The 64,253-nt window shown below is 32.1% G+C and overlaps 6 protein-coding genes across 6 annotated transcripts; 2 read left to right on the plus strand and 4 right to left on the minus strand.

Moving 5' to 3' along the window:
* Nucleotides 1-1,442: 1,442 nt before the first annotated feature.
* Nucleotides 1,443-13,971, plus strand: TRIADDRAFT_59414 (uncharacterized protein; the record flags this gene model as incomplete). The annotated part of the gene is made up of 29 exons (XM_002115301.1): nt 1,443-1,647; nt 2,091-2,228; nt 2,363-2,438; nt 3,174-3,319; nt 3,561-3,634; nt 3,734-3,800; nt 3,921-3,985; nt 4,261-4,326; nt 5,412-5,492; nt 5,615-5,683; nt 6,274-6,345; nt 6,529-6,606; nt 6,679-6,795; nt 6,900-7,033; nt 8,529-8,704; nt 8,887-9,062; nt 9,194-9,253; nt 9,383-9,497; nt 9,597-9,610; nt 9,955-10,005; nt 10,683-10,781; nt 11,279-11,335; nt 11,450-11,562; nt 11,650-11,730; nt 12,369-12,684; nt 12,799-12,908; nt 13,024-13,096; nt 13,171-13,258; nt 13,340-13,971. The coding sequence occupies 29 exons, from the start codon at nt 1,443-1,445 to the stop codon at nt 13,969-13,971; spliced, it is 3,549 nt and encodes a 1,182-aa protein (XP_002115337.1).
* Nucleotides 13,972-18,016: 4,045 nt separating this feature from the next.
* On the minus strand, nt 18,017-19,848 carry TRIADDRAFT_59415 (uncharacterized protein; the record flags this gene model as incomplete). The annotated part of the gene is made up of 4 exons (XM_002115418.1): nt 18,017-18,541; nt 18,814-18,983; nt 19,660-19,695; nt 19,824-19,848. 4 exons carry the CDS (start codon nt 19,846-19,848, stop codon nt 18,017-18,019), a joined length of 756 nt encoding a protein of 251 aa, XP_002115454.1.
* An 8,274-nt stretch (nt 19,849-28,122) lies between these two features.
* On the minus strand, nt 28,123-30,992 carry TRIADDRAFT_28983 (uncharacterized protein; the record flags this gene model as incomplete). Its single annotated transcript, XM_002115419.1, has 2 exons — nt 28,123-28,354; nt 30,865-30,992. Coding segments are annotated over 2 exons (360 nt in total), but the record flags the coding sequence as incomplete, so codon positions are not given.
* Nucleotides 30,993-37,335: 6,343 nt separating this feature from the next.
* On the minus strand, nt 37,336-38,238 carry TRIADDRAFT_59417 (uncharacterized protein; the record flags this gene model as incomplete). The annotated part of the gene is made up of 1 exon (XM_002115420.1): nt 37,336-38,238. The coding sequence occupies one exon, from the start codon at nt 38,236-38,238 to the stop codon at nt 37,336-37,338; it is 903 nt and encodes a 300-aa protein (XP_002115456.1).
* An 811-nt stretch (nt 38,239-39,049) lies between these two features.
* On the plus strand, nt 39,050-39,858 carry TRIADDRAFT_8601 (uncharacterized protein; the record flags this gene model as incomplete). The annotated part of the gene is made up of 3 exons (XM_002115302.2): nt 39,050-39,097; nt 39,298-39,435; nt 39,790-39,858. Coding segments are annotated over 3 exons (255 nt in total), but the record flags the coding sequence as incomplete, so codon positions are not given.
* Nucleotides 39,859-52,787: 12,929 nt separating this feature from the next.
* Nucleotides 52,788-56,108, minus strand: TRIADDRAFT_59420 (uncharacterized protein; the record flags this gene model as incomplete). Its single annotated transcript, XM_002115421.1, has 1 exon — nt 52,788-56,108. One exon carries the CDS (start codon nt 56,106-56,108, stop codon nt 52,788-52,790), a length of 3,321 nt encoding a protein of 1,106 aa, XP_002115457.1.
* Between the last annotated feature and the right edge of the window lie 8,145 nt (nt 56,109-64,253).

Below are 64,253 nucleotides of genomic sequence, written 5' to 3' on the forward strand. Positions count from 1 at the left end.
TGAATCTCCTGCAATTGATAGAGAATTCCATTAAACATTATATTGCTTTACAGATGTTTAGTACTTTAATTCCATCTCTAAGCTGTCAATCAAAGTCTTAACTTCTATTCCGCACGACGGAAAGGATATTATACTGTTCGATAGATTTAGTTATAATTGGGTTTCCAAGTAGATACATAAACAGACAAATTACTCCTTAAGTTCATTCTTATACGATTGAAGCAATATACCACGCGAATATAAGTATTCCCATCACTTTGTTGATATTTGGTATTTCTAATTTAATCCCGTAAAAGTGACAATCTATGCTTACGATTAAAAGTATAGTAAAGCCAATTAGTTTGTCGATTTATAGAATTCAAGATTTTATTGCATATAATTCTCCACAGCCGGAAGCTACTGTGTAAAAATAAATCTTGACAATGCTGTATATGTATATTATATAAATATTCGATCACTTTGTTGATATTTGATATTTCTAATTTCAACCATAAAAGCGCCAATCTATACTAAATCCAACCTGACAATTAAAGAGGGCAGTAAAGCTAATTGATTTGTCCTTATGCAAAATTCAAGGTTTTAATTCATACATCTCACTACTGACAAAAACTATTACGTAAAAATAATCTTAAAATCAGAACTAAATACTAACGTAAACAAGTAGGTTAATATACCAAAATGTAACTTTTATCCATCCTCTTTACTCTATTCCTTTTACTTAATTCGAAAACTGGCTAAATCAGATCTTAGTACCTATCTACGTAGAGGTAAATTAAGTTTTAGAATAATATGACTAACTATCACTACTACACATAGATAAATAATCAAAATCAACTATCCTCTTACAATGTTGTTGGAGATTTTATGCCACCTAATCAAGTTTCATTTTTATGCTATAAGCGTATAGTTTTGATAATTAAAGAAATTAGAGTAGTATTTCCTATTGTTCAAGCTTCCTGTCATTAAACTATCAATACTATCGAATCTCAACTGATTTACTCATTGCCTATTAATGCCAATCGAGACACAAATTTACTTTGTTTTTATTTTACGTTCACTAACCAAATATCTTCTTTCTTCTTTCTATCAGTGTTAGGTTAGAATTATCTGCTACAAATCGATAATTGCAAGTACTCAATCCTACTCCCATTGGTAAGGCAGCCAAAATTGAATTTTTTTCATTATTATTGATCCAACTATACTGATCCAATCGACATTGTGGCTGAAGTCAGGTAAATAATATCGATACTTTAATACGCCTTAGTTTCGTTACATAAGGAATCTTATTTTATACCATCTCTACTACATCCTATTATTACTTCTTTTAGGAGAGAAAGCATACTAGAACTACACAATTTGGTGAATTCAAATATTTTGCGATTAATATTGCAAATAAATTTACACACATAGTGAAATAGAAGTCCAACTCACTAAATTTAGCAATGCCACGATTTGCAAAGGGCAAAGCCGTCAACGGTGGCAAATCTCAAATAAAGCAAAATAATCAGACACAAAATGCAAACCATTATAGTGATAACGGAGTAGTTAATGACAAAAATAGCGATGATATCATGGAACTTACCTATGATGTTAACTCTTTCTCCAATGCTATGACACGACTGAAAGAATCTCTAAAAAATCGCAAAAGTAAGTCTTTGATAATCTAGGATGAAGATTCAGATATCTAAGGTATCTTATAATTTGAAAATCAAATTCAGTTAATAAGACAAATGGAAAAATTAAGATACTTAAATAGATAAAAAACTAAATTCTTCAAGAAATTGAAAATCTATCATTCCTATTTTATAACCAAGATGTGATAATGGCTATCTAAAATTATACTCGTAACTATAACCAAGATAGGTTGAGCACCGTCAAAAATATACTTTTGTGATAAGATGACATACTACGACTGAATCCACAATGTAATTTATCAATCCTATTTAAAACCAAGACGTGTTAATAGCCATCTAAATTATACTTGTAATTATAGCCCAGATAGGATTGAGCACCATCAGTAAATATATTTGCAGTAAGATAAAATGCAAAAACTAAATTTAATTTCCTTCTTAACTTCTCTTCTAATATAGGCAATAATGATGATTCTATAGAAGAATGGGTAGGTGAAGTTGTTAGTATTTTAAAAAGAATTACTGAAAAAAATACGGATTTGGTATCCAATTCTGAAATAATGACATCGACTAGGACACTATTGCTTAAAGTTAACGGTAATAAAAGAATTTATTTCCATATAGAAGTACTATCAGAATAGTCCTGCTAATCATTACCACGTAAATAATTGAATTAATTAGCCAGAATTGAAAATCTTATCAACGTGTACCATTTCTATCTTCTTGCCTAGATTACAGCATCAATGAATGTACAGAAAAAGAGGTTATTGAAGCTGCAGTTCATTTAGAATTAGCTCTTACCGATGGGTAAGTACAGATTATGAATTTTTCTCTCACAAGACCAGTTACAGTTGTTTCTTCAATCCTACTCGCTTTAATGTAGGCATTCTAATTTAGATTTAAAAATAATCAATATAAAATTTAAACGCATTTCGTAAGACTGTTTAGAGAAACCTTCCCTACTTTATTCTGCTTTAGTATTAACAAATATATTTATTGATTTAGATATAAAAATCAATAAAATTTCGATTTCGCAATTTAGAGAATCTCTTTACCTTTTTTCATTTCTAGCGTTGCCAAATCGGTTAAAGTCTACTTTAGATCTAAATCAGTAAAAGTTAAATATTTTTCATATGGCGATTTAGAGAAATTTTTTCTCTATTAATAAAAATACTAAGGACTAAATTAGATTTCACTCCTTAAAATATATTCGTATACGTAATAACATAGGACCATTTCGAGAAACTCTGAAACTCTTCTCTCACTAATGAATACTTCCTTTTAATTTTATCAATATCACAATTCTAGTTTAGATGCAAATCAGTAAATTTAGATGCATTTTGCTAGATAGTTTCAGTATTTTCTTCGTCTTTTATTATTGTTCAGCATCACCAATACCGTTCCTCTGCTTTAGACTTTAATTGCTAAAATTTTCTTAACAATCTACCATCTAATTCTTCTTTGGCATTAGTATATAAATCGTGTCTGGCGCAAATTGTCAAGCTTAACTTATTTCTTCAAATATCTAACAAATCTCTATAGAATTACCGATTTAATTGACGATCAAAGTGAGAACAATGATTTAGAGAGCGACAGCAAAGAATCCAACACAAATGATAGCCAAATAGATATTTCTCCTGGTAGTATTGATTATTTACAATCTAAAGCAGCAGGGACTCGAGATAGAGGTAAATATATATAATATACATATATATATATAATTTTAAAGAAATATAGAGGCATTTTTTTTAATTATTAATTTTGAAGTAATAGCCGCCCTAATTAATATTTACCAATCAATTTCATCATTATCAACACCCAAAATAAGTATAGTCCTGGCTAATATTTCTTTATGTCATTGGTTTTTTTTAGATGTTCTAAACTTAAACATTTCTCATCTATGATACCTTTAATTCGCTTCTTTATTAGTACATAGTAAAGATCCGCAAGCTATCGATCATTTGCTGCAAAAAACTGACAACAGCATGGAAATATCCTTACAGGTAGATCAGCCGAGAAAAGCGAAAGAAAAAGACATCAATTTGAATTTCTATATTACGGTATTGCTAAATTTAACTCGTTTCCTTCGCTTTTGATGATAGTATGCGAAGTCTTGGCTAAAATATGCTAAGGAAATATCTACGTATGTTGAGAAGAGGTCAAGACTAGGTTAGAACACTATTTTATATTCTCATTATTCTTAGACTTCAATTAGAGGTCTATAGGAGTAATCTATCAAGAAGCTCAGATAGCTCAAATTATTTATAACACATAAATATTCCATTTTAGAATTGGATTATGCTAAAAGTTTAAGTAAATTAGCCCAACAAACACGCCAGGCTATAACCGAAGAGGTAGATACACAATAAATGAGTCATTTTATTTAATTTGATATTTGAAAATTTTAGCTCAAGCATGACAGCGAAATAATAAAATACCCCATAATATATCATTTTCCAATCCTATTTTTACATTTTCTATAAACTTGTAGCCATTCCTGCCATTGCAGTCCGTCTTTTGTACCTCCGTAGACAGTGTAAGCGCCGTACATGATAGAAAAAGAATTTAACACCATACTCAAAATTATGTAAAGTGATATATTATTTCAAATTATCCTTTTGTAATATAGGATATTGAATATAGTAACGTTGTTCAACAACTATACAACAACCAATTGAACTTGAAATTTACTGAGGTGAGTTAACTCATATATATACCGTACATACTTATCAATCCTAAATCTACGCTGCTGTTCGTTGTAGAAATATAGAACTCATAATTATAATTTGACTATTAAAAGAAGAATTAAAGCTAGTATAACAAAATGTAACAGATTTAACTGAACGTCAGCTTAAGTAATTCAAATATGATTTCGTTCATGAAAGATAGGATAACATATATATACATGCTTGTTAGCGAATTTTCAGCATCTATTCCAATGAGAAGATATACGAAACGAGAATTTTTCATTTTTCGCAGAATTATTCTACATTCAGTCATATATTTCCGCAAATAATCCTTACATTTCAATTAGAAGATCATTTAAGATATGAAGTGGGAATCCTTTTTTAAAAGCAATTTTAGAGCACTTTTCCGCGTAATTTAATAGTATCATAGCTAAAGACTGCTCCGTACGCGAAAATTTTTGATATCTTATAAAAGGAGCTTAAAGCGTCAAATTTTGAGTCGTGCTATGCAATAATACATTGATAGACTAATAGAAAAATTGGCTAATAGTTAAAAGCGACGCAATAATCGTAAACTTAGGACATTTTTTTATGAGTATAAAACATGAGACTCAATGCGATTGTATGTTATAAACCTGTAGAAAGAGTTGAGTACCGTAACTAATAGCTAAAAATTGTACAATAATCACAAATTTGATCCTCTTGTAAATATTAACCATCAAATTCATCTTAGTAATGATATATTATGCGATACAGTGCCGCAACTAATAGTTAAAAGTTGTGCAAAAACCAGCAATTTGATCCTCTTGTGAATATTAAGCATCAGACCTATCGTAGCAATGATACTATGCGATACGATATATCTAGATTTATAAAATGAGTATAAACTGAAAATTGTCAATTTTAGACAATTTATTGCATATATATTATTATTAGTGATGTGTAATATTTATTATATCCATTAAAATAAGTATAAATCTGGGCAAACATGACAAAACTGAATTGCTTAGTAAATATCTTTATATAAAGAATATTGCCATAACTCCTAGACTTTAATCCATATTATATTTCTTTAAACTATTATTGTTTACAGCCATTAAATACAAGACGAAATGAGCATGATGCAGCTAGAAAAATTCTTAAAGATAGTTGGATGAAATTAGACAAGAAATATGTAAGTTCTAATCTTTCATCTACCTCAAATTTTACTTGAAGGTCTTTACAAATCTTTACGATCATCAAAGGCCATTTAATAATAAACTGAACTAAAGTGAAACTTTAATTCAAAATATTTAGCAAGATGCAAAGAATAATATCAAAAAAGCCAAGAATAATTATAAAGCAAGAGTGCAAGAACATGTGAAGGTAAGCTACTTTTCAAGTTTTATTTCACACTACAAACTCTTACTCCTACCGTAGATTACTTTATAGTAACATCTATAGTAAACTCTATGACTGTATTTTTACATCCACAGTTATTTTAAATTTGCTTGATATTTCGTAGTGTTCAATTTTTAAGCTCGTACCTTAGACTTTAATAATATTGTTCAACTATTTTCGCTCTACATTTTTCAAACTTAAATGTCATTAGTTCTCCCTTCCTAGCTCGCATTTAGGATATTGTCACTGCTATAGACTAGAAGAGTTTGTCAAAGATGCTTTCTGGGCATTTTTACAATTTCCATTTCCTAATGTCTTATTGTATCAAATTCAGTCATCCAAATAATGCAAAAGTGTAAATTCTCATAGATATTGAGTAACTTTATAGCATAATGTAGTATCAACAAATATGCTAGCAGTAGTGACAATTTAATCAATTTTAAATCTGTAACAATCTTCAAATATCTATTCAAACAATACTAGTAACAGAATAATCTAAACAGAACAACATATCACATATAAGAGCTATAGAATATCAAGTCATTAAGTTGTGGGTTATTTTTCTTCCATTTTAGTTTAAAAGTAGTACCAAAGGTGAAATTATAACAGGCAAGAAGAAGCGTGAAGAAGATGAAATAAAACACAGGGTATTTAAACTAGCTTTAATCCTATAACCATAACAACATTAATTGGTTGTAAGAAGCATGTGATATCCAAAATCCAAAATTCCTCTACTTATAATTTTCTATTTCTATAATTACTACTAATGGTCAGGATTAATAATTATACTTCAGGAGTCAATAAGAAATATTTCTAAATTTCGGTTCTAGATTGAGGACGCTGATGTTACTTTAAAAGCCGCAACAGTAGAGGCAGAAGGTATTCAAGAAAATCTACAAAAATCCAAGGTGAGTCATTAAGATCAATCAAATTTAGCGATAGTTTTTTACCAACTAAATGGAATCACGATGGTATTTTAGGACAAATTTCTCGTTGAGCTGAGGCAGTTAATACTCCAGTGCGATGTAACTTTAAAGGCAGTAACGGCAAATTATTTTCAAATGAGGAATACAGCGTTATCGCCATTCCCAGTACAAGTAAATTGATGTAGAATCACATTTTCTTCATCTAATGTTCACTGTTATCGACACTGAAGGCTTTCTAATAAGATCATCTGCTTCATTCTTAATATGTAATTTAGTATCAAACTTTATCCGACAATGCCAAAATGTATGAACCAGGAACACAATTTATTGAATTTTTAAGTCATCGCCCAGAAAATGCAGAAGTAGAACCACCTTCAGCTACCGCAGACATGGACCGTTACAATTTCAGGTAGACTTTGATGTCAAGACACGCCATCAAACTTTTTCTATCCTATTCATTGCTGCAGTCTTCAGTTTTACGTAAATAGGCTAGCGATTAGAGTTTTAGTTCATCTACTTGGATGTCATTATGAATACTTTTTTCGGATGGAAATACACATTGCCATTAGGCGTATAATTTTCTATCTACTTAACTGGATTACAATTATAATTGCAAAGATTCTTTTAAAATTGGATGTTATTTCCGTTTCTGTCAATAAGTTTTTAATTTTTCTCAACTTTATTACAAAATATCTTGTTAATTGAATGTACTGTATCATTCTACATGTAATTCACACCTATCATGTCGATTTTTATTATAATGCATCTCATAGGTAAAGATGTAAATAATAATCGTTATAATTCATATTCATGTTTTTAGTGGCTCTTTTTATTGCAGCTTAAGGTGTAAGATTATGTCTTACTTTTTACCAGCAATTTACGTATTCACCTCAATTTTATTAGCAAGACACTCTATAATGATCTACTTAACCTTTTGGCCATTATAACATCTTATGTCTTCTCATTAATCGTAAAAGTGACTATAGTGTACATTACGATCTCTATTATGGTTGCGGCTAAAATCCACGAGCTCACCCCTTTTACTACCAAAAACTTATGAATAACCTTACCGTTATAACCATAATTTATCTATTTTAATTTTTATTCGATAGTAACATCTGTGCAGCCTAAGACTATGACCGCAATTTATTTAATCATTTTAATTTTATTACAAAGATCTCATAACCTAAGATTTTGGCTAAAATTTATCGGTTCATTTTTGTCTCATTACATAGATCCTGATAACCTAAGATTGTAATTATAATTTATCGATCAATTTTTTGTTTTATAATTTCAATTGCAGACGATGGCCATAATTTATCTATTCATTTTTTTATTGCAAAGATCACTATAGCCTAAGTTTTGTTCATAATTGATTGATCAATTTTTGTTTTATACTTTTAATTGAAGACAATAGTCATAATTTATCTATTAAATTTTTTTATCGCAATGATCTTCACAATCAAAAATTGTGGCCATAATTTAGCTATTAATTTTTGCTTTATACGTTTAACTTACGACTAAGGCCATAATCTATCCACTTTTGTTTCATTGCAAAGATCCTTATGACCAAGATTATGGTCATATTTGATCTATTAATTTTTGTTTTATTGCAAAGATTTTTTTGGCCTAAGATTGCGGCCAAAACTGATCTATTTTTTATGCTGTTGCAAGCGTTCTCGTAACTTAAGATATACTATACTATTTCTAGCTATAATTCGTAATCTATTCCGATCTTATTATCGAAAATCTTATATATACTAGTTTATTACTGACATACATGCATGTGATACTCTATGTTAACATAAGATATTTCCTATTTATTAATTTATTGTATACCTATGCTGCTGAAGACTTTAATGTACTTTCAATCTTGAATTGTATGCATTTTCTTACTGCTATAGTTCTCGCCGACAAGAAGAAGAAGACGGTCTGTCTACTGATCCCCTTAATAGAAGTTATGATTCCAGCAAGAGCTTAGCATCAGCATTTCAAGAAGACTTAGACGGTTCTGTAAAGCATAAGAATGCTTCGACAGATTTAGAACCCGATGAAGCTTATAAACATCGTGGACGCCGAGGTAAGACGATAAGGGCTTGGAGTTTGATTCTAATTGAACCGGATGCCTATTCAAAATCAAATAATGGTTTAACCCTATAATTTATAACAATTTTATTTAACTCCTTTTTCCTTTAATTTGCAATAATGTTGCTATCATTGACGTATCCAAACTAATTATTTACCGGTACTTTTTTATCGCAGACGGCGGACAAGTAGCTCGAGCCCTAGCGATAGAATTATTTTCATCACCTGGTCCTTTCGCCAACATGGCACTTTCTACACCGGCTAAAACTCACGTCTTACGAAAGTTGAAATCACCATCGCGTTGCCAAGAATGTGATTCTTTCCTCTACTTTTCTGGAGCAGAATGTGAAAGAGTAAGTAATGCACATAGCAAATTCGAATTCTATCAAAATGATGCGCGATTATTTTCTCAATGCAATTGTATTCTAAGAATAACTAATACCAATGATACCACAACATTAACCAAATTGAATTGAACTATTAGTGCGGCTTAACATGTCATAAGAAATGCTTGGAAAAACTAAGTATCAGCTGCGGATCTAAGGTACTGCATCTTATAAGCAAATAAGAAAACAACGTCAATGCATGTATTTGAGTTAAACTAAGACAAGTTTAAAATTGTTTTACTAATAAAAGTTGCCTCTAACCTTTCCTTATCTTATTGTATTGTTAGCATCATCGGAAACTATCGACCTTTGGTGTAGATATCCATGATCATCTAGTAGCAACAAATCAAATTGGAGTTCCTATAATTGTATCGGTGTGCATTAACGAAATTGATAAACGGGGTCAGTCATGAAAGCGTTCTACGGCTACTTCATCAATCTTTTAGGCTAACTATTAATTGTCTCCTATTTTTTCTTACTATTTCTTTCCATCACTTGCAGGTTTAAAAACTCAGGTACTTTAATCATAATATTTATTACTATCATTTTCATTCATCTTTTCTATATGCGATCATCATTTCAAAAGATTATAACCACGGATAATATTGAATACAACATTCGCTAGATATTAATAGATCATTTGATTACGTTAACTTCTTCCCTATCTCATCACGCTAATAAATCAGTCTCAGCTTGACTCCTATTATTACAATTATTGCTGTCTTAGGTTTTGCAATAATTTTCTACCCATTCCGTAGCTGTAAATAACTGATAATATTTATAGATTGAAAATAAACATTAATTGTAGACCTTATAAGGCCAAAAATATTGATTTCTTATTCGATTATTATCATAAAAGGGAATCTATCGGATATCCGGTGTAAAATCACAAGTTGAGAAATTATGTCAGGTATGTTTAATTTTGTATTTCGATGATGATTTTATCGATAAATGCCTGTATAGGAGATCGATTGTCTTTTGCAGTAGCTTTCCTTTACCAGAGATTAACAATGTCGATAGACTTTCCATTTCTTCGCAATTATATCAACTAGTACGTATAAATTGATTTTATACCCAGTCGCCTCGTAGATCTCTTCTAATGATGGCAACCTTCCCAATGATGCCTAGTACAATATTGATATTTTCGCTATCCCGGACATTATATAGGATAAATTGTCGTGATAGTCATGATATTAGACCTAAAAGTTTAAAAAAGTCAGTACAACCATAATTCTCATCTTTTTAAGTATCATCTATGATAACTATTTGCGATCTGTTATCGTGATTTCCTTACTATTATTCTAATCTAAGTCTATTGAATATAAGCAATACTTTAAGAGAGTTTTTACGGTGGTCAATTCTTGAAGAAATCCTTATAAGCGTTATTATAATCCAATACCCTTTACGAATAGAGTTGTTCATCATAGCTCTTTAACCTATAATTATTTTGAATATCACTATAGTTTGCCATGTAGTACCTTTCGTAGCTGGTTCTTCTTCCAGATGAAAGTCTACTAATATAATTTGGAATTTATAATTAATTGCATTACATTGTCTTAATTATCGAATTTTATTAATCTATAATAGTTCTTCGAAAGTATGGACTCCAGTAAAGATATGAAAATAGATCTATCTAAAACGCCGGTCCATCATATTGCCTCAGTTCTGCGCTTATATCTTAGACAGGTAAAAATTCATCTTCCATATAGTATATAAATAAGATAGCATATTGCCAAACTCACTCGGGAAACGGATAAGCTATTCTATTCATTTTTTGATAATTTATCAATCCTGTGATTCGAATAGACAAATCAAAATATTCTATTTCATAGTAAGCTGTATTACTGATAATTATAATTAATTTACTAATGCCTATATTACTCTAAACTACAACAAAATGAGACTACTTTAGACTGGTTTAGATTTCAGCTGTGCTAAAATAAAATCTTAGCCAATAAATAAATTAATGCAAAACAAATTTAAATATATTTCCAGCATAACAGAGACTGCAGTTTCTTTATAAGGCTTGCACATCTTTATCATTTTACCTTTCTATGTATTCTGTTGCCTCCAATAAGAACTAATGATATAAATCATATTTACAGACTGACAATGTAATACAAGATCTTTAAACGTTATTGAATGATTAAGAATGTATAACATTTTCTTTAAATGTTGATTAGCTGCCTGAGCCTTTATTGACTTTCCGATTTTATGAGCCTTTTATTGAATTGGCAAAGGTTAGAATAGCTTTTGATAAAGTTACCTAGAAAGAAAATATACTCTATTTACTTTCATATACATCAGTTTATATATATATGATAATTTTTAAACCTATTTCTACTACTCATTAGGAAAGCTTTAAAATGCCAGAAGAGGAACTCATAAAAGAAGCTATAAGATTAGTGGAGAAGCTACCAGAATCGAATTACAAAACCTGTCAAAAAATTGTTGCTCATTTAAAACGGTAATTTTTATTAATTTTTTCGATAGGTGATCCAATTTTATAGATCTTCATGATCATAACTTAGAAATTGCTATTCTCTATCGTTAGAATCCATGATAATTACGAGGATAATAAAATGTCGGCTGCCAATTTAGGAATCGTTTTTGGGCCAACTATACTAGGTCGACGGTAAGAAATATTTCATGCAATACTATATTCTAATCGATAGACTTGATGAGATGTAATAGAAAGATCTGAGCTTGATAGATTTATCTATTCTAATGCATAAACTTCTGGAAATAAAGTATAATAAACTGTATTTAGATAGATTCATCTGTTTTAATAAATAGATTTTTTTTTAAATGTCGCTAGACATGATAGATTTATCTACTTTAGTAGATAAACATTTGAAATGCTGCATCATTAGTTGAAATTGATACATTAATCTATTCTAATAGATACGATTCTTGAAATTTAGTATCATGAGCTGAAATTAATAGGTTTGTCTATTCTAATAGACAGTACTTTCAAATACAGCATCGCTTGATGACCTTGATAGATTCATCCAATGCACACCGAATAATCTTGATATAATATAGCATAATAGTTAAATTTGATAACTTCATCTATGCTCCAATGGATAACTTTGATAAAATATAACTTAGCAAGTTGAACTTGACATATTCTTTTATTCTCCGATGAATAGATTTTTGAAATATAGTGTTAAGTTAAGAAATATGATAATTCTATAAGATACCGGTACTTTACTTTTTGAACCTGTACCAGTTCAACATCAAGATACTGGAGAAAATTGTCATCAAACTCAGAATTTACGTAGATGAAGAGATTGATACCTTAACTTTCTTTAATAGTCAAACGGAAGATGCAAAAGAAGGCTACAAGGATATGAGTTTCCAAGCTAGAATGGTTGAACTCCTAATTTTAAATCAAGCAAAAATATTCCGATATACACAAGAAGATACGGAAACTAATGACGAGCAAGACGAGAATGCAGCGCTCGAAAATTCAACTACTGTTTCAAGCGATGATCCGTCCGATCCTTCTCATCTAACCACGTCTGGAAATAAATCCTCTGATGATTTATCCGCCACAAGCAAATCTAATGACAGTCAACCCCTTCCTGTATATTACACGATATTGATTTCATTTTTGATGCTGTCATAATTATCCTATTCAACATTTTAAAAACAAAATATTAACAGTTAATGCTATTTCTTTCCTATCAAATCTTTATAGCAGAATGAAAATGTCGATTACCCCGATAATACAGAAGATATTTCAAGTGATGATGACAGCGAATATGATTCTGATTTTATCACTGTCCACCATAATCAAACCAAGAACGAGTAAGTTCTAAAATTGCTATAAATAGGATTTAATTAAAGTGTTGCAAACTGCTCATCAACAATGGCATATATTTACTAAAGCCAACTCAATTTCGATCCTTATAAAAATAACTAGGGACCAACTAAAACGAAAAAATTCAATCAAACACGAAATTAAAAACAGCAATGACTTGGATTATGTGCCACCTGTAAGTTTTTGTGCTTTTAAAGCCTCTATGTGTAAATTACAATATTTTACGTGTCGATATTTTTTGCGAGATAGGCAATATACCATGAATCTAATGACGATTTCATGCAAGAGGAAGATGAATTAAATAATAGCCAAATATCTTTTAGCACCGGAAGTTTAAGTAATTAATTTTCTAATTATTGCTTAAATGATCATCGAATACAGAATAACTAAACGAATAACTCATCCCAACTTTCACTAGAATCAGATGAATATATGGAATTCCTGTCTACAGAATCTGCTCAAGATGTGATGACCAAATCATCATCTCATAATATTATTAGAGAAGTTACGACAAGAAAAGCGCATCGATCAGCAAGCGATATTGGAAGATATAATGATAAACGTTTAGCTAGGCTAGACTTTAATCCACCTCTTACTTTACCGATAAACCCTATCCCGTTCACCTATCCGCCAAAGCCTGTAACACCTAGCAGTCAATCTATAACGTTAAATAAATCAGTTTCTGTTCCTGACCGAGAACCGAATTATGCTAAACCTTCAATAGCCGGTGACCACTTTGATCCTGTTTATGAATACAGGAATGAATCTCTTAACGATCCAAATCATGCTTACAATAAACCTCATCATTCTCCAAGTGAAAGTAACTTAACTGCTAACTTGCGCCAACGACAATATGAACAATTATCGCAACAGCAAACTACCAATGTCAATACTTTCCGATCATCTAAACTACGTCATCGACACTCGCTAGATCATCAACGTGCTGGGATTTATAGAGAACATTTACGTGAACGTGGATATAGCACAACTAATTCAGAATTTGCTGCTACAAATAGCGGTGACGAAAACCCTAGGGTAAAATATGTTTGAAAGTATAAATGAGACATAAGATTGTCAATTTTATAGCATAAAAACTAATAATATAGGAAGAAAGCTGTACTGAAATGATAATTATTTTACAAGTCCAATTTTACTAGTACTCCGTTAGTAGGTGCAACAGCTTTCCTTCATCACTCTTTATTTGCCATTATGAAATAAGCTATCTAAGGTAGCAATAATTAGAATAAGAATTTTTTAGACTTAATAATTGACAAATATTTCCATCATTCGATGACAATATCTAATATTAAGATATTGAGAATTTTCGTTAGGATGATTAACTGTCTTAGCTACCCAGATACAGTGTTAGAAAAATGGATCAGAAACAATACGCACTCAATTTTCTATATATATATATACATGTAATTATTAGATTGTAGCCATGATAACAGCAACAATGATGAAAATGTCAGTTCAATGTCTATGTTTATTATTTGTTAAGGTTGATCATAATGTTATAAAATATTAGCAGAACAAATTAAACGTGAATAAGCGGTTGTATGACAAGACTACTTGCTGTTAGTAAATGGTGTATTATGATCACATTGCTATTAATTGTAATTTTATATCATGATGGTGATATAGTACAGTAGGTAATTTAAACATTCTTATTGATTTTATACAACCTAATACGGTTATAAAATTGCAGTAAAGTCATAGATTCAAAACTAATAGGGCATAAATTGCGCTATTTTATATATACTCCTATACCCGCCGTATACGTTGAGCAAGGGAGACGAAATTTTATAACACCCAAAAAATGGATCTGGCTTGCAGTCGATAGCTCAAAAATGAAGAGCTACTGTGGAAATTAGTAAGATACCTATAAAAGTTTCATCGCTCTATCCTCATTGAATATGCTTGGAATAGATTTATTATATCGTAAATCTACTTGCTATTCTATATTATCGTATTCAAGATCTATAGCAACGATCATCATGTACCTTGCATTTATAATATTAGCTGTATTTTGATCATGCTGAAACAGGACAAGTACATGTAAATAGTTGACAATAAATATTCGTCAACAATAATTTTAAACATATAAAATTATAAAAAAAAATTGATTCTGCTATAACTTTTTCTTCAAAATAAGAGGTTTTTTATTATCTATACTATATTTCGTCTTGGTATTTATTAATTCTTACTAATAGTAACTATGAAGTAAACTTTAAAGTTACCTATTTTATGATATATAAATTTTTTGGATATGAAAACGTAGCTTTATTATATAATCAAGATATTAGTGGATCAATTTTTTATTGACTTATACTTTCCATTATAAAATCTATTGCATAGGAATGGCACAATATTGGTAAGGATAAATTCTGATTAGAATTTGATAATTAAGAAATAGGGAGTCGATTAGAGTATCAAAATAATAATATCCAAAAGTGATAAGAACATTTATTGTGTATAGCAAGACTGGCACTTGTCGACTGCCTAAATGATATTATGCAGCACCGTATTAGCCAATTTTAATTACACTTTGGTTATGTGACGATAGATAGAATTTTGGGGAGTTTTTTAAATAAAGCTATTATAAAGAATTGACTCGTGCCCATCGCTTATGTAATATTGCAATCTTTTAGCGCTGTAGAATTTATATTTTACTGAAATACAGACTAAAGGCATCCAATCCATACTGATGATGATGATAGATGATCTCATTCTAACAGTATAACCGAAAATTTAGGCATTTTATTATCGCTGTTGACTTATCTCTATGATAGACCATTCTATAGGCATACCGCACCAGCATTCAATAGAGTATTGCTGATGTAAATTTTTCTATAACGTCTATAATTGAATTACATTGATCACCAGTTCTCTAGCTATCTTATTAAGTTAAAAGAAGTTGATATCTGCAAGATCAGTTCTTATATTTACATCATGTATGATTTCTCTGAATTATACCAAAGATGCATGCCTAGATATCTTATGATAATCTCCAGAACGCCCTATCGGTAATAAGAATAGATATGCTAAATCTTTAATATATCTTTTTTTGTAAACTATGGCTACATTCGGTATTCTATGCGATCAGCAATAAGATATAGGTGCAAAATCTACTGTACGTATTGTCTTTTTCCTTCGAATTATTCTGATACTGAGTGGCCCAAACATCAATACTACGGATCACAGAAAGACCAAATTTACAACAAGCGCTAATACAAAAGTCTACTTTATTAAGTATATCTATGTATATTTCATAGCCACAATAACAAATTTTCAATGGTGCTCATAAAGTTTATTTTAATTAAAATTCGCTAAACCCATATCATTAGAAGATTATCACATCCTAATAGAGTTTATGGACTTGTTAATCAGCTAATTATATTATGAAAAAATTTTACGAATGACCACCATTAATTATTAATTATTTAATTAGTTACTATCCTATAATCAAGCACTCTTACTACTCAAGATTATGTGACTATAACTTCAATAAATTTTATAAACGGATAGAAATTGTCTTACCAATAAGATATAATGCACAAGTAAGGTGATGCTCCTTTCAAGAACCAAATTAATCTCGTTAATTATGGATGCAATATCTTACTATTATACAACAGAAATACCTTACTCACAGACAGTTCTTCACACAGTAATTATTTAAAATATACATATATAATAATAAATCGATTTAAATCAAATTAGAACCAGAAATCAAATAATATCTAAGAATTGATGTATTGCAAACTATTGACATGGATTCAAGTTGCAATTATTAAAGTAATATGCTATCTACTCGCATGAGCATCTCTGCAAAGAACTTATTAAGTTGCTAAAGGGTTAAGCTTAATGGTTTTGAAGCGGTTGCAGGATGGAATCCTTCAATTCGTCTTTAAAAGAGCGGGTCATACCTTCCGTACTATCTGTAGCACTCTCATATTTTATTGATGTATAAATAGAGTAATTTTTGTCTCTTAAAATTGTATTACCTACTGTAATGAATATAATCTTACAATGATCGATGCCATCACCCGTACTTTCAATTATAGGAAAGTTTCGATACCAATCACCCTCTTCAAAATTTTTATTCGCTATCACGACCACTTTATGACAAATGCGAATGAAATGATCGATGTTCCACATTTTGGTTTTACCAATAATAAAGTGTCGACCTCGTCGCAATACATTATACTTTCCAATCTTCAAGATCTCTTCAGCTATAGTTTTTGCAAAATCATGTTCTTGTCTTTCATGATAGACGAGTATCTTTGGTAATTGAAGATTCTGGTGAGTTTCTATATTAAACGATCAACACATATTTATTAATACTATTACCTCTTGCTAATATTATACGTTAGGCATATATGCGTATAATGACAAACAGTGAATAATTTACACTCGGTTTTGAAGGATTGGTTGCAACCATACTATCTTCACAAGTCTAACATGGAAATTTCCATGTCGTACTACAGAAAAGTATGCGTGAGTATTCGATATTTTTAGATGTATATATAGAACTAGCGGAATTTTTTCATGTCATCATGGTTGCAATACTAACTGCATCGCCTATACTAAACAATCAAAACATGTACATTAATACTTTTAACGGAACTAGTGGGAATCTCTGTGTGCCATCATGGTTGCAATGCCATCTGCATTGTCTATTCGACAACTGGGATTAGAAAAATTGAATATTGCGTTGAAGTATCTAAAAGTACATACTGAATTATAATAGATATTGCCGTCTCTATTCGATGGAGGATATTAGCTTAGCATACTGCCAGTGTAGTATGCGATATCGAGGTATAAGATTTAGGCAACCTTATCTACTCCATACTCCATTACAGCAATCATTAAAATATTTAACTGCACTGCGAGAGATGTGTCCATAAGAGCACTTAAATATACTTTAGCTCAGATTATTTATATAACTACGCTACAAGATGTTGAATTAAATCATGATATTATCAGATATGGCACCAATAGATACATTAGTATGACGTTACTCTTGAAATAGGGAATAGAAATGTATAATATTTTATACTAGTAGAGATCGTTACAGCTAATAGCGTATCTCCTTTTATTTACCAGGTGCTGTAGTGGGAGGGTTTTGATCTCTATTTCTTCCATTTCTCAATATCTCCATGACTTTCTTTGCTACTTCAGGCCATTCCATATAGCAATTCTCGATAACCCTTGTATCTTCCTGATCTCTATACATTGCTTGCAAGAGATTAGCATTAGGGAGGTTCTTGAATTCTTCCGTCGACAAATCGCTTAGTACAATAACCAGTTTATCGAAGATATTTTTCTTAACTAGTATAGAATCAATCACCGAACTACGGTTTTTCAATAGAAGCTTGGATAAAAATATAAGGAAATAATTCGAATTGGTAATAGCTTTCTCTATTTCTCTAACATTGCTAGCTCCTGGTAGCTGCTCTTCAGTCTTGCAAAAGTTTTCTTGAATCTTATTAATTTCTTCTTGTAAAGGACTGGCATCGCTTCTCTTCTCTTCGGGAGCATGCAATAAATATAATTGACCACTTAAAGGAACTGTCGATGCGGTTTCTTCGGTTCCTGTGACATAAATAGGACAAAATGGCTGTTAAATAACGATTAGGTAAATAAATTATCACATTCGAGCGGCGGCTAGTATCACCCATTTTGGGAAGGCGAAAAAAATAAATTTAAACGATCATAAGGCACACAAATCATCGTTAAGAGTAGTAGCTGAAGAAAAAGTGAAATGATAAAATTGCTATCGGTAGTGAATGAGGACTGGGAAAATAGATTATAACTTTATTAGGGTATCGATTGCTAATCCTCGTTCCTGCAAGGCAAAAATGGCGCAACTGAACGAACAGGGGAACGTACATAATCGCCTGGAACAACAGCGGTTAGAAAGCGAAATGATGACTGTCGATAGTGGATGAGAAACAGGGAAGCAGATTGTAACTTAGAGCATGGACTGCTGCTCGTCGTTCTTGCAAGGCAATGATGATGAAATTGAATGACTTGGTGTCCATACGTACTGATACTCTTTGCTATGGGAAGGCAACAATAACGGAATAATAATGAAACAGAATGATGACTACTGTCAGTATCTATAGAGCAATAGCGCTTGTAAAGTAAGATGATAAAACTGCTGTCGATAATGAATAAGGAGGACTAGATAAATAAACTATTACTTAGAGTAGCCAATGATACTCTTCGTTCAAGGAAGGCCAAAGTTATACAGTCGAACGATGACTGGATACATACCCTGTACATACATTATCACTTAGAGCAGTAGCTGATGAAAAAAGTGAAATGATGACATAGCTATCAACCATCGAAGTAGGACTAAGAAAATAAATCGATCATTACTTAGGGTAGCGACTGATATTTCTTGCTCTGGAAAGTCAAAATTAACAAAATTAAATGACGGCTGGGTGTATACTGCAGATAAGCACTTAGAACTAAGAACTGAAGCTGGTAAAATGGGAAAATGATGAAACTACCGACAGTGAATAAGGACTAAATCACTAGATGGCGACTGAGAATAGGGACTGATACTCTTCGCTAGGGAAGGCAAAAGTGACGAAATCGCGACTAAATAACTAGATGGATAAAAATATGGGCCAGAGCAGTGGCTAATCGTCTTCCCTCTTGAACGCCAAAAAAGTTTTTATGCATTGAGTAAATGGCTAGACGCATCTAAAATAAAATAAATAACATTACCAGCTACGACGCTAGTCGATGCTACCTCTTCCGTTCCTATCAAAGCAAGGGTGAAATTAATAAAATTAGAACAGTAGTTATTACTCTACCCTTTTGAACGGTAAAAATATTAATATGCATTAAATAAATGGCTAAGCATATATAAAATAAAGTAAATAAGTTACCAGAAACGACGCTGCTTGATGCCATTTTGTCCGTTCCTATCAACGTAAAGGTGAAATTTATAAAATCGTACCGTAGTTGATTAATAGCTACTACAACAAAATTACCATTTAAATGAGTAGCTGATCGCAAGCTATTCACTCCTGTGAAGTAAAGGTGAAATTAATAAAGTTATAATTGATTAGTGACCACGTCAATAAGTTACCATTAAAATCCCTAGCTGATACTGAGCTTGTCATTCCTATAAAGTAAAATAAAAAAGCTTAAGTAAAGGTGAAACGATAAAATTATCGATAATTACTAATTGCACGAAATAACTGCCTCTTTCCGTGATGATCTGTTGTGGAATACCATCTATCCCAATAAATACATAACTATTTCTTAAGTATATTGCTACAGTACAAGAATACTGTAGTCTAAGATTGATCGCAATCAATTTTAATACAACTCAAAGAAACCTTATGTAGTTCCTATATTGAAATTATTCAAGTTTTATCGATAGCCAAACTACGTTGGTGTATTATTATTGAACTGATACACTACTAATAGTTAACTGCTGTATTCCCCCAAATAGATCATACTGACTGAATGCAGTATATTAGTCGGAAGGAAAAAATTAATTTAGAATGGCCTATAGTTTACGTGATACAGTTGGATACAGACCAAGTTTATAATGCCCTAAAATCTAGACTATTCCCTAAATATTATAAATTGAATTATGAGCTAGATCTGGCTGAAATCTGGACTAGTAATTGTGGATTCAATTAGCTCGCCTACAATAGAACTGTTTCTCAGTCAAGTGTTGAAATCGATTCTAATTTTGTAGTTAATGCCTCTTTGACTATTTCTTGAACGTCGACCATACCGAATATTATTAGGAAGAATAGAGTGGAATAGAGATTTAGAAATTTACTAAAGCGAGAAATTACATCCATAGTCGTGATTGCTTTCATGAGCTCAATTTCTTATTCGTCTACAGACTATCTTGCTACTTGAATGTGTTATATATCTATTAATATAGCTATTAGTATAGAGCCTATAATTCTACTTAATTAAAATAGGATGAGATTACTTCATCATTTATGTGGAAATCTTGAAAAAAAATGATTATGCCTTTTCCTATAAGACGGATACGCTGTATCTATGCTTATGTAGCCTGTAATTTTAATGAGTTATGAAAAGGATAATTTGCCGTACAATTTACGCCTAAATCTTTCTCCAAAAAAGTTCAGCTCCACTTAATATCTGCATGCCAATGATGTACTCAGTTTTGACTGAACAGAAATAAAATTGTTTTATGTGTTTATATGTAATTACTTTACATTGTTCAAGCATATAATATCGAATAGTTGAACCGAATGAAAAATAAATTTATTACTCACCAAAGTCTTTAAAGCCAATCTTAGTTGCTACTCAAAAATTTCAAAAAAGCTGAAAATCTTAACTAAATTAGTTTTAGAATTTTTTTACGCTCGCTATTTTAATGAGAAAAGGACTATTTCAGAGGTTATTGCATGACATCAGGGCTATTTATACCTATAGGTTACATCTTGAATAGAAAAATAAACTAATGAAAATATGACAATTTCCCCAGTTTCAGCAGGAGCACAACAGTGGCTGCAGAACCTTTAGCTATTTTGCTATTTTATTCTTTCAGCATGACCGCATGCTTATTTATAAACACAATGTCCATATTCTCCGAATTACAGTAATATCCGATTAAAGTAGAAGCTTGGAAGTACACTAAAATCACGTAAGGTATCAGATAAAACCGATAACTGGTTGTGATTGGTACACAAATGCATTAAATTTTCGTTTACGTAATAACATAAATAAACTATAACTATAGTGAAATATTACAATGCAAAGATTCACATGATTTCTTGCCTACTCAACAGTTTTTTATTTGTCTGTACTTTACCTAGTGTTACTATTCTATTAATTTAAGGAACTCAATTTAGTTCCATAATTGATAAAGTTTTTCGCGGTAATTGTCCAATTACTCCAAATTGGACAAACATTAGAAATAGCAATTTATAAAGTTCACGTAGAATTGTTTATTTACAGTATATGCGTACTTAGACCAGCCGACTCATGCTTTAAATTCCCATGCTTTATTGTAACTTTCTAACTAGCTCAGAAGTCTGATAATTTGTCAATAACTGAGCTTGTTTTACTCAATCTAGCGTAATGGTTTGATTTATCATATCTATTTTCTTGGTGAATCAAGATGATTAGTATTTATCTAGCAACCCATGATCTTTATTTTTTTGTCCATGTTTCTAATAATATTAACACTAGTTCCTACTGTACTCGACTATTAACTAACATAGAAGCCTTTCAACTAGTACCTAAGCTAGTTGAATCAGATAATAGTTATAGTGTAATGGTTTAATTCATTATATCTATTTTCTTAGAAAATCAATAACTTATATGACTAATATTTCTTAGCAACTCATAGTCTCAGTTCCATTGTCTATATTTCTTTTCACATTCTACTTGTTAACTAACTCAGAAGTCTATCAACTAGAACTGAGTTTGCTAAATCAGATCAGGGCTATAGTGTAATAGTTTAATTCATAATATCTATTTTCTTAGCGAATCAATAACTAATATGACTAGTATCTTTTTACAGCTCATATTCTCCATTCCTTTGTCCATGTTTCTACTCTATTCATTAACTAACTCAGAAACTTTTCAACTAGTAACTGAGTTTATCGAATCTGATAAAGGCTATAGCGTATTGGCTTAATGCACTACATCCATTTTCTTAGTGAATCAATATGACTAGTACTTTTAGCAACTCATATTCTCAATTCCTTTGTCCGTATTTCTTCTCATAATTTACTTATTAACTAACTCAGAAGCCTTTCAACTAGTAACTGAGTTTGTTGAATCAGATAGTGGCTATAGTGCAATAGTTTAATTCATTGTATCTATTTTCTTACCGAATCAATAACTAATGTCACTAATATTTTTTGGCAACTCATATTCTCAATTCCGTTGTCCACATTTCTTCTCCTATCCTACTTATCAAGTAACTCAGAAGCTTTTCAACTAGTAACTGAGTTTACTAAATAGATGAAGGCTACAGCGCAATGGTTTAAGTCATCATACCTATTTCTTTAGTGAATCAATAACTAATATAACACCATTTTCTACTAAATCAGTTTCTTTATTCATGTTTTTACTCGATTTATCAACTAACTCAGAAGCCCTTTCAACTATTAATTTAGTTTTTTGAACCAGATAAAGGCTGCACTGTAATGGTTTGATCCATCATATCCTTTTCCTTAGCGCACTAATTTGCTAATACGATTAGTGTTTTATAGCAGCTCGTATTCTCAATCCTGATTTCTGTATTTTTACTCAATTTACTCAATTTATTAATTAACTTCGATTTTTTACTTAACTGAGTTCATTCCTTTAGTAAAAATTGGTCTGGCGGGTTCATGCTTCAGTCTCTTAATAATTAATGTATTAGTAACTAAATTGATTCAACTTACGAATCAACTCATAATCTCAATTTTTTTTTCTAGGTTTCCATTATATTTTATAACTTAAAATGTCACATCTATCTAGTAACTGAATTCTCTTGTTGAGCAAACTGCTTGCTCAAAGGAGGCTGTATCGTATTGATTGGCTCATTACCCATTTTGTCAGCAGACTAACGTTAAATTCAGTATCCATGTTCTCTATGGACTAATAGCTAATTTGATTCATATTTCCAATTCCTACTTTTAGATTTTATACTTTGAAACTAACTCAAGGCTTTATAAATTGCTAGTAAGGAGTTCTTTTGCTAAAATGAAAGTTGCACTGTAATAAGCAGCCATTGTCTAACTTTTTTTTCAATGGATTGGTACCGTAGCTAAAATAATTACCGTCGTACTTGATAATTATCGGCAGAAATTATGCCAGTACTATTGACGCTATGCAACATATTACATCGCTCAATGCTATACCATATAGGAGGCTATCCTCTAAATCTTTTAATCACTGTAGTATTTGATAGTTAATACCTACAAAAGGTATTCCTATTTGATAAACGTTATACATCATACCGTACCACTCAATGATATAATATATAGGAAACCGAACTTTAATTTTTTTGTTTACCATGGTATTTGATAATAAATACCCGCTACAAGTTTCTTATTAAGGCTATGTATCATGCTTTATCTGCTAATGATATGCCAAACAGGAGATCATTCTCTAAATTTTTTTAATTACAATAATATTTGATAATAAATATCCGCAAAAAAATTTCTTAATTAGTCCTATGTATCATGCTATATATGCCAATAATATACCCTCTAGGAAGCAGTTCTTAAAACTTTTAATTGATACAGCTTTCGATAATGAATACCCATAAAAGTGGTTTATTATATAATTAGCTCAACACATCATGTTACATCATTTAATGATGTGCATGTAATGAGTGCGTCTCACAATAACTATCTTAGTCAAATGGTATTTTCTAAAAGGCTTTTATTACAAGGTTTTAGGAATAGTAGAGCAGTAATTAATTACTAGAAGAACTTAGTCTAAAATCTAAAGTATTCCGAGCTCAGAGCGAAGTGAAGTCTCTTCTCCTCTGTGAGCTCATCTGTGCAGTTCTTATAAACATTTCGTTAAATCTATTTATGGCAACTTGATTAATCTACAATCAGGCATGAGTCTTCAAACAAAATACTTTTCTCTAATAGTACATCATTATTTTCTACAATCTAAATCATTCTACTTAAGATGTCACTACCCTTATATTAACGTCTAGGCCCTTTCTTCGAAGGGTATCTTAACAACTACATTGTTTCTAGCTACATAAATCTTGTACCATAATTAGTCAACTCGGTATAAAGTTACTGAACCTCTGACAGGTCTACGACAAATGGTAATACTATCTGTTAAATGAGCACATTATCGTAAACCGTCAGCAAAGTGACGGGAGTTTGTACTAGTATCTATTCAAAGCAACCTAACTATATCAAATATTGCTATCCGTATAATCAAATATGGGTGCATCACTACAGTGCAATACAGGAAACCATTCTGTAATTTTTACCAGACTCATCAATGAGCCAATAGCAGTAGTTCGGTAAACTTACTCAATATTCATGGTTTATTCTGCAATATTAATGTTCTTTTGAACCCTTGGTCAATAGCTTAAATTTGAAAGTGAAACTGTATAATTTTTTACATTATACTCAATCGACAATAATGATTTATTGTACAGTAACTGTCTCATAATTTAGTTGCTTCTTTTGTGCCAGTATCATTCGATTTTGATCGATTGTTGGGTAAAGAGTAAATTATCGATATTTCAATAGGATATAGCACCTGCTTAAAATTTTTACTTTGCCTGGCAAAATTGTATTATCAAGGATAACAATTATATAGCGATACCTATTTATTGATGAAAATCTACTTTCGATCAATGAATTTATTGAGCATAATCGGTTTTCTATTATTTAAAAACCTTTTATATTGTATTGTATTAGTGTAAGATCTACTTTTGATCAATAAATTTATTGAGAGTGGCTAATTTTACATTAGTTAAAAACTTTTATACTGTATTTTTATAATATCTACTTTCGACCAATAAATCCATTGAGCGTAACTAGTTTTATATTAGTTAAATGTCTTCAACTAGTATTCTGTATCCTTGGTCAATTGTAGTGTCAGCTCTTTAAATCTAAAGACTCAGGTATAACAACTTTATTATTGGTCAAAACAGTTAATAATAGTAGAAAGTTATACAGGTAATAAATGATTTATTAGCATTTCTCATTATTAATTGGTATGATAAAATATCACTGCTTTTTTTTCAAAAGGTAATTCTAAAACAATAGCGTCTGCATAAAAGTAATGGATACATCTGCAGGATGGATTTGATAGTCATTATTATTCTATAAACCTTTTTCGAGCAATTAAATATTGGATAATATTCCTATTGCCTGTGTAACCTATGCAGCGAATTATATAAGCGTACTAGCACTTCAGGAACTATTCAAATATTTAAATTAAATTAAAATCGTATTGTAATTATATTGTTAAAGTAGTCCCTAATTGTACCTACTATCCAATTGAAATTGATCAATCTATCGTAATTATAATCGTTCTCAACGGTAATTGAATTAAAACGTACCTCTTCTCAGCTAAAATAATTGCTCTTGCGCCTCAATTTATTAACAATAATCGCCGTCAGTAGCTAATTATCTATAAGCTTGTTTATTCATTTCATCTTGATACAGTCTTTGATTCTGATCTTTGATCATCGCTTTGTGTTGATATTGGAAACTTTTTCATGTAAGATTGCTTTCAGAACAGCATTAAAGTTAATTGAAACATTTCAGGTTGCCATTAAATATTTCTACGGAATAAAGGGCTTCTTACTTAATTAAACAATAGTATCGATTTTACTTTAAAATACCAATAATCTAAAGCAAAATTGTTATATTAAATTGATGTTAATTAAGCTATCGATCAATCTCGCACTTTTGGTCGCTGAGATGTATTAGTACTTTGATTTTCGTAATATATCGGATGAATGCCTACTGTCTATAGACATACTAGTGATTAATAATTATTAGTTCATCACTGATGCATGATCAATCCTGAAATGCAATACCTCATCTTATCAATGACTGATCTTCTGGTTTAAAGCTCTAGTCGGGACAAATATTGTGATATCAAATGTAAAGACCAAACATAAGGGCAATATTACGGCTCAAGAATTAGATACCCGAAACTTAATTCCAATAGTCCGTTTCCTAAGCATTTTTATTTAAATAAGACAGTTATTACAATCCATTCGACACGGCCTCCATAATTGTTAAGACAGCCCAATTACAAATGCTGTTAGGTCTATTAAGATTAAGATTCATATAGTCACATTTCTGATAGGAACAGATGTTGAACTATACACAAATCGTAATTACTTCAGTATTATTTGATTCTTTCAAATGATTTTATCATGTCATTAACATGCACATGCTATAAAATCATTACATTTGAAGTGGCTATACCACAATATCATCGACGGCTGTAATCTAGACCTTTGTATTAAAAACTGTACCTGGTTGTCTTTTTATCATAAGAATTTAAAATATCCTTGAACTGTAACGTATAAATATCAAGATAAAACCAAAACTTGATGACAAATCTAAAGCAATACATAATTGTCAACTTTCTATCAACATAAGAACAATATTTTATAACAGTGACAATACATCATTCGGTAATGAACAACGGTAGTAACATCAACTTTTTACAAGATCGAAGGATTTTCATGATATTTTAATCATACAGTAATTTACATACAAAGTTTAACCAAACGATCTTCTGCTGTTACATACGTATTACTAGAGAGTAGGACGTTACTGTTCGTTACCGTAACTATATTTTCCCTAGTAGGTGGGTATTTAAAGCAATGATGTCAAGTTGTTCATTTGAAGATAAGCAGTGTAACTGTATCAGTAGTTGTTGCAGGTTAATAAAGAAAGTAAAATAATCGTTAATGACAGATTTTCGGTTTACATAATTTAGTAAAGTTCTTCTGTCCGTGAATTATCTTTGCTATTGGAAAAATTAAATTTTTTTAACAGTTGCAAGTATTAACAACAGCAAGATAGCTCTGAAGTAGTTCGAATTAAAAGTAATTAGGTAATGAATACAAATATATAATAAAAGATGGCTATCACAGCTAATATGTTTAATTTGCGGTATAACGATAGAAATAATACCGCTAATTCTATGTAACAATTATCCATTCATCTGAATTGGCGATATGCCACGTAAAAATTAAAGGCTAATTCTTTAACAGGATATCATGTAAAGAATAGCTTAGTAAATCAAGCCGTATTTAGTATAACACATTCTATTCACAAAGACCCCATATGTATATTACAAATAAAATATATACCGCTTTTCATCCGTTATAAAGCTAGATATTAACAGTGTTCTTATGGTATCGCAACGTTATCTGATTTAGCATTGAAAATACTGTCGCGATCTTCTCAATACCATGAATTCCCTTACAAATGTATCTCCAAAATTATTCACTCATAACAGTATCAACCACAATTCAATCCATCTTGAAACAACGTTGGAATTTCTTATCCTCTATCATTATTATTCTAAAACATTGAAAACATAATTCAACATGAGAACACATTATAGAGAACATGATCAGTAAAGGAGTTTATCTATCATCTATTTTACTTAATAATATTGGGATTCAATAACTGTTAAAATAATTCCACACTTGTATTGATCTTATAGAAAGTATTGGATAATTAATTAGTTAAAACTATAATGACAATACTCACTTTCTTCGCCACCAAATGCGGCATCAATATCTACTCCATTAACGTACGATGAGAATAAAGCGACATCAATAGGTTCCATGCACGATGGACAATGAAAAGATCTAACTAACCAACTATCAATACATTCGACATGATATGTGTGCATGCAAGGTAAGTAGCGAATTGGGACACCAACAACAAATTCATTCATGCATATAGCACACCTATAGTATTACGTAAAAAGAAAGCATGGACATTTTAGTAAAAACATGGTAAGATAACATCTTATTACACCGAAGAATTTATTAATATATAAAAAGGAATATTAAGGTTACTAAATCAATATTATATTCATCGACATCATTTGACGAAAGACAATAGAATTTATAGCCAATCTTATACTTTAATAATACATTTCTTAGTCTGTTGTTTTAGTCAAAGCTAATAAAATGATTATCTTCAATAAAAATTTTGCTAAATGATTACCACTTCACTCCGTGAAAAGAATATTACACGAATATTGGAACTATACAATACATGTCATATTTCAATTAAATGTAAAAAGCAATAATGTTTTGTGTACTAATACTGCAATATATAAAAAATGTTGCACCACTGTATAAATCTCTAAAATCTCTAAAACTCTAAAATACAACTGTTAATCGTATATGTAGGCTCTTGTTCGCTTCTTAATAATATTGAACTATTGTGTTTTATCTTCCGATTATAACAAAATATCTTATTTATTGGTACAGTACTTACAGACAGATTTAAAAACTCTTCTAGTATGAGTTATGTTTTTCTAACATACGTATAGCAACTGTCAAAAATCTCATCTAATCCTCTATGTAAAAAATTGGGTCGAATGTTAACGCGTAGGATTAGCAAGCACCCTTCTTGTTTCGGTTTATTCTAAAGTCTCTCTACAATATACCATAGCCATTAGAGTTAATAATTATAAGTGCCGACATAAACCATTTGATTCGTCGTTATTGGCTTACGATCAATTGCATACTCGGAAGGAAAATCTATTACTTGCTGATACTAACAAGCATTATAATACAGTGTGCTTAAAAAACTAGGCTACTACTGATGCGTATCAACTAATGTTAAAATCGAAGTGACACTTAAAAATAGAATACGATCGTTGCACAAATATTTTTTACGACATCAAAAAGAGAATAATTATGTTTTTAATAGCTGTAAGGTTGTTTACAGCTATGACATTACGAATTGCAACGCGAGTAGTAGCATTTAAGTCGTCCCTTTAAAGTAGAACAGTACACAGTACGTACAGTAGTAGTAGTAATAATATAATCTTCTGAATAGGGAATAATACAGTGCAGTTATAGAAGGACTCATTAACAAGTTAAAAAAAGGACGCTATTAATTAAATAAGATTTGTTAGCTATTTTGAGTTAAGCAAGCGACTTGGCTCCTGAATTAAAAAATTTCAGTATGGATAGTATTTATCCCCACTCATATTATTATTATTTCTATTTTCTATCAGAAAACATGTAATATTTTACATAGATCGCAGATTCATTTTACATTATTTTAAATTAGCATGGCACTCTCCCGACAGATTCAGTAGCAAACATTTTCTTAATTATTGCTAGGAAAGGGTTTATTACAAGTCGATCGCATATGTTCGCTACGTTACGATTGCTATGATTCGTTTTAAATTAATTAATAGTACATTTTACTCTTTACCAATGCCGATTTCCAGGTTGTGAGCGATCTTGCACAATTTAATGGTAAACTGCGGTAATTGTGCAATCCGAAATTCACTTTATACTGCACCTAGGCTTAACGCTACTTTATAAAAATGACTCTGGTACAGTGCGAAATAGCAATAGGTGGAAATCAAATATAAATTAAACGCAGGCGAAATAAATTCGCTTGGAAAGCTGACTACTATGGTAAGTGAGTCGGTGTAGTAATTAACAAGCTCTGTAATTCGTTAAAATACAGTATGTATAAGACCAAATTTACGATACTATTTGTTCGTTACGAGGACAAAATGGAAATTTACAAAAGTTTAACGACTACTCGTATGTTAACCGATCTACCTCAGTTGTATGTATTCAATATTAAAACTTTATCTGCTTAATCAGCCTTAAAAAAGAAAAAAAAGTCCCCAATACTAAAGTATCAAAATTACTGAAAGAAAAATATACGCGTATATTCCGTTTTACGGGGAGACGCTCGAAATGAAAAAATATCTATATAATAATGTATAGTACATTTATTGCATGGGTGAAAATTTATCGCACCTCCATTTTTTAATTAATTGATCCTCATAGTGTGCTGTAGTTTACGCATGATATATTAAGGTAACAAGACGCTATAATATTTCTGATTGCACTGTTACGTAATAATTCCATAGGAAAATGAAAAAGGAATGTACAATAAAGCAAATTACGACCTTATTTCCCAATCTATTCAATTTAATTTATAACGTATGGTGTTCAATTTAGTATTTCATACACATATCTGTCTCTGAGTTTAAATGTTGATAACATCGCGTACAGTGCTGTACTGTTACTACTGTACTTTGTCGAATTTGTATATTAATTTTAGGGAGAGCTAGATGGTAGAGATGATAAAGCTAAATGATCGAACAGCGTTCCGATGCACGAAAGAATTACTACACAGTACAGTACAGTACAATACTGTATTGCTGTATGATGATTAACAATTGAGATTATCTCATTTTTTAAAGTTTACTTACTCGTTTAGTTTTTCAGATTTATGTCCTTCGTAGGTGCCGATAGGCAAATGATCAATCATAGCCAGGCGTTGCATTAATTTCGATTGCTGCGCCTCGGAACAATGCTGTTGTTGTTGCGTTTGTTGTGGTTGTTGTTGTTGTTGTTGTTGTTGTGAGGGAGAATCTGCTTCGAAAGGAGACGATGAAACGGGAATGAAAGGTAATCTCTCCTAAAATTTCAATCATGAAGGATATGCTGTTATTGACCATTATCATTCGTGTCATAAAATAAACCAATATATAAATAATCATAACATCTGTGAGAAAACGAAAAACGACCAGCAAGTAAGGCCAATGGACGTTTGTGCAGTAACTCTTAGTATTACGCTCTGACGTACTAGACAGTATACTAAACAACTTCGTTTAGTAAGAGAACACAGTAAAGTACAATAATTAATTAATAAATATAAAATACTTCAGTAGTGTTTTCTTCTAACACCCTGGTATATTATTACAGTAATATACGCGTAGAAAAGATCAAAAAGAGCATATCATCATACTCAAACTTTAAAGGAATAGACGCCTACAAGAATTAGTCAAGACTGAGAGATGATGCCGATTGAACATATATTTTTTGACTATTTCATTTTTTATTAATCGATGGCCTGCATTAATGTACCGTCTTGTGGACTCTTTGTATCACCGCTTGCTATTTTTTATTCATCATCACAGACAATAGCCTAGTGTTTGGATACTACAATGACTGAAGTACGCGAAAATGCTATTTGATCTGACTGGCTATTACATCTATTTCGTGTTCAAAACTGATTCAATTGCGAACAAGAAATGGCCAAGGCAAGGCAGGATTTGATGACAAGTCGATAGCGATTCTCTGTAGAATTATTATTATTAATATTGTACGTCAAGTATTTGAGCAAAAATATTATCGGCACTGCTTTAATGCTGTATCGAACAGGTTATCTCAATAATGATATGCTGTCGTTCCGTACAGTATTACGATTAATCTTCGATGTGCTCGTATGGATAATTCAAAGTCATTCTTCTAATAAATGAAATATTTCCGGAAAAAAAAAAAATGATTCACCGAAAATCGTCAGTTGCAATTAGTAATGTAAAATTATAGACTTGCGACTAGAAATGGGCAAATGATAGATTCAAGCCAGCCAATTCAATTCGTTGAAGGAAATTGAATGTAATTATATTGATACCGTAATTATAAGACAGGGGGGATCATAAAGCATTAACTCAACTTTAACTAAACGTAGCACAAATGATGTGGATGCTAGAATTTCAATCTGAATTGCTAAGCTATTGAACGAGGTAGTTTAATCGAGTAGCGCACAATAAGGTAGCAATAAAAAAGCATCAAGGAGATTTCACTGACAATCCATATTGAAGTATTGAAGAATCAACGTTGGGAAGAAGATGAACTTTTGCCATCATCAAATCCAGTGAACTTGTTCCCCACAAAACTCTCAACACATATTGTATAGCACTGTGAAACTATGGTAACTTGGATCAAAATGATAGAAATGAATTTATTCCTTCGAAATCAAAAATGGGGAAGTTCAACTCACTTCATAAGGTGGTGGTGGCTCATGATGTTCATAATCTTCGGCTAATAATTCATTACTAAAATCACTTCGACGACCAAGGCAGCTTCCCATTTTCGCTGAGTAATTCGAGTTGAAGAAAGCTTGAAGGCAAGTCTTGACAGTAATACAAGTCAAAAGGATTACAATACAAAGTAATAGGAAGGGAAGAAATCAATGGAATAATCCACCCGTTGAACGTTTCGTCTGCAGTATTCAAAGTACAATTTTGTCGTCGTCCAACAAAGTCTTGTTTTCCCGTCGAGGTTGTGATAATTTTGGGCAAAAGCAGTACGTTTATGATCAGTCTTGCTTGTTTACACTACACAGTTTGCGGAATGATGGTGGCTAATCAATATTCTACTCGTCGACAATATTTTCAAGAGTTTAATAGCGCTTAAAGACCAATTCCAATCAACTTGAAATTGGAGAAGAAGACTTTTCAACCAACGTCGTCGTTATCAGTAGTAGAGTTGACACTCCAGAATTGGTGTAATATCGGCTAGTACGTGGTTCTAAAAGAGGTCACTTGTCGTCAATGTCTAACGTGACTACGATAGACAGGGTACCTACTGGTTCAGCTGGTCTAGTCAAAAGATACCGTAACGTTTTTATTTCGACGAAAAGGCTACAATTCAATCAAGTACAGTCATTGACTGCATCAAAGTGGCGCTACGAAACAGAATTCAGTTTTAAATGATACCAATACAGTACAAGCTTAGCCTAATTTCAACATCAAAAATAATTTCTTCAATATCAATGGAAAAAATCCACGGTAAAATGAGTCAATCAAGGTGGTCAAAGTGGAAAAGAGAGAGAAAAAAAAAATGACTTTATCTAAATCGATGTCGTGATCGTATTGGTGTGTTGCTGCGATTGACGGCCTATAAATACACTCAGTGGATGAATGATTGACGGTACAGTACGCATCAGTCGTCTACTGCAGTTCTTTGAACTTATTTCATAATATTGACACCTATCGATTGATGGATGGACCGCGCAGAATCATAACTGGTCGAATGAAAATTGTTTTTGTTCTATTTCTGCGTCGAGCGAAGTTTACTTTCTTGGCTGATACATAGTATCAATCACAATCGGCTGAGCAGGACAGTAGACTGCCGCTAGTCACCCCTTTCGGTCATGTTTTTGTTTTTGTTGATTTTATTTTATTTTTAGAGCTAAAGAAGATGAAGCAATCCTTTCATAAAAAGCTTTGGATTATACTATGCATGACATACAATGCATTAGCATGTCCGATACCTTTCAGTAAAAGCCTTGAATAGCTGTAAGTACAGTACATTACTCTGCAAGAGTCTATAGTAAGAGTACAACCAATTGAATCAAGCAAATGATGGTCTAAATTGAATCCATTCATCACATTTCAATGGCAGTATTTCAAGTCCCTCGAGAAAGAAAAAATTCCAGTGTACATTTTTGTGTTCCACTTTGTCAGCATTAAAACAGCAGATCAACTTGCTTCCATTTACAGCAATAATTATGCTATGTTTTGAGACAAATTATAACTATCAAAACATCCATCGATCAGTCATGTTATGCTACCAAATGGTACGAAAAAGCTCCTGCCATATTAATACTGAGCATTGAGTCAAAAAGAAGCCCTGACCCATCCTACACTGCAACAGTACAATCCATGACTAGCTAGTCTATTAAACAGCAGTACTGTATGAACACTAGAGCAGCTATTGTACAGTACCGTATTTGCGTGCCAAACCAACAGACTGAGCCGTGACGTCAAAGTTGGGCAATCCCCTTTTGGGTAATGTACCGTTACGAAACGGAACGTATCCAGACTGAACAGCGCAGTACGCATGCGGCTGCTTCATGCCTGAATGGCCTGATCGGCTGCGGTTTACCGGAAACAGGACAGTATCATCGACTGACGTCATCGCCGTGGATTTTTCCATCCATCCAACAACAATGGTGCCGTAAATAGAAGCGAGAAGACAAAAACATGCATTGACTTGGAAAGTAAAATAAGGCCTGCAAAAGGCTAAATTTGAAGGCTAAAATGAATGCAGAATAATCTTTGCATGATCTATTTTAGTCTTGTGCTGTATACATAGAGTTAAGCCCGATTAGAGACGATATACAGTTGCACAACGTCGACTTCCAACGCGAGTACTGTATATATGTACACTGTACAGTAAAGTGTGCATACACTTGTACACTCACTCAAATGTACAGAAACATTCGTCATTTGAGTACAGTCATAAATCGAATTTACGCTAGTCAATATCCAATACCGCAGTTTAGTTAGTATTTCGATAGAGACTGAGAAAATGGCTATGATTAGTATAGAAGATCCTCATTTATCGGCCATCTTCTAAGCCAATAGCGGCCCAGACCACTCTGGAAAGCGACGATCGATCGATCTGTAACCAATTGCTGGAACCTATACATGCCATACTCTATGTACATTGTACAGTATACCCGCATGTATTCATGGATAAATGTAAAATAGTAGACAATATTTAGGAAATCAGATGTCACCCCGTAGAAGTTATACATAGATGAGTGTATCTTGCTATATTGTAAACTGTTAATTTAATATTTGCAAAATAAAAGACGCCAGATTTAGCGTCTATTTCCAATGGGATTGATCTAATGTCCGTGTGCAGTCTTCTATATAGAACAATATTGTATTGAGATGGCAGTATTGGACATTGTACAGTAATATTGTTTATATACCCATATATGGACAAAAAACACTAGTGCATTAAGCATTTCTACAAATCTCTAATGCATAAAAGATATTGCATGTCTCAGAATTCCTCAACTATCACCCATGTAGACATGCATGTATTGCAATATGATAAAATTAGTTGAATACTGTCGGTAGGATTGTCTTACATGCCATACTAAGGATGCATGTAACTCAATTTATACAATTCACTTTCATCTGTTTTTCCAAATTATTCTTTATTTGGCTTGTATTCTTCAGTTCTAGCACAAACATTATTTGCGTTCTGCTTGAACTGATAGATATAAATCTTTTATCGAGGAAATATGTAATACATGCACCTGCATACTTCCTATTGTCAACTTGTGGCTAGACTTTAAGGTACCGTATATTTAAATTATCATCATAGTTAAACTCATCCAATGAAATGTACAGTAGTCTTCGTTCCATTAATAGTTAATAAACGAGGTAAGTAGTCTGTTGTTTATTCTCTATCCGAAGCTAGCCAATATAGCCATTTAGAATATGTGTGCATGACGTAAATCAATTCAAACTAAACATCAAGTTATAATTTTAGCAATAAATCATAGTTTTTAGTATTTTCTCAGACAGTTCCTTTTTCTAGGCTTGAATAAATTTTCCTGGCAATATCGTAATTTTAGTCCAATAATAAAGATTGAATGAATTATACATGAAGCAGTAATTTCCAATTTATAATTTCTAAGTAAACTATTTTCTATAATTGCAATCATGGGATATGATACTTCAATTATTAAAGTTCTACTTTGGAGCAGAAACATACCAACTGGATAAGATAAAATCGGTAATCATTTACATATCTATTTTAATGTTCTATATGCACAAGATTATTATATATATACAAACTTTAAGACTTACTCCATGGGTGAATAAGAACAGTCTAGTTCACCATAAATAATCACAACATATAGTATAAAGCTAAGAATTTTACACTTACGATGCACTATAAACTTTCAATGGATAATTAAGTTGTGTCGTTTCACTGAATAATTTTGGCGATTGTATTATGTAGGAGAAGAAAAGTATCACTCAATCTATTTTCATAGCTACATTTATGATCTTTTCACTTGTGCCTATAGAAAGTATTTATAGAGTATTTATTCATGGATAATATTTATTTTTAAATTTAGCTTTTATCTAAGTAAACACTTTACGTACAGTACTAAAAACTGTACACACTTTGAAGAATATGATTGAAATTAGGCGTAGAAGGAAGTTATCACCGCTAAAACGGATCGATGTATGCGTTTTAGTTGGTCCATTAATTAATGATTTTAGTAAGTTGTTCGTTAAAAGTGACATTTTCCGTATAAGATAAGATGATTGGCAATAATGTTGATTTTCTACGATTTGTGGATCATTGTAATTGCTGGATGATGTTGATCACATCAAAATTTCCAGCACCTGAGTGTAAGGATTTTACGAGTATTATCTGTAACCGGCAAATACTGAGCTTACCCTCTTCACAGTACTACTTTTAGCTGCAAAATAATTTTCAAATAGACTTGCGAATATTCTTAGCTTGTATGCACTGTATTATTCATTCTCTTATAATTGCACCTCACGCACTATAGGCCGAAATTTTGATTAATCATGTCTTCTCCATGCTAATGAAAAGCTAGCTAACATGAAGTGTTCAAGGTTAGAATAATACAAATAATGTCGTCTTTGTCTGCTCCTTTGATATTTCCTTTATATACTGTATCAATATTAAATCTAATCGCATTATAGATCAATGTGCAGCTATCAAGAAACTCGTATCATGTTATACAATTGGTATTAGTTTACCAAATGTTCTCACCATAGAACAAGTAGTACAGTATATCATTGGCATAATGTAGCCTTAATGCAGCGTAAAATCGATTGTTTTATTAAAGCTATAATGAATTTTCTTAAATATATGGTAATAAGAGTATACGTTCACAGCACTTACAGCATTATATTCCATTGTCGCAAATACAATAATACAGTAGTTCTTTCTTCAATCTGTAGCAGTGCAAAGATGCATTTTAAAAAGTCAAATAAATATCGCGATAACTAGCAATCGTATATTTAAGGAAATACACAGTTATTGCTTTATTAAAATGTAATTAAAGGTATAGCTATATAACAACGTTAAGAAATCTCTCGTTTAGCAAATCAGTAACAGCAGGGTAAGTCTTGAATTGGTAGCGGCAAAAAGTGCTGCCAAAAGTAATTTCTCCTGCTAAAATATAGAACCTGCATCCGACTATTTTCTTGCAAAAATTCCATATTACGAAATTGATACCACATCTTGCGCAAGGATTTAGTTTGTCGAAACAATAAGGAAAAATCAAGTGTGGATACATTGCATAGCAAACATATAATCTGAAATGCTAGCAATGTACCTAATGCTAGCCATAATGTGACGATAGGGACAAGAACAATTGCATTTTTACCTAAATTGAAACAAATTGATGCTGGTAAAGCATTGCGATAAGACGTTTGACCTATCATACATCCCATAAATGCTGTAAAAGTCATGTAGATCGCAAAAGACATGCCTAACCAGGCGTAACCCAAGAACGATACAAAGTAGTAAAAATTGTTCAAGCCAACGCAATTGACAGTAAAGGGGCAATGATGATCCATCATGCAAATACAGCGCTGGCAGACTTTACAATGTCTTGTAGCGCCTACTTTAATTCTATCACACTTTGTACAAACAGGATAATCCGTGTGAGAACCTAACGTAGCTAAAGGTGCTGTACCAGGATCATGAAAACTTGCATAAGTATAGTGAAAAAATGATACAATGCAAAAATAACTTGCTAAGAAAATATGGATCCAACCATTGATGGTCGCGTATGGATTTTCAGCTTTAACGTAAAGGTAGGCTGAAAAGAATAAATACATAAAACCAGAATAGACTGTAACAACGAGAGAAAATAATAAATACGAGGCATAATCTTGTGTAATTCGTTCTATATTAAGACGAGGAAATAGATTTCGTATAACATCAACCAATAATGGCAGCTGTAAAATACCAACAGCAATAATAATAATGATAATGATATCCATGCTAGCTGTTCATGCCGATAATACTACAACTGTGAGCTTGAACAGGTGTAGCTGGAACCTAGAAGACTATGATAATGACGAGGATTTAGCAAGCCGAACAGAATTATGATGTCTTTGTATAATGTATATTGGTGGCGATACGTTATGAGATAGGTCATGAATCATCAACAGTTGCCATCTTAAATGCCAAAGAAATGAACATTCTGCGTTGAATATTAGCCACTGCAGTTGATGTACGAGTTAATCGAAGAGACTCGAAATTGCATGCATGCAGCAGTCAGCAGCTATGTCAGCGTCTATGGCAAAAGTGATGCAGTACAGTATGGATGGACGCACAGACGTACGGTATCGACCTGTGAGGCTGTGCCTAGGGCTGGTTGGATTATCTGTACTGTACAGTACAGTACTGGTTAGTGTACTGTAGAAGTTCATACTGTAGCGTACTGTACTGTACACAGTGTACAGTACAGTACTGTACTGTACTGTACAGTATGTATAAGAAAAACCTTACAGTACAGTACAGTACATGTACACTTATTGTACTGTAGCGACTTCTACATTACCACAGCAACGCTGCCGGATTCCTTTATTTCCTGCTGTTGATTCCCAACATTTGATCATGGACTTTCCAGCACTATCACAGCATGTACCTCAATTGAAATACACGAACCCTTTCTCATGATTATATAGGGTATATAGTATACGTATTTTATTGATTTATCGGCAAAAACATATCAATAGAAGCATAATGATTCAAGGCAGAATTTACATCTGGTTTATTTTACTGTGGATCATTCATTTGGCATTACCAATCCAATTTCAATATCCTTATTATTATTACAAGAAGAGAAGTTATCATGTAAGTTTTAAATTTTTAAATCTCTAGGACAAATCAATTTAGAAGTAGCAGTAAAATTTTTTATCTTATGTACGGATAAATATACATGTATATATGATGGTGGTTAAACGTGTCAGTAACTTAACTAACGAAACCTACATGAATTGAATGCATTCGATCCATTTCTAACAGTATCTGTACTTTGCGTTCATTTCATTTAGGAACGCCGTTTTTATGAGAAGCAAGAGCTCTGTGCACACTTACCTAACTGTACGGCTTTAGGTGGAATCCTTCAAGACAGATGTATAAGGCAATGCATATCTCCCAGTTGCTATGGCAGTTTATATGCATGGGATGAGGTACGTAAATTGAGTCTACTAAAGTAACGGTTATAAGAATGATGTTAAAAAACTCAACCTTCTACAAATATACCACTACAAAAAGTTATCCTTACCCTGTGCAGCTTCAGAAATATCACTAATGCTAAAATGACCTACTTTAACGTCTATAATCTCGCTGCAAATCCCTTGATGCCTGATCATAGTAAAATCGTTGCTTATTGTATTCCTTAACTATATTGTGTTTCAATTTCATGTACAGTAGATAGTAGTATGCATAATTAAGAGAGAAGAGCTAAATGTCTTGGTATTAAGCTATATACATATTTTATGACGCTATATAAAACAACTTTCTTTTAAATTTTTTTCTCCTAGCTCGAAGAAGGAGAAATTGATATCAGACTGTCATCATTCAAAGGTTGCTTTGTTCAGGAAGCAAATTAAGGTACTAGCGATACCAAGAAATACGCAGATTTAAACATTTATTTCTCTATACTATACTATAATGTAACCTACAGTACATTATGTAGTATTTTAAATAATCCTTTGATTAGTATTATTAAGTAAGTACAGTATAGCAGTAGTCATTCAATGTACTATCACTATCATCATTTTACAATAAAACAGCGTGACATATTTACATGCTATGCCTGTCTGAACTAAGACTTAAAGTTTCTCCTCTTATTTACAGTTAATATACTCATATTATAATAGGTTGGTGTATGGTAAAATCCAAAAACATATAAAACGTTTTTCATTTCGAGCTCCGAAACAAGTGTCTATTCCATTCCTAATTACCTGACTCGATTGTTTACAAGATAGGGATGCTTATTGGACTATTCTGGAGTATTAATACAATTTACTCATATGATAGTACAGTAGTAGTAAAATGTCAATCATTAAATTAATATTATTTAATTACTGTATTATCGGATATCATATCAGTATTGCAAAGATGTAAATTAAAGGGATAAATTTAACGCACTGGACATAGAACCAGTAACACATTAGGACTTAAAAATGTTGAATTTCTTGATTACAATTATTAATGCCTTCGCTAAGTATGATTACGTTAATTTACGTAGTTTCCTGTACTGTAGATATGTATGTACAATGTATATAGTCCAGTTTTAAACCGGTCAAAACTCTCATCCATTAAGCAATAAATTTAAATTGAACTAAAATTGTATATTTATATTATTGTATACAACACGGAAGGGTATATGATTGGTAATCGATTTATAATATTGTCCATTCATTACACCAGCTACCTATCTTTATCACCTTACGGTAAAACAAGAAAATTTAAGCTCACTTTTCTGTAAAACTTCCTCTACGCAAACTGGAAGGTATACTGCATATAAGTCTTGTAACACTCTCATAATATTAATACCTAATGATACGCACTGCTCTTCCCATTTGCTATACTATCGAGATTACAATATACATATTAAAATAAATTATGTTTGCCTGCTATCAGGAAGACAATAAATTATTATTTATAATATATCTGGCATGCTATACTGTAAGTGTATCTTAACCTGTAACAGAGACATACTTTACATTATTAATTAAAGATTCTATCCGAGTATTCGGTCATAAAAATCTTTAATACGAAGAAAATAGCCCACAAAAGCAAATTTTTGATACAAAGGCCAAATTTTGATTAAGAAAGTATAGAAATCAAAAGTAGTAATTAAGTACTGTACATCTAGCGTTATACAGAAATGTAATTAATTACAATATATCATGTATCGATAAACAATAAGTCGCTTTAACTAGATACTAAGCCATACCACTTTTCGACTATAGCTATCAAAACCTCACAAACTAACCAGTCGATTATAATAACATCAATAATTAATATAATTAATTAATATATTGTAATGAGTGCGGTAGTATTCTCCACCTTTGAAAAAGAAAAGATTATGCTTCTACTTCGTTTATTGAATAAAATTTGTATTTTATTCTTGCACCGAAAAATTACACTAACAATTTTAGGGTTGAAATTATCAGTGCATTCCAAGCTATTCAAGGGTTTCAATCCTCACCCTATACTACATAGTTCGCACTTGAGGTTCAACGTTGTTAAAAAATTGACTGAATACATTGCTTATAATTTGAATAAGTCTTCAAGTTATGAACAATTCTAAAGATGAAGATTGCTCATCTTAAGATTGCACGAGCAACTAGTACATTTTACAGTACATAAATTTATTATTAGAGAAATACTCTACTTTATCTTAGCCCTTTTACTTAGTCCACTTTCATTAGCAACAACTTTTCCACTGACAATTTTCTTTTTTGCTTGAGGTTGCTTTCTAGATTGAACTTGTTCATGCCGTGTAACAGTTGAGACGCCATCTACAAATTTTGTTTTAAACAAGACGTTCGCGTTATTAAACATTCCATCTTTCAAAGAAACAACTATAAATTGTGAGTGCTTGAAATGTGTGCGTAACATTTGTCCTATATTTTGGGTATGAGAAAGATCTAATGCAGCATCAACTTCATCCAATATATAAATAGGTGCAGGCTTAAATAGCAGTAGAGATAATATCAATGATAGCGCCACCAGTGATCTATGCAAAGCCAATTTATAGGTCATATTTTAGTGACAGCTCTAATGCACGTTTCTATATACAGTACAGTATATCTAATTCATAAAATAATACCTTTGACCTCCACTAAGCTCCGACAAGCTTTCTTTCCAAACTTGACCAAATCCTACTTTGACTTCGAGTCCATCAAATATAGTCTGATTCTCTGGCGCTGAAAGTTTTGCCGTTGCTCCCGGTAGGAGAGTCGAAAAAATCGATGAAAAATCCTAATATATCAATTAAATAATTCACGATTACCATCAAAATTCATCACTATCAGATTATTCCAACGACACAATAATACCGCACCTTCGTTACTTGCGCAAAGGCTACAGACAAATGTTCCTTCTTCTTTTTGTCAAGTTCAAGTATGGTAGATTCAATTTTTTTCTTATCATTTTCCACAATTTTCTTTTTCTTCATCAGGTCATTATACTTTTATATAAATTGATTTTGAGTAGTTAAAATGTAAAAGTACTTGATTAGATATCACATATCGCGAACGAGTAGCAGATGAAGTAATCTCTTACTTTTTCTTCGACTTTTCCCAACATGTTCATAGCTCTCATATTAACAGTTTTCGATAATTTTTCTTTAGTTTCTTCGAGTTTTAGCAATCTTTTCGATGCTTCTTTCGGGTTATTGGCTTTGAAGTCATAAGCTGTATTCGGCTGACCGAAGAATTGCTTTTCGGTGGCAATCCAGTCATTTTCTGCAATCATACTTGCCACCTATTAAATACGGTAATATTCACAAATTAAGTCGAAAATTCACCTACATCAATCAATGTAGTACAGTATCGAAATATTACATAAAAAGTCTGCTAGTTACTACGTACCTTCTGTGCAGCATCTTTACTATCCTTACTCAACTTTGAGAGCTGATGCATTTGATCTTTCATTTCTAAGCAAGAATCTGCCTTAGCCTTAGCAAGGCTTTGCCGTTCGCTGACATGCTTCGAGATTTCCTAATTACAGATGAGCTAGGGTTTAATTAAAATAATTACTAAAAAAAATAAGCAGATATCTATACCTTGTTGCATGCTCTCAAAGAAGTACGTTGGCTTTCAAGTTCTCCTTTAGCATTCTCATAATCAGCCTAAAGAAATAGTGAACCGCAAGGTATTACTCTTATTGCTTTCTGCAACAAATTGAATATCTATATGCCTATACGGGTAGTACCTTTGCTTTTGCTAAGGTTTCATCTAATGATTTGACTTTGTCTTCCATAGTAGCGGCATTCTTAGACGCATTCAGAATCTAAGATCCAGTATCATATTAAATAGACTAGTTTATTGGCAGAATACCGAAATAGCAATTCTATGCTACAGTATATACCTGTTCATCTAAGTTAGCAATTTCTTGCGTAATCGCCGCCGCTTCGAGCTTTAAAGCTTCTATCTCCTATTTCGGTAGTTAATATAAAGACGTCACTCCTCCGTGCCATATATTCATCGTAATGACTTTAGAGTAACTTAATATACGAATTAATACCTGAAATTTAAGCTTTGTTTGTTTAGTAGATTCTTCTGATTTTGCTTTGGCGGCAGTTAATTTCTTTTCAGCAGATTTTAACTCTTTTTCACGAAGTGATTTAGCGTCCTTGCCATTACAAGTATTAAAATAAACATCAATTATATTATATTATGATTTGGTTTTTGGGCACTGAGTAGTTGCTTAAAATTCTTTTACCTTCATTTTCTTTTCAATTGTGGTACATTTATTAGATGCATTTTTTATCGTTTCTTTTGCAGCTTTCATCTTATCTTTTTGTTCATCTATAGTGGAGAAAGGAATTTAAAAGATACCGTTTAAATACAGACTAACTATTTTACTGATTAATTATTATCATTGATTGTATACCAATGGCCTTTTGGAGGCTGGTAATCTCTTCTAAGAGCTGGTAGTGTGAACTTTGCTCCAAACTATTTTGGAGCAGGCTGGCCTCTTTTTCTGCGAGTCCAAGTTGACGAGAAACCTTTTTGTGCCTAGACGGCGTGTAAATAAAACAATGTAATTAAATAGCAAGATGTTGAAAGCGACGAAGTTAAGACAACTTACTCTTCCGCGATCTTTTCAATTGATGCTAATTGAGAAGCTACTTTCGTCAATTCATTAGATTTTTGTTGTAATTCCTGCTTTAAATCATTTATTTCGCTAAGCTTAGCTAAAATAGAGGAAGATGGCGGAGGTCTCGAACCTACGTTAAATGACACCTAATTTAGTAGCTAGTCTTTATTGCGAAACAACAAAATTATCGCAAAGTATTGGTAGTTACCTCCGGTTAATGTTCCTGAAGGGTTTAAGATATCCCCTTCTAAGGTTACTGTTCGCTTCTTAACATCTTCATTAAAAGTAACCTTAACAGTAAAGGTATGAAGTTAGTTAATCATACTGCTGCAAAATAACCGAAAAGGGTATTGAAATACACATATGTCCTAATTACAACTTACGATTTTAGCGTTGTCGATGTTATTACACACTAGTGTAGACCCAAAGATGAAGGACATAGCAGCTTCCAGTTCATTATCGTATCCGACCAATGAAAGGGCAGTATGGACATTTTCCTTACCAACCTTAATTCAATAATTATAAAATTATCATCATTACTTACATGATAAATAAATTTATATAAAGCCGATTTCTTCTCATATAATCAGACTTTACAATAAAGACTTACCAAGCGCCTAGCTGCAGCTACAGTTTTTTCTGAAATACTAGATGAAGCAATCTGATTTAACGGGATGATGGTAAAACGCCGTTTTAATTGACCATTCTTCAATAGTTGTTTGCCAGTCTCTTCGGTATCTACGACTACACTGTATAACTAAAGAGTAGAGATTATCGTTAGAGTACTCGCTAAAATTGTTAAATAGCAAAACAATTCTTAGCTCAGTATTCATATTAATAATAAATTACCTTATTTCCTGCAGTTACTTCAAGGGCAGTTGCTGTAGATACGTCTTTGACTGTAACCAAGCCAGCTACGAGTCCACGTACCTATCGAGGATTAAATCAATAATTTAGTAAAGAACTTTTAACAATTATAAGTGAGGTTTTTTACCTTCTTACGATCGAATTTTGGTGTAGGATTTTTATATTCGAAATTCATGTTTGGAAATCTACATATAGGATAGTAAATAAATTTACAATATAAAGATATCTAAACACACAGAGAAGATGGCAAAAAGCTCTATTAAAGGCAGTTACTTGGCTTCCAGTGTTTCTGTTGTGGTTGTAAGAGTTGAAATTTTCTCTTTTAGTTCGTTCCTTAATTATTTGTCATACAAGATTAGTAATCATTTTTATAAAAATTTGATCTCATCAAATATTCATGTTAAACTAAAGAATCACTTTTTTTGGCGTAGCTGATTTTCCTTTTCCTCTTCATAATTTAGTTGATTGATTTTATCCTACAAGAAATGTAATTTTGTTCGATACTTAGAATGATACTCGCCTTAAATTTCATGTAATATGATAAAAACACTTGTGCCTTAATTTACCATAACCGTTTCTGATATGAATGTTTATAGCTATTATTACCTTTAGCTGTTCAATTCGTTTCATAGCACTATCTAATGCTTTTTTATCCTCTTTATACTTTTTTTCTGTCCCTTGTGATTCTTTTTGCTTGTTCTTAATTTCCCCTTGGTCATGTTTTAATCTAAAAATATATAATGTAATTATTAATAGCCCTGCAATCTGTTGAATTCATGGCGAAATTTCAATCTCTTACTTCATTTCGGCTTGTTTAATCTCTGTTTCCGCTGTACTGATATCTTTCTTAGCGGCTAATATAAAAAAATAATGACAATGCTTTATAATTAATCAATGGCTTTTAAGACACTGAATTGGTATCATTGTTGATAACAGTTGTTATGCTTAATTTATGGCGTACTCATTAACTGATCAGCTAATGTCTTGTCTTCGCCGTTATCATCCTCGGATAATCCAGCAGAAACCGCTTGAAAATGTTTTTGACTAGCAGCAAAAGTGTCTGCATCGCTTTGACTCTTTTCTTGCAACTTTGTAAAGTCAATTTGATACTGTTCAATTTCATTTTTTTTCTCCTTCAGTAAAGTAGCTTCATTACTACGAGCTTTTTCTATTTCTTTAACTTGCTTTTTTTCTGCTTGCAACGATTTTACAGCATGCTCTGCCACAGACGAAACTTTAACATGTTCCTTCGATAGAGCATCTACCTGCTGTTCTAAGGCTTTGATAGATTTATTGGACATTTCATTATCTCTCTTTTTCTCTAATTCAGCTATGGCAGCATCACACTTTTCCAAATCACTATCGATTTGATTCAATTTTTCCTTTAAGGCTTCAATGCAAGCATTTAATGATTCGAATTTTTCAGCAGCATTTTCTTTTAATTCTTCAGCACAAATAAAATTGTAAGCAACACATAACTTTGTTAAATGTTCTATTTCACGGGTAATTTTTTGATATTCTAAATAAGATGATCGTTCTTGTTTAAGTTTATTCAATGTTGGTGTAATTTCATCGTTGAGAATATTGCTGATTTCGACTAATTTGCTCTCTTTCTTTTCTATCGTCCGTTGAGCTGAAGCTTTCTTGCTTTCATACATTCTTGTACCCGCGGCTTCTTCGATCATTGCCAATATCTGTCAAGGAATAGATACAGTTAAAAAGAGTTATTGGACACTATTGCACTGCGGCTCAAGAATCTTCTAGAAAATAGAGAGGCCAAATTTAGGTGAGAGTAAGATTACTATAATGTATTACACTGCTAGACCAAATTCCGAACTGTTTCGCTACTCTAGTTAAAGTTTTATTAGAATACGTGATACGAACACAATCATTAATATCCACGTTTGTATGCCTTTACCTCTGGTGGTTTCATATTTAAAACCTTTGTAATTCTGCCTTGCATGATGAGAAAATGTGGATTGTTGACATTTAACTGGACAGAACGAAATAAATCTTGCACACGAGTATTATTAGCATTGACACCGTTGATCAAATATTTATTGCGACCACCGATGACGACCTGCCTAGTAACGGTAATTTCATCGTGTGTCTCATAGCCTAATGGACTCTGTTTTTTATCCTGATTATCAAATGTAATTGTCACAGTTGCTTTCGTAACGCCTGCTTGGCCACTCTTATATACTAAATCTTGCAAGCTACCAGCGCGAACCTTAAAGCGAGTGATAGAGAAAAAATTTGAATTTTAAAAATATTACAACGGCAATCATTAGAGAGTACTATTTTCTACAATTACTATCATTGTGCTATTAAGTTTGCTACATGACTTGCAATAAAGCTACTTCACGTTAAGTACTGTATGATGCCTATGCTATTTGCTAGCCCTTTCTGATTTATTAAGTTGGCTATAAGACTTGTGAATCAAGTTATTCCACGTTCATTATGATAGTTATGTTACTTGGTAGCATGTTAGGGAGGTTAGAATTTATCATAAGGTATGATTTCTATTGCGCTTAAAATTGGCTATACTGCGTGACTTATACAACAAGTCATTGATAATAAGTATGATGTGTATGTTTACTTGGTAGCATGTAAAGGAGACAAGGATAAGATATGTATGTGCATCATTTCATTTCATCAACAGGACATATTTACAAGATGACTGAGGTGTATGAAAAGAATCCATAGTAAGATATGATCTTCATGTTAAGACAGGTAATATTCCGATGTGACAGCTGCATCATTGGATTGATATACGTCTATTTACTATCCAGTCAATATTTTTGTAGTCAAAAATACGGTATGCTATTAGTTCGTCACGAGAGCGACTACCTTAGGATACTATACAAGTATTGCTCGTCCATTTTGGCGGACATTGAATCGTACTGGTTATAATTAGCTATTCGAAATTAAGGATAGCGATTTAAGACTTACTTGCTGTAAGTTTGAAATGCCCAAGACAAAACAAATAGAATCCAAGATATTGGATTTCCCACTGCCATTTAAACCGGTAATGGCATTAAATAAAGGATCGAAATTATTGACTTCAGTTCGCTGAGCGTACGATTTGAAACCATCAATCACAACTTGCTTGATATGCATGGTAACTTCCTATCCATTTTTTGATGTATTTAGGCGTTGTTAGGATTATTTTCAATGATTCATGGTAAACAACAGATTTAGCTTAAAAGTGTCATCCATATCATTTTATTTTACCTTTTTCTCGATGATATCCTATTGAAAATGGAGATTGTTCTTGGAGGCAATAAAATCACTCTTCTTGTGTTCAAACCTATTTAAAAAATAGACAATTGGCATAAAATAATTTGAATTGGTTATTCCATGTCCAGATTTTTGGATTGGAAAGCATTAAGAAATAGAAATGATGACACAACAACGACTGCATCTCAGGCTCTTTCTACTGTGCATTATTCTCGATCATGTCCATTTCAAACTAGTTCAAACTGCGATCATCGTAAGCAGCGAATCGTTTCAATTTGACATCCACGGATGAAGAATTGATGGATACCTTGTAACTTGTATTAATAGTGACGAGTAATAGAGGATTTGCAATAGTTCCTAGGTTACGATGAAGGAAGAAATGAGAAAACTTTCCCTCTTGACGATGGATGATGGCTGTATATGGTCAGTATGGATGCGATGGGTTTGCAGCTTTGTGTTTTTAAACTAGCGGTCGGTTGATTTGGCAGTTAACGGCCAGCGGTAAGGTCGACTCGAGTACAACACATTGCAGCCAGTCCAATACTAAACCCTATATGTTATTGTACAATCCAGTAGCACTCGTGTTTACCGTACACTTGTACCAGATCGTAGTATCCTATTGTGACTGTATGCTGGGCATAATCAAGCGCGTTTAGCCCATTTGAAAAATTGGCATAATACAGTAGACAATTTGAATGAATTTCTTGTTTACGACAGTTTTTTATATCGATTTAGGGCTTGATGCATTGGCAATGATGATGATGATGATTAGAGACCGTAATGATCATCATCCGTCATATAGAATCAATTCAACATGGATGATTTTGAAATGCTTGTATAGAGACACAGTATTTTATATCGATTTAGGTAGGGCTTGGTGCATGGGCAATGATGATGATGATGATTAGAGACCGTAATGATCATCATCCGTCATATAGAATCAATCCAACATGGATGATTTTGAAATGCTTGTATAGAGACACAGTATTTTATATCGATTTAGGTAGGGCTTGGTGCATGGGCAATGATGATGATGATGATTAGAGACCGTAATGATCATCATCCGTCATATAAAATCAACCCAACATGGATGATTTTGAAAAGCTTGTATAGAGACACAGTATTTTATATCGATTTAGGGCTTGGTGCATTGGCAATGATGATGATGATGATTAGAGAGAGACCCTAATGATCATCATCCGTCATTTATTAAAATCAATCCAACATGGATGATTTTGAAATGCTTGTATAGAGACACATTGTAGAGTGAGTGTCCGTAGTCGCCATGGAATAGGTCAGATTTGACCCACTTCAATCAGTAGTGTCTATGTTACGGCTAATGCCGAAATTCGGTTATTATACTGCTTGCAATAGCCATCAGCAACTGGTAGTCAAGAAATTAAAGACTCTTGGTGCTGATCATTCACGAAACGAATATCGCTTCGATCGATGGTGCTCTGTTTTCTTTTTGAAACAGTTAACTGTCAAAACGTTCTAGATATTCAAATTTACGCGCGCAGTCGCACGCCCAGTACAGTATTTTTGGCTACAGTACAGAGCGTATTGTACTGTACGCCTGCGAGTAACGACGCACTCTCTTTCCGTTCAGTTCAGTGATCTAGTACTGTACTTAGTACTAGTAACTAGTAGACTAGTACTAGTCGGTAGTCGGTACCTTTTTTACATACGATTGCAGACCATCGAGATACAGCACAATATAGTATAAGAAAAAATCTCTATGATCTGCAGTAAGGTATCGATCGATGGTGCTCTGTTTTCTTTTGGAAACAGTTAACTATCAAACATTCTACACATTCAAATTTACGCGCTCAGTCGTACGCCCAGTACAGTATTTTTGGCTACAGTACAGAGCGTATTGTACTGTACGCCTGCCAGTAACGACGCACTCTCTTTCCATTCTGTTCAGTAATCTACTAGTACTAGTACTAGTACTTAGTAGTACAGTACTAGTACTAGTACTAGTAGACTTAGTTACTAGAGTACTAGTACTGGGTAGTTCGGTACCTTTTTTACATACGACAGCAGACCATCGAGAATTAGAGATACAGTACAATATACAGTAGTATAAGAAAAACCTTTATGATCTGCAGTACTGTAAATACTGTACAGTGTTGCAGTTCAACTCTTTCTCTTTCGTTTGATAAAAAATTTATTGAAGAAACTTTCAAATTTTGATACATTTGCTTTCACCAAAATCATCGAAATTAGCCTGTACTGTACACTGTGCACTGTACTGTACTGTACTGTACACTGTACAGTACAGTAGTCTATAATTACAGTACAAACTGGAAGAGTGAGAATGCTTTGTACTGTATTGTACACTGTACACTGTACAGTACAGTATAGTACAGTACAGTGCACAGTGGACAGTACAGTATTGTACTGTAAAATACTGTACTGTACACTGTACTGCCCTACGAGTCATCTCTAATAGCAACTGCAGCAACTGCTGCGAACGCTCAATTTCAACTGGCAGTATTGCCGCATCAAATGTGGATGGACTCGATTAAATGCGCCAATTGGAAATCTCATTGAAGTATTTCCATGGACTACCGTAGGAGTACGAGAGTCACTGACTACGGAAATGAAATTGGCGAATAGCATTTATCATAACAAGTACAGTACTTTTGTACAGCATACAGTAAAGAGTACACGGTAAAAAGTTACTGAACCTCTGACACGTCTATCAAATGGTAATGTTAATCTTAAGGACAAAATCATTCTTAGGAATGGCCGTAACAGTAATACTATCTGTTAAATGAGCACATTATCGTAAACCGTCAGCAAAGCGACAGGAGTTTGCACTAGTAATGATAAAATAAGCCAATATTCCACGATCATAATTACCGTACAATAAAAGGCGATAAAATATTTCTCGCGTAATATCAATTATTCTTCGCAATTCTTCATTGATATGATAAAAGCAGTATCTTACGAATATCGCTCTAATAAGGCTATTATTCTTTATTCTCTTATCGTATCATGTAGGTGAATGTTGTATACCAACATTAACTAATTAATTTAGGATTACAGAATTTAGAGAATCATTTTATCGTCATGCTTTATTGCTACTTCTATATTTTCTAGTATCACTGTTGTCGAAATGACATTGCGGTAAAATCATACCATGTTGTTATACAGAATGGTATTTGCAATATACTTCGATTATACCGTAACTTGAACATTTTCTTAAATATAGGCATTTAATGCTGTTCTTAAATATGGAGATACTTACAGTCTTATTGCGTGATAGTCAAATATAGCCTATTAGGTTTAGTACTTACAGTCTGCACTATTTTCTACAATCATTTGCTATTTCATAATGTCTTATGGTATATGTTGTTATGGTATCTAATGCAACCAAATTTTCTACCGCTGACTCATCCAACCCTCTATCTTAGGTATAGAAACAGTGAAATAACTTTAAACGAGTATTATTGCTAAGAATATGATAACATGATCAGATGTCCGCACAGGACAAACATTGAAAAAAAAAGATTAAACCTTATTCTGTTTTAGATAGCAAATATCAAAATCTAATTTAACTAGTAGAGATGTACGAATAGCAGTAACAACTTATATTGACCATCACCTACTTAAATAAAATTATACTTGCATTATCACAGCAAGACATTGAGCAATTACTGGTAGTCTATTTTAGATGAGAATGTGTTAAGATCAAATTGCGGTAATGTGGACGTACGAATAGCAGTAACGACCTGTATTATAATAATCAATTAACAGTTGAGGATTGTTGTCTACAACACGACAATCTCTAATAATATTTTTAATCACACGACAGTATATCATTACAGTTATTCTACTATCGTAGTAAATTACTACCAGTTATACGCGAGGAGCATCAAGCTCCGTAACAAGCATCCTGCACATAATATCGTTAGAAGTGATTGATGCTTATCGTACTCTATGTAGTAATATGAAATATTGCCACATACGTGTATAAATAGCAGTATGGCCAAAATTGTGATCAAAGCTGACAGTAGAATTTTGAATGATTTCTGACAGATAGAAATAGCTTGTTTATTTTTGCCCGATTATCATATGCAACTCCCATGTTGTTATATGATGTGGCATGATCGAGATAATTGTGATGAAGAACTGACAATTGAATTTTGAATGACTTCCCTTACATCGAAGAAGCTTCTTCATAATTGCTTTGATCTAAATACGCATTTCATAAATTGTTATATGACATAGCAACTTCGTGATGATAGTGCTCAAGGACTGATAATGAAATTTGAGTGATTTCTTATATATAGAAATAGCCTCTTCATCCTTACCCTGATGAACTATATGCAGCTCCTGGGTAACCATATGATTTAGCAACATTAGAATAATTACGACCAAGAACTGACAATCGAATTTTAAGTGATTTTTTATCATAAAAATAGCCTCTTCATACTTGTCCTAATGAATATACGGGGCTCCCATGTTGTTATACTTGTATGATATGGCAATATTGGGATAATTGTGATCAAAGAATAATAATTGAATCTCGATTTACTTCTCATACATAGAAATAGCTTCTTCATACTTGCCTTGATTAGTTATTATATTATATAATTTTGGCAGTATCGGGATGATTGTGACCAAGGGCTGATAATTGAATTTTGAGTGACTTTTCATACAAAGCAATAGCCTCTTCATGCTTACCTTGATGTCTATATGCAGATCCAATGTTGTTATATGATTTGGCAATGTCGGGATGATTATGACCAAAGACTGACAATTGAATTTTAAGAGACTTCTCATACATAGAAATAGCCTCTTCATGCTTACCTTGATTAGAATATGCAGCTCCCATGTTGTTACATGATCCAGCAACATCGGAATGATTATGACCGCAGACTGATAATCTAATTTTAAGTGCTTTCTCATACATAGAAATAGCCTCTTCATGCTTGCCTTGATTAGAATATGCAGCGCCCATGTTGTTATATGATGCAGCAACATCAGGGTGATTATAATCAAAGACTGACAATTTAATTTTGAGTGACTTCTCGTACATAGAAATAGCCTCTTCATGCTTTCCTTGATTAGAATATGCAGCTCCTATGTTGTTATATGATTTGGCGATATCGGGATGCTCATGACCAAAGACCGATAATTGAATTTTGAGTGACTTCTTATACATAAAAATAGCCTCTTCGTGCTTGCCCTGATTAGAATATGCAGCTCCCATATTGTTATATGATCTGGCGACATTGGGATGATTATGATCAAAGATTATTAATTGAATTTTGAGTGACTTCTCATACAAAGCAATAGCCTCTTCGTGCTTGCCTTGATCTAAATACTCATTTCCTAGATTGTTATATGATTTGGCAGTATCGGGATGATTATGACCAAATACTGACAATTGAGATTTGAGAGACTTCTCATACATACAAATAGCCTCTTCATGCTTACCTTGATTAGAATATGCAGTTCCCATGTTGTTATATGATTTGGCAACATCTGGATGATTATAACCAAAGACTGATAATTGAATTTTGAGCGACTTCTTATACATAGAAATAGCCTCTCCATGTTTGCCTTGATTAGAATATGCAGCTCCTATGTTATTATATGATCCAGCAACATCCGAATGATCATGACCAAAGACTGACAATCTAATTTTAATTGATTTCTCATACATAGAAATAGCCTCTTCATGCTTGCCTTGACTATTATACACATTTCCTAGATTGTTATATGATTTGGCAACGTCGGGATGATTATGACCAAAGACTGACAATCTAATTTTGAGTGACTTCTCATACATAGAAATAGCTTCTTCATACTTACCTTGATCATCATACACATTTCCTAGATTGTTATATGATGCAGAAACATCGGGATGATTATGATTAAACTCTAACAGTGTAATTTCAAGTGACTTCTCATACATAGAAATAGCCTCCTCATGCTTGCCTTGATTAAAATATACCTCTCCAATGTTGCTATATGATTTGGCAACATCAGGATGATTATGATCATAGACTAACAATTGAATTTTGAGTGACTTCTTATACATAGAAATAGCCTCTTCATACTTGCCTTGATCATTATACACAATTCCTAGATTGTTATATGATATAGCGACATCGGGATGATTAGGACTATAGGCTGATAATTGAATTTTGAGTGACTTCTCATACATAGAAATAGCCTCTTCATGCTTGCCTTGATGCCTATATACAGATCCCATGTTATTATATGATTTGGCAACATCGGGATGATTATGATCAAAGACTGATAATTGAATTTTGAGTGACTTCTCATACATAGAAAGAGCCTCTTCATGTTTGCCTTGATCATTATATGCAATTCCTAGATTGTTATATGATTTGGCAACATCGGGATGATAACGACCTAAGACTGATAATCTAATTTTAAGTGACTTTTCATACATAGAAATAGCCTCTTCATGCTTGCCTTGATGTCTAAATGCAGATCCCATGTTGTCATATGACGAAGCAACATTGGGATGATTATGACCATAGGCTGATATTGCAATTTCGAGTGATTTCTTATACATAGAAATAGCCTCTTCATGCTTGCCTTGATTAGAATGTGCAGCTCCCATGTTGTTATATAATTTGGCAACATCGGGATGATTATGACCAAAGACTGATAATTGAATTTTGAGTGACTTCTTGTACATAGAAATAGCCTCCTCAAGCTTGCCTAGATTAAAATATGCATTTCCTATGTTGTTATATGATTTGTTAATATCGGGATGACTATGATCAAAGACTGATAATTGAAATTTCAGTGACTTCTCATACATAGAAATAGCCTCCTCATGCTTGCCTTGATTAGAATATGCCTCTCCCATGTTATTATATGATGCAGAAACATCGAGATGATTATGACCATAGACTGACAATTGAATTTTGAGTGACTTCTTGTACATAGAAATAGCCTCTTCATGCTTGCCTTGATCATTATACACAATTCCTAGATTGTTATATGATTTAGCAACATCAGGATGATTAGGACTATAGACTGATAATTGAATTTTGAGTGACTTCTCATACATAAAAATAGCCTCTTCATGCTTGCCTTGATGCCTATATACAGATCCCATGTTATTATATGATTTGGCAACATCGGGATGATTATGATCAAAGACTGATAATTGAATTTTGAGTGACTTCTCATACATAGAAAGAGCCTCTTCATGCTTGCCTTGATTATAATACATAATCCCTAGGTTATTATATGATTTGGCAACATCGGGATGATAACGACCTAAGACTGATAATCTAATTTTAAGTGACTTTTCATACATAGAAATAGCCTCTTCATGCTTGCCTTGATCTAAATACACAATTCCTAGATTATTACATGATTTGGCAACATCGAGATTATTATGACCATACACTGACAATGCAATTTTGAGTGACTTCTTATACATCAAAATAGCCTCTTCATGCTTGCCTTGACGTCTATATGCAGCACCTATATTGCTATATGATTTGACAACATCGGAATGATTGCAACCAAAGATTGATAATCTAATTTTGAGTGACTTTTCTAACATAGATATAGCCTCTTCATAATTACCTTGGTCGTAGTAAATAATCCCTATCTCCTCGTATGAATTAGCGACACTCGAATTATATTCTCCTATGCACCTTAATTTTATATTAATTGATTTCATATAACTATTCAGTGCCCCATTCCAATCTCCTTCTACTTGCTTGATATCACCAAATCTATGTAAACTTTCAGCTATCATCATTTCATCCTTTAGCTTCTCACCTATTCCTCGTGCTTTTTCTGTCAATTGTTTGGCCTTCAGGTATTCACGTTGCGGTAAATATATGGCACTAAGAAGAAGGCAGACATGATATTGAAGTCGATCAAGATCAACAGCACTTGTCGACATCGCTTGAATTCTTGCGCGTATTGAAAATTCGCGTATAATGAATAAAATTTCGCCAGATTAAGATTACCAGATAGATAGAATATTACTACTTTAACATATAATGATTTTACTGCTCATAATTGAAGGATCAATAATTCCTTTAAAAAACTGACGAAAAATAGGTACGCTCTATATCAGGTAACATATATGTAGTGAACGCACTACACAATTCAACCTTGTAACTATATCTTCCTGTAAAACCAAAATTATGATAAGTATTGCAAATAGCTTCCTTCACTGTAAAAGTCTTAAATTTATTATCACCTGAGACTCTAATTTCCTATTGATATTCTACCGTAACGTGATAAAAGGCTGCAATAACAATTTTAGGGCGTCAACGAGTAAAAGTTATTTTACTTAGAACCGCTCGTGATGCAATACTGTCAAAGTACTTGTTTGTTGCTTATTTACTTAGTTGTTTGCAAGTAATTCTATTTGAAGCATTTACTTAAGCATAATACCGAGATAGCTGTAAAAGTATATGATGGATTTATATTGTAATATAGTTGAGAGAGGAATAACTAAGTATAGCAAAAATAATTGTACTTATTAGTTTATTATTGAACCTCGTGCAATAAGACAGCATAAATAAACTGACAAAAGGATAACATTGATCATATAATTGATAGCCAAATTGACAAATATTCACATAGTATACTTTTAGCCTTAGCTACGCTATAAAACAGTTTAATGATGAAGACAAACATGTTACAAGAGCAGATATCAATTAGTGGAACAGAATTATCGGTCATATGAAACTTGTACTCGACGATATAAAGAGAACTTAAAAACATTTCAATTGGAATTCAATCTAATCTTTGTTTTACGACTAATAAATAAATGTGGAATAGTACAAAGACGACCTAGGTTCAAAGTATTTATCAATAAAATTGATTATATTATAAATTAAGGATTACAATTTCCTATAAGTTTATGTTTTATAATATCTACAAATAACAGGGCCAAACGTTTAAAGATTTCCGTAAAGTAATAAATTAAATGTAAAGATGACCATATACAGTACAATACAGTCTAGTAACCTATTATTAATAGATTAATCGTATGTTCATTGCCGTAGGGTGTCTCCGCGAGTATCATATATTATTTGATAGTCTATTCATTTCCTATCTTCTTAATCGGAATTGGCTTCATGGAATGGATAAACTAGATGGCTGGTAAAAAAGGGAACACTTTTACGTTCAACCTGCTTAGAAATATTCATAAAACATATTTATATCGGAGATCATTATCCATTATTATGATCAACTTGACTAATCTACGAGTATACCCTGTAGCATAATCTCACTGATATAAATTAACAGATCAATTACCGAATATTTCTTTAAAAAAATAATGACAATGACGACATAATCAATTACAGCTAAACATAGGATACAGGTGCGCTAGTCGTTTTCTTCACCGTTCAATAGAATGCACATATCGTCTCATTTAGATAGTAGTGATACTCAAGATCACAAAATTAGCCTACAGCAATAGAATTACACCCTGTAATGTAACTAGTATTGTGATTATAGACTATTAGCCATGTTTAGTATAATGTACGGTAGATATTTATCCTAAGAGATATTTGGTAGCCATAACTATAGACTGTAGTGGTATTGACTCTATGCTAGAGTACAGATGACTATATACAGTAAGGTGTTGAGTTACTAATAAGGCTATAGGTAAAAATAAAGCTGTAAATCATATATTAGGATATGGTTAATTCATTGTACTTTGGCTGGTGTGAATAATGTCTACGTAAGTACTATCTATAGTCGTATCCATATTGGATTAATGATGTTCCGCGGTAGAATAGTCTTACTAAGAATAATTTAACTATGTATAAAATAAGGTAAAAGGTTGCCATGCGGATTTGTAGCTGCGAATGCTACGGAAAGTATAAAAGCATGCAACTTTAGATTATTCTGTTAGTTCGTTCTAGAAGTCTTTAGTAGTATTATTCGGCTGGAGTAGAGCTGTGTGTAGTTAATCTTTGCATAAGATTCAATAAAGCCCTTATTTTTAAATTATAACGTTAAATGGCCTAGGAATAAAATGATTACGTTACTGTTTAGGCCTAATAGTTTATCATCACAGCATAAATGAACAATGGTCAAATTACTGTTCAAGAATAAACTCGCTAACCATCTAAAAAATCTGCATATCCTCGACCTTAACCGGCCGTAGATATGAACTAATCTGACTGTTTTCAATAATTCGCAATGGTGTTATACTTTTAGGTATAACTACAATACTCCGCTGAATGTTAAAACGAAGACACACTTGAGCTGGAGGTTTGTTGTACTTCTTGCCAATCGATTGAACAACTGGATCATTTAATAAGATTGGATTATCGGAAACAGTTGCATCAGGCCGATTAGGTGATCAAAGCGGACAATATGCAGTTACTGCAATATCACTACGCTGGCATTGTTGGATCCATCGATTACAAGTCATGTAAGGATGCGTTTCAAATTGATTAACTGCTGGTTTAATACTGCAATTTTCCATGATATTATCGACTTGCTTTGTATTGAAATTCGATAAACTAATGGCTTTAACTAGGCCATCATCGACTAATCGTTCCATCGCTTTCCAAGTTGTTTTATAATCTTCGTTACTAGTAATAGGAACTCCGTCATCATCGAGCGGCAAAATATTATCGTGACCTTGAAAAATAGTACTATGTGGTTAATGAATTAGAAATAAATCTAGATACTCAAGATGAAGATTTTTCAACGCCATCTGTGTTCCTTCTTCGACACGATCAGGCTCCATCATGGTAATCTATAATTTGGATGTTACAAATAGGTCTTTACGCTGGATAATATGGTCAACGGTATCTGCAAATGCTTGCCCAATTTCTTTTTCATTTTGATAGACACAGGCACAATCGATATGTTTATAATTATTCTTTAAAGCAGTAATTGCAATCGCCAATTGATCAAAAAACATCCAACTACTATTCTAGGGATGCTTCTACTGAATTTATAATTTTAAACTAATAGTAGAAGTAAACTAGGAACCTACATAAAGGTCTTTTTTATATTTTTCTGTATTGAACCACTGAATACATTCTTTTCATCATCACTTTATTCATCACAAAAGTCTCCTTATATTTCGAGGGATATAAACTCGACAACTACTGAAGTGAGCTATTCATGAGTAAACTTTGGTCGATCACAATACTGTTATACTTCTGCTAAGCCTAATCAACAATAAACTGTCTGAATAAGCTTGCAGGCAACTATTAAAATCATTATTAGCCGGCTTCTTGGCAAAATATTGATTAAATATTTCATTTTATCCTCAAGATATGCTTACTTAAACTAATTCAAGTTTTATCAGCAGTACGTAAATAGATTACGTTCCCTAGTGAGTTCATTATTTCATCTTAATGACTGCCACCCGAAGAATGGCGTACCACTATTACAAGGAATAAAGGAATTCAATATTATTCGAATATAACTTACGCAGTAGCTCTGATAAAAATAAGAAGAATATTGTCTAGCGACGGATTGTTCAGTGTAATAAGACAAGGAATGAGGGAACCCAAGATGATTCGAATATAACTAAGCCAGCAACTATAAAAAATACGAATATTATCGAGCAACAGATTGTTCCGTAGAATAAGACAAGGGATGAGAGTGAATGTAACATGATTCGAATAAAACTCCGGCAGTAACTGAAAAACTTCCGAATATTATCTAGTGACAGATTATTCTGTGAAATAAATTCCTGATTCGGCTAGCAATAAATCCATCTTTAAAACTAGGTTCATATATAGCGTACTTCTCGTCATCAACTAAATAGGTAGACTGAAAATCGAAGTTTAGATAATTAATATAGACCAATGATAATTATCAATAAAAACGTCTTTAGCTGACTATCACTACTCCATAATCTCTTATGATTATTTAATATGAGTTATAGAATGAGTTGCAAAATCTAGAATTGATCTGTACTACTGAATCTTAAGAAGATTTCGACGATGATTAACTACGAACTAACGACATTATATTTGCAGTATTGATCCAAATCTTAGAAAGTAGACTCCATAGAAATTATATTACTATCCGAAGCTTAGTAAGTCAGCACTTCATAATAGCATATGATTTCCTTCTTGGCTGACTAGAATTTTAACAAAGTTCATAAATGTATGTAATTAGGGTTTTTAAATAGCCTCCATACGAGATAATTACGTAGTAGATGATAACCTATAAAAGTCTTCATTACTTCCATCGTCATTATCTGATATCGTAATGAATTAAAGATTCAGCTCTAATCAGCTCTTTAACATGAAATCGATCAATTATAATCAACTCCATTAGTTACCGAAAGGATCCTAGAGGAATATTATTAAACTAAGAAAACAAGCTTAATCTAATTGGCATTATTCCTCCATTATTTAATTCTTACTTAAGACATCTTATAAGTAAATATAAATCACAATAAATTATTTCGGCACCTATCATATTACGGACGTAGAAAATTTTATATAGCCTTCCTATTCCATATATAATTATTGATGATATTATCGTATTGATGAGGCCGACCCAGCTAGATAACATATTCTGTTGAGACACAAAATAATTCGTATTTGTTGTTCCTGCTTTCAATGGATAATGCTATTGAATTCTACGACAATGTATCAAATAACTTGAGTCATTAACCCTGCTCTTAACGGCACTTATGCCTGCGATTTTATTGTATGAATAAAAAGTAATAACTACCGTAACTTTGTTATTCGGAGAGAGATTAAACATAATCCTATCCTCCATAAAGCTAGCATGTTTATAAGATAGATACAGTTAGCTAAGCTATTTTTTTATCTTATATGCTGTACTATGCAGTGATAAAATAATTCACATTTATTAATTTTGCTTTTAAATAGAGAAATCGAACAAATTATGATATTTATTTAGCTATACTGCTCAGCAAAAATCATATAACTATTTCATCACTCTATACTTTCTTCTTGCTTGAGAAATGGTCTGGAGAAATTGTAGACACGAACCAAAGTTTCTTGGTAAAATATTTTAGAGAATATTTCTGCTTTTACAGCATACTTGTAACTACTAAGTCAATAGATCGCAGTACTATCACTGTTTCAATCACAAGAATATAAAACTGACTTCCTACAAATATGTCTTGTCTTAATGAGTGTCGATTATACGCTAAAGAAGATTCTTTATTCTTCAACTATAATATATCAACAAATGTTTATCACTATAAATTCATCTTTAGGTCGCTAATAGTATCCAAAACACACCAGTTATTATATCCAAGCAAATATCCATTTGAATTAGTAGTTATCCTTTAATTTTTCAATAGAAGTACATCCACTTATATTTATTACAAGTACGCTAGCATTCAATTTTCATATTTCGATTCAAATTCAATGTAAAAACTTGCCAATAATCATAATCAACTAACTATTTAGTTAGAGTATTATTTATTCTCTCAATTAAGGCACATTAATTTACACTTATTATCAACTTAAATAGTTCTCATATTTCAAATACTAATGAAATGCAAAAGAATATCAATCGTCATGGCCAAACAGCTATTTAGTTGTAGTATCCTGATCGCCCATTCATCGAAACATAGGTGTTAGTGTATTATTATCATAATTTATATACAGATTATTAATGAAATAGAACAGAATATCCGTCATTACAATCAAATAGCCATCTAATTGCAGTATCCTTAAACTGTCTCATTTTTAAACATACTAACCAACCATCACTAATGTAGCTCATGTTCTGATTACTAGTAAAGTATTGAGAATGCCATCAATCATGATAATGAAAATCTAAAAAATTCCTTTATAGTTTTCAATGTAGAACAGTAATCTGCTAGTCTTCATTTAGAACACCTAAAGTTTGAAGAGCAGGAATAGATCAGCAGCGATCTATTCTCCAAAAGACCTCTTACCTTAATTATAATTTATTAATATTAATCAATTATCATGTAGTTATTCGAGAGCAGAGGCAAAGGCATCGCTTTGCCAAGACCAATGCACGGCTAGATAGATATTTTAGAAATTTATAAAAAGTTGTGTATTTGAACTAATATTATTATCATTTTCAAAATATCTGAAAGTACTTTCATGTGATTGATTAAAATAATTAATTTAATGCCCGAATCGTTCCTATTTAAAGATTAACTTTATTTTTTTTAATTTTACGTAATAAAATTTGAAGTTAAATATAAAAGTTAATGTGTTTCATTGTTACTTTGCTAGCTATATAACATTTTGTAGAGGAAATTAGGGTGTCTGTTATCTGACTGTTTATCGTTAAGAATTCATATTTTTCATGTAATAAAAACAAGAGAATTCAGCAGTCATCATCCAATCATCCAATGATTAAAATGTTCTTTAGCCTTGTCCTGAAGTAATAAAATATTATTTGTCCTAAAATTCATCGGTAGAGTTTAATATTAAATATACAAGAAAAATATCGCTAGTTGTAATCAAATCATTACCTAGTGGAACAATCAACTAATACTATATATTGTAACAAACATTTTTACTGCTTGTAATAATGAAATGGGATGTTATTCTAAAGAGTAATCGTAAACTAGAATGAAAGCTATCAGCTTTAAACCTTGCATTTATAACTGTTAGTTGGTTACGTTTTAGATATTCATTTCGTGTTCAAGGATCTAGGTTGGAATTATTCTCTCCACTATAGTGCTTATTACTAATCCGTTAAAATAGTAATGCAACTTTAATTATCCTGATCATAGATTTTCAGCGCTCTTGATTGCAGGAGCCACGAAATAATCAATTAAAATAAATCGAACGGCATAATATTAAATTCTATATATCAACAGCGTTGTTCATAAAGTACTGAATCGACGCTCAATGACCTAAAGCAGAGTTATAATCCTTGAAGATGAAACCAGCGATTTATCTATATTTTCACATTCGAATCGATTTCAAAATTATTATCAGTAGCCAGTCAAAACTGCGACTATAGCAATTTACTATTATGCCTATTGGATTTTCATCTTTCCATAAATATTCATAAACAGGATAGCATTCTATTCACAATATCATTATATATGTTGGGTATATATTATAAAGGATCGATGCAGATGTGATATTTACAAAGCTAAGTGGAAGTTAGCTGTACTTCAATGATATTTACTGATGAGTGAAATTTCATGAAGTAAAAACTATCCTACCTCACTAATTAGAGATCTATTCGTCCTAATATGAGTTATTATAATGAATAATAAGGTATACACATTCTAATAATTCATGAGATCATAAAGAAATTCAATATTAGTTTATGCGGAAGTGATGGCCGAATTAAAAATATATGTCAGCTTGGTAACAAATCATAATTATATATTGCGTATTTAATCTATTTACTCATATTATCATCAGTTATTATAATCAACCGTAAAGTAAATACGTTCTGACAATTCATGAAATCACAAAGACACTGTACTTAATAATGCCTACTTGTGCGGTCGTAATGATGGATTTAAATATACATCGACATAGCAACGAATGATTCATTACTTATTGCTATCATTTAATTGATCAGAATTACTGTTTCAAATCATTCTCATTAATCCTTCTTTAAACAAAACAATGATATTGAATTGAGTATTTTTAGATATTTCTAGTTTATGTCTAGTAGATATGAAAAGAATATCAAACCCTTGATGGACTATCAATCTTAAAGTCAGGTATTAAGTATTAGAATATAAAATGAATGGTCTATTAAGGTAGCTTTTAATCGTATTTCAGATGCTAACTTATTAGCTAGCTAGGCATCATTGGAATTTCTAATTAATTATTATACAAAGTATCTTAATAAATCATTCTCATTTAAAGCAACTTTGACACCAAATGAAAATTGGAGAAATAATCGATTAACAATTTATTAAGAAAACGTGAGAGAGACAGATCAAACAACCTTCCAAATACTTAATTCTAAGTATTATAAGTGAACAAATAAACGAAAGAACTGAAAGTGTCAACAACCAAACAACCTAACATAAGAAGAACGTTTTCACTTACGACAGTTCGACCCGCAGGCCTTTAAAACTCAACAAGTTCTTCAAAAGAATCTTCTTTTACTC

Source organism: Trichoplax adhaerens, genomic scaffold, assembly GCF_000150275.1.
Source record: "Trichoplax adhaerens TRIADscaffold_10 genomic scaffold, whole genome shotgun sequence".
Classification (NCBI taxonomy): domain Eukaryota; kingdom Metazoa; phylum Placozoa; class Uniplacotomia; order Trichoplacea; family Trichoplacidae; genus Trichoplax; species Trichoplax adhaerens.